The sequence below is a fragment of the Giraffa tippelskirchi genome, chromosome 5 (assembly GCF_054371585.1).
Source record: "Giraffa tippelskirchi isolate mGirTip1 chromosome 5, T2T-mGirTip1v1.2.pri, whole genome shotgun sequence".
NCBI lineage: Eukaryota > Metazoa > Chordata > Mammalia > Artiodactyla > Giraffidae > Giraffa > Giraffa tippelskirchi.
The window spans coordinates 81,570,464-81,642,552 of record NC_137279.1 but is presented as its reverse complement, the minus strand read 5'-3'; the positions used below and the strand labels follow the sequence as shown (position 1 = coordinate 81,642,552).

Below are 72,089 nucleotides of genomic sequence, written 5' to 3'. Positions count from 1 at the left end.
AGGAGATCAGTCCTGGGTGTTCATTGGAAGGACTGACGTTGAAGCTGAAGCGCCAATACTTTGGCCACCTGATGTGAAGAGCTGACCCATTTGAAAAGACCCTGATGCTGGGAAAGATTGAAGGCAGGAGGAGAAGAGGATGACAGAGAATGAGATAGTTGGATGGCATCACCACCTCAATGGGCATAAGTTTGGGTGGGCTCCGGAGTTGGTGTTGGACAGGGAGGCCTGGCATGCTGCAGCTCATGGAGTCGCAAAGAGTCAGACACGACTGAGCGACTGAACTGAACTGAACTGAAGGTATAAATAGTGCCACCAAGACCAATTTCAAGCTACCAAATTATACCATTGAATATGGAATTGGAAAAAAGATGCATAGCGGTACATAATTATGTAGCATGCTACAAATACAGTAGATATGAAAAAAATCTCACTAGTATGGACAATAGTAAAATGTAGCAAAATAGGTGGGAAGTGACGGGGGTTGACTTTTTTTTATCTTTGTTTTAATAATATTCTCTTAGTTGTAAGTTTACATAACTTTTACTAATAACTGTGTTTTACAGTAGGTTTGCAAAATTCCTTATGGGTCTGAGAAGCTGATTTCAATGAGCTGACGCACATGCTTTTCTGATCAAAAAATTACCTTTCCCTAGATAAATGATCACTTCTACAATGCCTCTGGCCCTTAGTGGAAAAATCCCTGCAGCCATTTCCTGGAAAGTTGGTTATATTTACAGAAAGCAAAGTCAGTTGTGGTAGCAGGCTATGCTCATGATTCAGAGCAGACCATCTGGGAAGGCTTCATTCAGGCAGCATGACTATAACCGAATTAGCACTGTTGTTGTTTGGTTGCTCAGTTGTGTTCAACTCTTTGGGTCCCCATGGACTGTAGCCTGCCAGGCTGCTCTGTCCATGGAATTTCCCAGGCAAGCATACTGGAATGGGTTTCCATGCCCTCCTCCAGAGGATCTTCCAGATGCAGGGATCAAACCCGGGTCTCTGGCTTGGCAGGCAGATTCTTTACCACTGAGCCACCAAGGAAGCCTCAGCTAGCACTAGTGTTCTTTTAAAAAAAAAAAAAAAAGCAAGGAAATTGTGTAATAGGGTTCAACAATTCTGCCTTGCAGTTAGACTTGATGACATGAAATAGATTCAATATGCGTATACTAATTACTTAACTTATTCTTTTAATGAAGATAGGGGAGGGAATTGGACTTTAGATCAGTAGTAAGTTTTTCACATTATTCTTGCTTTGAGTATATTGGTAGCATTTGTTGAGGTAAACTATCTTTGGTAATGTGCTCATTCATTCATTCATTCTTCACATACTTATTGGCTCCCTATGGCAAGCAAGGTGAGGCATGAGGCATAGTATGCTTAAAGAAAAAGAAACTAGTCTCTTTTGCCCTGGAAATCACAGTCTAGTGAAGAGAGAGTTATATATATAAATCAAAATATAACAAATTAACATTTTATTACAGAAATTAATTAAGTGAGCCATAGGGATGAACAGCTGATTGGAACTTTTCATAAACTTGCTGCTTGGATGAAGGACTGGGGCCCACCTGCTTGAAAAATGTGACCCTGGAGGACTGACTGTGGATAATCCAAGTAAGTCTCAATGTTCTTGGGATGGAACACAGTGCACATCCAACCTGGAACTCAACAAAACAAGAATCTACTGTGAGCTGGAAATTGTGTTCCTTGTGGGGGTTGGAAAAATGAATAGGAACAATTCCTGACTTTCAAAGTCTATGACAAAGAAATAAGGCATGGGTATAGACCATTATGGTACAAGGCAGAGAGTACTTGGGCTGAGCCACGTGTCCTGGAGGTGCTGTGGGCACACAGGTTGCATGTGGAAAGAACAGCCCTAAAGCAGGAAATGACCTTGGAACAGGAGACTGGAACTCTCAGCTGGGCAAGTCTTGGAGCTCCAAAGCTATGAGAAGAAACTAAATGAGATTGTGAAATCTCACTAAAGATTTTTAAACATAGGAATATCTTCAAGAAAATGGTGATGAAGGATTCACTTTCTCTGGAATCTGGGAAATAAACTGGGTGACCTCTATTAGGTCCCAATCCAGTTCTCTGGTTTCAGGAAAAGGTGAAAGGAGAGTGTCAGGTAACACTTGTATTTGTTTTTTTGTTCTCAGACAAAGGTGTACAGCATGAGAAAGCATCCTGATTTTTCTTCTACTGGCCAATGGTATGTTTTGGTGGAAGCTGAGGGGAAGCAGAGTCATCTGCCTCTGACAGTTATGGACCACAGTGGCCACCACACTGGTCTCATGTACCATTTCAGTTTTCCCAGGTATGTAACTTTGCCATTTCCAGGAACCTTAAGGGTGAATGGTCTACTTATTGGTTAAGTAGAGTGGATTAAAAAATCTTTTGATAATGGCAAATGATAAGTCATTAATCCAAATAATACAATTAGAAGAAAACCTAACCTCTGTCAGTTTTTAAGTTTTATAAAGGAAAAGCATGTTATCATCAGAATGTCTGAGTTCAAGTCAATAGCACTTACATTTCAATAGAAGAGGGGCACCTATTTTACCCATGGTTTCAGGCCACCCCCTCCAAGAGGAATGGCAACTAAAGTGAAGATAATTAAAGGAGAACAACCAGCATGACAAGCAGTCAGGCAAATGCAGCATGAATGTTTATGATCCACTGAAGCTGTTTAGCCTGGAGGATACTTGTTAGGGGAAGAACAGGAGCATGAACACCACCTTTGACTATAATAGGACCATCATATAAAAGATGGAGTCAATGATGTGTGTGTTCTTGTTGGGCAGAATGAGACTTGACAGGCAAAAGTTATAGTGGGATGACTCTGCTTCCCCTCAGCTTCCACCAAAACATCCCATTGGCCAGTAGAAGAAAAATCAGGATGCTTTCTCATGCTGTACACCTTTGTCTGAGAACAAAAAAACAAATACAAGTGTTACCTGACACTCTCCTTTCACCTTTTTCTGAAACCAGAGAACTGGATTGGGACCTAATAGAGGTCACCCAGTTTATTTCCCAGATTCCAGAGAAAGTGAATCCTGCATAACCATTTTCTTGAAGATGTTCCTATGTTTAAAAATCTTTAGTGAGATTTCACAATTTCATTTAGTTTCTTCTCATAGCTTTGGAGCTCCAAGACTTGCCCAGCTTCTTTTCTTAGCTCAAAAGAAGAGAATTACCAAAAAGAAATGGTCCTAAAATGAAGTGATCTACCTTGTGAAATAGTGAGTTTCCCAATTCTGGTGGTGTTTAAGCAGAAGCTAATAACCATGAATGAGGAGTTTTTAGATGAGTAGATCTCAAACTCTGATAAAGTAGGAATTGCCTAGAGACTTTGTTCAATCACATTACTGGTTCTAACTCACAGAGATTATGATTCAATGTGTTTGGAGTGGGGCCCATAGATTTGCCTTTGACAATGTTCCCAGGTGCTGCTGCTGCTGCTAAGTGAGTGATAATTGCTCCAGTTGTGTCCGACTCTTTGCGACCCCATGGACTGTAGCCCACCAGGCTCCTTTGTCCATGGAATTCTCCAGGCAAGAATACTGGAGTGGGTTGCCATGCCCTCCTCCAGGGGATCTTCTCGACCCAAGAATCAAGCCCACATCTCTTACGTCTCCTATATTGGCAGATGGGTGCTTTACCACTATGTGCAGATATCAGAAAGATATTCATTAAAAACAAACTATACGATGGTGTGCATTTGTGATGACAGTTTTAGGAAAAAAACTTAATACTATGGTTACACATGTGTATTCAACTTCAGGAAGATGCAAAAGACTGTTAATAGTGGCTTTCTCGGGGGATAAGGAGTGTGGGGGGGGGGAGGCTGTGCATATGTAAAACAAAAGTGAAGCAAAATCGGCAGCAACAGGGATAATTAATTCGGTCTATCACTTTGCCATCCTGACTGTCCTGGGTTAGAAATATTCCAACACCTGCAAAAAAGAATTGAGCAGGGGGTGAGGGAGGATTATATTAATAGAATGATCTAGATAGATGATTTAAACAATGTGAATTTTCCAAATAGGTGTTTAATATGCCACTCACTTTGAAATCTGTGAACAATTTTTACATATGTATAGTTGTGCCCATTTAGTATGGTTAACAAGGTGCAAATCAGTTGTTGGAAATGTGTTAGGTAATTGCAAAATAATTGAGTTGTACACTGAGAGGCGCTAACGCACCAAGGTATTAATAACTCATCTGAACCAAGGGTGAGTTTTGTCAGTGTACAAACTCGCCCTCTGCTGGACATTCTTAGAAAAGGACACCTATTTTAAAGCAACTGTGCCTTCTCTATGGTCCAGATCATTCATTCATTCCAAGAGTATTGATCACCTACCATGTGCCAGGTGCATATGTATCGTCATACATGATATTTGAATGTCTGTTGTATGATTCTATTTACTTTTTTATATGTTTAAATATTTCTCTTTAAAAACTATCTAACGTTAAGAGGAAAAAGAGTCAGAAAAATAATATGATAAATAAAATTTCATATCTTAAATTCTGATGGTAGTTCTTTGGACCAATTAAATTAAGTAAAGGCATGTATTAGATAAGATATCAAACCATTTTAGAACTGGGTATGGCTTAATAAATTATTTAGTTTAACTCTGTTTTAGAGCCAAGAAAATTGACATTCATAGACATTAACAGCTAGTGTAGAGGCAGGCAGAAAATTAGAAAAAAAAAGCCATTACTAAATTTCAGTCACCTTGTTAGTGGATTTGTCACATTCAACCTAAGAATAAAATAATAATCAAGTTGTGTGTGTGTGTGTGTATTTTTTGTGTTTAAGCAATGACCACTGTTTGACAGAAGAAGCACCCAATCTGTTTATGTAGAGATGTATATTTAAGGTTAATCCACACCACAGTAAATAGCTGACATCAGAGAAATGGATGAGGTCATCAGGAGGTGAATTGAGAAGAAAAAAAGAGGAAAGTTGATCTTAGCCCTTTGCAAGATGTAAGATTTGGGAGCTCCAGCTGAGAAAATGCTTGTACTACTCCAGGGCTGGAAACTTGCAGAGTTCAGGACACCCAGAGGACACAGGCACTGCTGGGGAATTTGATATGTAAAGGATGAAAGCACTTGATGCTGAGAAGCCTGTAGATCAGCAGCAAACATATACTATACCAATCCAAAGACTGAAAAGTCTTGGTTTACTAAGGCTTTTTTAAAAAGAACACACACTGAAGTTTGGGGAATAGTTGAAGGCATTTGTCTTTTTCAGCCTTTCTGCCAACTCACAGGCCACCATTTTCAGCAGGATTGCCAAAGGAGTGAGGAGGCTCTCCCAAGAGCAGACAATAGGTGTTGAAGTGATGAGAAGGGGAGAAATTCTGACTTATACATAGTTTCTAGATTTTTACATCCTTTATTTGGTGAAGTATATCATATGGTTCTGTTTTTACTGAAGAAGTGAGAAGCTTCTATGTCTTTGCCCTGCCCCACAACTGCCTGACTACCCCAGTTTGAACACACTCATTATTTTCCAAGTTCTGAGAACCAGATAGCCTGGGTATTGCACCATGTGTGGGATGAAGTCTATTGCCATGGACACTGTCCTTTTCACTCACTTAATATCATCAAGTAGACCATGGAGGCATTTATGTTGAGGAATTAGGCAGAAAATAAATTATTTCTGTTTTTATTTCCATTACTTTATGAGACTGATCAAAAAAGTTATTGCTGCAATTTATGTCAAAGACTGTCTTCCTGTCATTCCTTGAAGAGTTTTAGAGTATCTAGCCTTAAATTTAGGTATTTAATCCATTTTGAGTTTATTTTTGTGTATGGTGTTAAAAAAATGTTCTAATTTCATTTTTCACATGTAGCTGTCCAGTTTCCCCAGCACCACTTATTGAAGAGATTGTCTTTTCTCCATTGTATAGTCTTGCCACCTTTGTTATAGATTAATGAACCACAGGTACATCAGTTTATTTATGGTCTTTTTATCCCGTTACATTGATTTACTGGAAAAGACCTTGATGCTAGGGAAGATTGAAGACAATAGGAGAAAGGGGTGACAGAGGATAAGATGGTTGGATAGCATCACCAACTCAATGGACATGAGTTTGAACAAACTCCAGGAGATAGTGAAGGACAGGGAAGCTAGACTTGCTGCAGTCCATGGGGTCTCAAAGAGTTGGACACTATTTAGCTAGTGAACAACAACAAATTGATCAGTAGTTTGGTGCCAATACCATACTGTTTGATGATTGTCGCTTTGTAGTATAGTCTCAAGTCAGGGACCCTGACTGCTCTAGTTCTGTCTTTTGTGTCTCCATACAAATTTTAAGATTTTTTGTTCTAGTTTTGTGAAAAATGCCATTGTTAAAGACTCTCTGGGTGACTCAGTGGTAAAGAATCTGACTGCCAATGCAGAAGACATGGGCTTGATACCTGGGTTGGGAAAATTCCCTGGAGAAGGAAATGGCAACCCACTCCAGCATTCTTGCCTGGGAAATCCCATTGACAGAGGAGGCTGGTGGGCTATAGTCCATGGGATTGCAGATTTGAACACGATTTAGCGACTAAGCATGCATGCACACCATTGGCAAATTAATAGTGATTGCGTTTAATCTGTAGATTGCCTTGGGTGGTGTCATTTTGACAATATTGATTCTTCCAATCTGAGGAAATGGTATATCTTTCCATCTGGTTGGGTCATCTTCAATTTCTTTCATCAGTATCTTATAGTTTTTGGAGTACAAGTCCTTTGCCTCCTTAGATAGGTTTATTCCTATGTGTTTTATTCTTTTTGATATGATGATCAATGGGATTCTTTCTTTAATTTCTCTGTCTGATCTTTCACTTTTAATGTATAGAAATGCAACAGATTTCTGTGTATTTATTTTGTATCCTACAACTTTATCACATTTATTAATGAGTTGTAGTAGTTTTATGATAGCATCCTTAGTATTTTCTATGTGTAATATCATCTCATTTGAAAACAATGACAGTTTTACTTCTTTTCCAATTTTGTTGTGTTTTTAGACACTAAGTTATGTCTGTCTCTTTTGCAGCCCCATGGACTGTAGCTCACCAGGCTCCTCTGTTCATGGGATTTCCCTGGCAAGAATACTGGAGTGGGTTGTCATTTCCTTCTCTAGGCAATCTTCTGATCCAGGGATCAAACTCATGTCTCCTGCTTGGCAGGTGGAGACATAGAAAGAGTTTGGGAGTATTATTTCCTCTTCCGTTTCTTGAAATAGTTTCAGAATATAGGTGTTAACTTTTCTCTAAACTTTTGATAGCATTAGCCTGTGAAGCCATTTGGTCCTGGACTTTGGTTTGTTGGGAATTTTTAAATCTTTGGAAAAGACCCTGATGCTGGGAAAGATGGAACACAGGAGGAGAAGGGGATGACAGAGTGTGAGATGGTTGGATGACATCACTGACTCAATGGACATGAGCTTGAGAAAACTCTGGGAAATGGTGAAAGACTAGGAAGACTGGCATGCTGCAGTCCATGGATTGCAAAGAGTCAGACACGACTGAGTGACTGAACAACAACACAAATCATAGTTCAATTTCAGGACTTGTGTTTGGTCTGTTCATATTTTCTATTTCTCCCAGTCTTGAGAATTGTACCTGTCTAAGAATTTATCCATTTCTTCCAGGTTGTCCATTTTATTAGCATATAGTTGCTTGTAGTAGTCTCTTATGATTCTTTATATTTCTGTGGTGCCCACTGTAATGTCTCTTTTTTCATTTTAATTATATAGATTTGAGAATTCTCCCTCTTTTTCTTGGTGCATGTGCATGCTCAGTTGCTTCGGTTGTATCCAACTCTTTGCGACCCTATGGACTATAGCCAGCTGGGCTCTTCTGTCCATGGGATTCTCCAGGCAAGAATACTGGAGTGGGTTGCCGTGTCCTCCTTCCCAATCCAGGGATCAAGCTGTGTCTCTTATATCTCCTGCATTGGCAGGAAAGTTCTTTACCACTAGCACCACCTGGGAACCCCTTTTCTTGGTGAGTTCTGGCTAAAGTTTTATCAATTTTGTTTACCTTTTCAAAGAACCAGCTTTCAGTTTTATTGATTTTTTTCTATTGTTTTCTTCATCTCTGTTTCACTTATTTCTGCTCTGATCTTTATTATTTCTTTTCTTCTATTAACTTTGGGTTTTGTTTGTTCTTCTTTCTCAAGTTGTCTTAGGTGTAAAGTTAGACTGTTTACTTGAGATTTTTCTTGCTTCCTGTATTGCTATAAACTTGTATAAAATTGTATTTCTATAAGCTTTCCTCTTAGAACTGATTTTATTGCCTTCCATAAGTTTTGGATCATCATGCTTTCATTTTCATTCATCTCTGGGTGCTTTTTATTTTCTCCTTCATTTCTTCAGTGTTCCATTTGTTGGTGAATAGCATACGGTATAGCTTCCCTGTGTTTGTATTTTTACAGTTTTTTCCTTATTGTTGATTTCTAATCTTGTAGTGTTGTGGTCAGAAAAGATGATATGATTTTAATTTTCTTAAATTTACTGAGGTTTGCTTTGATAAGTTCTGGAGAAGTTCCATATGAACTCGAGAAGAACATATATTTTGCTGCTTTTGGATGGAATGGTCTATAAATATCAGTTAAGTCCATCTAGTCTAGTGTGTCATTTAAGGCCTGTGTTTCCTTACTGATTTTCTGTCTGGATGATTTGCCCATTGATGAAAATGGAGTGTTAAAGACCCCCATTATTATTTTCTTACTGTTGATGTCTCCATTTATGGCTGTTTTTGTTTGCCTTATATATTGAGGTGCTTTTATATTGGGTCCATATATATTTACAATGGTTACATCTTCTTGGATTGATCCTTTTCATTATGTAATGTCCTTCTTTGTCTCTTATAACAGTATTTATTTAAAATCTTTTTTGTCCGATATGACTATTGCTACTCCAGCTTTCTTTAAATTTCCATCTGCATGGGATACATTTTTCCATACCTTCACTTTCAGTCTGCATGTGTCCCTAGATCTGAGGTGGGTTTCTTGTAGACAGCATATATGGGTGTCTTGTCTTTGTATCCATTCAGCCAGTCAATGCCTTTTGGTTGGAACATTGAATTCACTTATGTTTAAGGTGATTATTGATATGTATGTTCTTATTGCTGTTTTGTTAATTGTTTTGGATTTGTTTTTGTTGGTGTTTTTCTTCCCTTCACTCTTGTTCTCTTGTGATTTGATGATCAACTTTAGTGTTGTGTTTAGATTCCCTTTTCTTTTTTGTGTGTGTATCTATTGTAGATTTAACAGTTTGCAATTAGTGTGAGGTTTTGATATAACAGTGTATATATAAGCAAGATTGTTTTAAGTTGCTGGTCTTTTGATTTCAAATGCATTTCCAATATCCTGCATTTGTGCTCTCCTCTTCTCACCATTGCTGTTCTGATATCATTTTTGTGCAGATGATTTCCTACCTTTAATGTATGTTTGTCTTTACCAGTCAGCTTTTCCATTTGTAACTTTCTTATCTCTAACTATGATCTTGTCTTTTCCACCTTGAGAAATTCCTTTAGCATTTGTTTCAAAGCTGGTATGGTGATGCTGAGTTCTCTTAGTCTTTGCTTGTCTGTACAGTTTTTTTTTTTTAATTTCTTGATCAAATCTGAATGTGAGCCCTGCTGGGGAAAGTATTTTTGATTGTAGGTTCTTCCCTTTCTTCACTTTAAATATATATTGCCACTCCCTTCTGGCCTACAGATTTTCTGCTGAGAAATTGGCTGATAACTTTATGAGAATTCCTTTGTGTACGACTTGTTGCTTTTAATATTATTCTTTGTGTTTAATTTTTGTCAATTTGATTACTATGTGTCTCAGCATGTTCTTCCTTGGGTTAATCTTGCCTGGGACTCTCTGTGCTTCTTGGAATTAAGTGACTGTTTCCTCTCCCATGATAGGAAGTTTTCAGCTATTTTCTCTTCAAATGTTTTCTCAGGTCTTTTCTCTCTTTTCCTTCTTGGATGCCTTTAGTGCATTTTTCTTTTTTTCTTTTTTTAATATGCTATCTAAGTAGGTCATAACTTTCCTTCCAAGGAGTAAGCGTCTTTTAATTCCATGGCTGCAATCACCATCAGCAGTGATTTTGGAGCCCCCCAAAAATAAAGTCTGACACTGTTTCCACTGTTTCCCTATCTATTTCCCATGAAGTGATGGGACTAGATGCCATGATCTTAGTTTTCTGAATGTTGAGCTTTAAGTCAACATTTTCACTCTCCTCTTTCACTTTCATCAAGAGGCTCTTTAGTTCTTCTTCACTTTCTGCCATAAGGGTGGTGTCATCTGCATATCTGAGGTTATTGACATTTCTCCTGGCAATCTTGATTCCAGCTTGTGCTTCCTCCAGCCCAGCGTTTCTCATGATGTACTCTGCATAGAAGTTAAATAAGCAGGGTGACAATATACAGCCTTGACATACTCCTTTTCCTATTTGGAAACAGTCTGTTGTTCCATGTCCAGTTCTAACTGTTGCATTTTTTATTTCGGTTATTGTATTGTTCATCTCTGTTTGTTCTTTATATCTTCTAGCTCTTTGTCAAACATTTCTGTGTCTTCTCAGTCAGTGCTTCCATTCTTTTTCATAGGCCTTGGATCATCTTTACTATTATTACCCTGAATTCTGTTTCAAGTAGATTACCTGTCTCTACTTCACTTAGTTGTTCTTCTGAGGTTTTATCTTGTTCCTTCATCTGGGACGTATTTTTCTGCTATGTCATTTTGTCTAACTTTTTGTGATTGTGGTTTCCATTCTGCAGGCTACAGGTTGTAGTTCTTGGTTCTTCTGTTGGCCCCCTGGTGGATGAGGCTAAGAGAATTGTGCACGCTTCCTAGTTGAAGGGACTAGTTCTTGCCCACTGGTAGGTGGAGCAATGTCTTGTCCCTCCAGTGAGCAGAGCTGTGCTCAGGAAAACCTTAAAAAGCTTATCTGCTGATGAGGGATGGGGGACTGTGTTCCTGCCTTGTTGGTTGTTTGCCCTGAAGTGTCCCAGGATCGGAGCCTACAGGCTGTTGTGTAGGGCCAGGTCTTGGTGAGAAAATGATGACCTCCAAGAGGGCTCTTGCCAGTGAGTACTCCCCAGAACTACTGCCACCAGTGTTTTTGTCCTTGCAGTAAGCTACAGTCACCACCACCCCCCACCCCATCTCCATAGGACACACTTCAATACTAGCAGATAAGTCTGGCCCAGTCTCTTATGAGGTCACTGATCTTTTTCCTGGGTCCTGGTGCACACAAGACCCTGTGTGTGCCCTTCAAGAGTAGAGTTTCTGTTTCCCCTAGTCTTGTGGAATTCCTATGGCAAAACCCCACTGGCCTTCAAAGGTAGATTCTCTCAGGGCTTCTCCTCCCATTTCCAGACTCAGAATTTTCATTCCTGTAAGAGAACTTCTGTGGCATAATTATTTTTCGGATTGTAGATCACCCACTCAACTTGTATGGGATGTGATTTGATCACAATTGCACCTTTCCTGCCACCTTATTGTGGCTTCTTATTCGTTATTGCACACAAGATATCTTTTTTGGTAGGTTCCCATGTTTTTTTGTCTATGGTTTTTCAGTAGTTGTAATTTAGGTGTTCCATGAGAAGAAGTGAGCTCACATCTTTTTGCTCTGTCATCTTGTCTCCCAGGAAGAGAATAATTAAATTTAAAATTCAACCATGCAAACTGCAGTCTAAATCCTTAGAAAAGTATTCATGGTGCATGAATTAGGGTGCATTTATGTCTCAACTGATGTATTATAAGAACTAGAAAGGCCAAAAAGAGTTCTATACATTATGGCCTTTATGCTTCACTAACGTGACAGACTTGAAGATAATCTCTCAGAATATATTTATCCTTATTTTACAGATAATTCTAACCATAGGCTGTCTTATTTGTCAGGCCAAATCAGCAAAAGGGAAGGGAAATACTGCTGACTGCAGATGCTATAATAATGAGTAGCATAGGGAGGAGACATTAAAACTGCATTATGGCATTGAGCAATAATTAAGTTGCTTATGATGAGAATTAGCAATAAGATATGGTTATGCTCATTATGCATTGTTTAAGAAATAAGACAATAAATAAATAAATTAAAAAATATTTTCATCAAAACACAAAGTAAAAAGTAAAGGAATCAAAGGTAAAAAGAAAAAGGATTTCCTCATCTGTGTAAATTTCAGTTTCTCAGAATTCTGTTTGTATGAAAGTGCTAAATAAATAAAGCTTTGCTGTATATACCCAATCACCACCACCATGTGAAATTCCATTAAAGCTCTCAGCACCTGTCAAGGACTGTGTGCTCAAGCTGAGGCTTTATATCACAGAGAGAATGAGGAATAGGTTACTGTGATAAATGCTTGATCAGACCTGAGAATTAAAATCAAAGACATAATGGGACCCTCATATTCCAACATTTATTTATGCCTGTGTCTTGCACTAATGTAGATAACTATGTTTAACAGTAGAATGCCAGACATATCACTTTGCCCTGGGGAGGGCCAGCATTTTGTTTTCCTGGCTTTTTCCTGGCTTCTTAGTATGAGCATAGCCTTATAAAGGAACAATAAAAGAAAAGGAAAAGGATAATCCTGTAATCTTAACCTTTCCTAAAGATTATTTTCATCTCATTTATAGAAACAGAAAGGAGAAAAAGAGTTCCCAATAAAGTTTGCTGGAATGAATAAGTAGAGAAGTGAATAAATAAATGGAAGTGAGACAAGTTAATATGAATCATTTTCCCTAGTTTTACAGATTTCTAACTCTTAGGTGAGCGTTCATGGCAACCTTTCTAATCACATAATTTCTGGAAGAGTAAAGGTCAAATACAATGTGGAAGATTTTGTGGAAATAGCCGTCATTTTTGAAGATGGTAGCACTGTGAAGAATATTGATAGGTCATTTTTTGCCACAGGATGAACCTTCTCGTTTTTTTTTCTTTGATGATTATTTGAATATCATTGATGACCAAGTATCTCTATATCATTTTGTATCCTCACTTCTTTTGGAAAAATTAACTTTGGCTTTCATTGGTTTAATCCAATGAAATCCAGTGGTAATCCAGTGGTAATACCAACAAGAGAACCACAGTCGCTGGGCCAGCTGTGTGCTTAAAGGTATGAAGATGTTACTGAATAAGTTCTCATGGTTTCTCTGCTACCATTAGGTACCTTGCACCAGAGAAGTATTAAAATCAAGCCAGTTTAAATTAAAGGACTGGACAATTACAGTCAATGTTACTATTAACTCATTTCTTTCTTTTAGAATAATTCCATCTTCCAACCAGATTTTGTTTAGGTTAAAGGTCATAATGAGGTCAGATTTTTTTTTTCTCTTTTTTGAGAATTTAGAAACCCCTGAAAAAGAAAAGTGGGAGAATCTATTTATAACAATTTTATAAATGTGGGAAATTTCACATCTTTTTAAAAAAGAAATTCTGGTTAATAATTCAGGAATTAAAAACTCCCATCTCTGTTGCTAACAGGGAAAAGTCAAGCGTGCATTTTCTTTCTAGGGTTTCTTTCTCGGGTTCGTTTAATCAGCTTTGGAGAAGCTCAGCACCAGAATTCTACTCTATTACTTTCGTGGAACCATGCTCTGTCATTCCCTAGACCGTTCCTTATAATATATTTCTTTTCATAAGACTGAACATATTGCCCTTCTCTGAGAACATGATAACTGATATTGTTTGGAGAAGAGAAGCTTTGGGAAAAAGGTAGGGCCATTCTCCAGCAGGCAATTACTAAAAGCAGGATTTATGGGCTTAAGGGAGTCAGGTCAAAGGAGGACAAAATTTGTGAGTCAGATTTTAGACATAAAACCAGGGAGGCAACTTACAAGAATATTCAAAGAAAAGATCCAAAGAAAGCTCCTTATTGCAGACACTTAATCTGTGCTTGGCTCTAATAGTCAGGTATAATTTGATTATCCTGCAGGCTAAGAGAAAATACTTCATAATTTAGAAAGCATAAAAACAAAGTAGAAATTCGCTGATGAAAAATGTCAGAGTGCTTACTCTGTTGATAGTCAGATGGGATCAAGGTATAAATAACATCACTTCCCAAAACAAGGTACTCTTATCTGATGGAGATTAAACGCTTCCCAACTGAGACAATGAATTTTCACATAAACTAAGACCATGAGTGTGTCCTAAGTGACATTCTGAAGATGGAAAGAACACTTTAAAAAAAATTTATTTATTTTAGTTGTGGGCTAATTACTTTACAATATTGTAGTGGTTTTTGCCATACACCGACACGAATCAGCCATGGGTCTACATGTGTTCCCCATCCTGAACCCCCCTCCCACCTCCCTACTCATCCCATCCCTCTGGGTCATCCCATTGGCCCAGCCCTGAGCATTTGTCTCATGCATCGAACCTGGAATGGTGTTCTGTTTCACATATGATAATATACATGTTTCAATGCTATTCTCTCAGAACGTCCCACCCTCACCTTCTCCCTCAGAGTCCATAAGACTTCTATGCATCTGTGTCTCTTATTCTGTCTCACATAGGGTTATCATTACCATCTTTCAAATTCCACACATATGCATTAGTATACTGTATTGGTGTTTTTCTTTCTGGCTTACTTCACTCTGTATAATGGGCTCCAGTTTCATCCATCTCAATAGAACTGATTCAAATGTATTTTTTTAATGGCTGAGTAATATTCCATTGTGTATATGTACCACAGCTTCCTTATCCATTCGTCTGCTGATGGGAATCTAGGTTTCTTTCATGTCCTGGCTATTGTAAACAGTGCTGCGATGAACATTGGGGTACACGCGTCTCTTTCAATTCTGGTTTCCTCAGTGTGTATGCCCAGTAGTGGGATTGTTGGCTCATATGGCAGTTCTATTCCCAGTTTTTTAAGGAATCTCCACACTGTTCTCCATAGTGGCTGTACTAGTTTGCATTCCCACCAACAGTGTAAGAGGGTTCCCTTTTCTCCACACCCTCTCCAGCATTTATTGCTTGTGGACTTTTGGATAGCAGCCATTCTGACTGGTGTGAAATGGTACCTCATTGTGGTTTTGATTTGCATTTCTCTGATAATCAGTGATGTTGACCATTTTTTCATGTGTGTGTTAGCCATCTGTATGTCTTCTTTGGAGAAATGTCTGTTTAGTTCTTTGGCCCATTTTTTGATTGGGTCGTTTATTTTTCTGGAATTCAGCTGCAGGAGTTGCTTGTATATTTTTGAGATTAATTGTTTGTCTGTTGCTTTGTTTGCTATTATTTTCTCCCATTCTGAAGGCTGTCTTTTCACCTTGCTTACAGTTTCCTTTGTTGTGCAAAAGCTTTTAATTTTAATTAGGTCCCATTTGTTTATTTTTGCTTTTATTTCCAATATTCTGGGAGGTTGGTCATGGAGGATCCTGCTGTGATTTATGTCAGAGAGTGTTTTGCCTATGTTTTCCTCTAGGAGTTTTATGGTTTCTGGTCTTACCTTTAGATCTTTAATCCATTTTGAGTTTATTTTGGTGTATGGTGTTAGGGAGTCTTTTAGTTTCATTCTTTTACAAGTGGTTGACCAGTTTTCCCAGCACCACTTGTTCAAGAGATTGTCTTTTCTCCATTGAATATTCTTGCCTCCTTTGTCAAAGATAAGGTGTCCATAGGTGCATGGGTTTATCTCTGGGCTTTCTATTTTGTTCCATTGATCTATATTTCTATCTTTCTGCCAGTAACATACTGTCTTGATGACGGTGGCTTTGTAGTAGAGCCTGAAATCAGGCAGGTTGATTCCTCCAGTTCCATTCTTCTTTCTCAAGATTGCTTTGGCTATTCGAGGTTTCTTATATTTCCATACAAATTGTGAAATGATTTGTTCTTGTTCTATGAAAAATACCTTTGGTAGCTTGATAGGGATTGCACTGAATGTACAGATTGCTTTGGGTAGTATACTCATTTTCACTATATTAATTCTTCCAATCCATGAACACGGTATATTTCTCCATCTGTTTGTGTCCTCTTTGATTTCTTTCATCAGTGTTTTATAGTTTTCTATATATAAGTCTTTTGTTTCTTTAGGTAGATATATTCCTAAGTATTTTATTCTTTTTGTTGTAGTGGTGAATGGTATTGTTTCCTTAATTTCTCTCTCTGTTTTTTCATTATTGGAGTATAGGAATGCAAGGGATTTCTGTGTGTTAATTTTATATCCTGCAACTTTTCTATATTCATTGATTAGCTCTAGTAATTTTCTGGTAGAATCTTTAGGGTTTTCTATGTAGAGGATCATGTCATCTGCAAACAGTGAGAGTTTTACTTCTTCTTTTCCTATCTGTATTCCTTTTATTTCTTTTTCCACTCTGATTGCTGTGGCCAAAACTTCCAAAACTATGTTGAATAGTAGTGGTGAGAGTGGGCATCCTTGCCTTGTTCCTGACTTTAGGGGAAATGCTTTCAATTTTTCACCATTGAAGATAATGTTTGCTGTGGGTTTGTCATATATAGCTTTTATTACGTTGAGATATGTTCCTTCTATTCCTGCTTTCGGGAGGGTTTTTATCATAAATCAATGTTGTATTTTGTCAAAGGCTTTTTCTGCATCTATTGAGATAATCATATGGTTTTTATCTTTCAATTTGTTAATGTGGTGTATTACATTGAGTGATTTGTGGATGTTAAAGAAACTTTGCATTCCTGGGATAAAGCCCACTTGGTCATGATGTATGATCTTTTTACTATGATGTTGGATTCTGTTTGCTAGAATTTTATTAAGGATTTTTGCATCTATGTTCATCAGTGATATTGGCCTGTAGTTTTCTTTTTTTGTGACATCTTTGTCTGGTTTTGGAATTAGGGTGATGGTGGCCTCATAGAATGAGTTTGGAAGTTTACCATCTTCTGCAATTTTCTGGAAGAGTTTGAGTAGGATAGGTGTTAGCTCTTCTCTAAATTTTTGGTAGAATTCCGCTGTGAAGCCGTCTGGTCCTGGGCTTTTGTTTGCTGGAAGATTTCTGATTACAGTTTCAATTTCCGTGCTTGTGATGGGTCTGTTAAGATCTTCTATTTCTTCCTGGTTCAGTTTTGGAAAGTTATACTTTTCTAAGAATTTGTCCATTTCTTCCAAGTTGTCCATTTTATTGGCATATAGCTGTTGGTAGTAGTCTCTCATGATCCTTTGTATTTCTGTGGAGTCTGTTGTGATCTCTCCATTTTCATTTCTAATTTTGTTGATCTGATTCTTCTCCCTTTGTTTCTTGATGAGTCTGGCTAATGGCTTGTCAATTTTGTTTATCTTCTCGAAAAACCAGCTTTTAGTTTTGTTGATTTTTGCTATGGTCTCTTTTGTTTCTTTTGCATTTATTTCTGCCCTAATTTTTAAGATTTCTTTCCTTCTACGGACCCTGGGGTTCTTCACTTTTTCCTTCTCTAGTTGCTTTAGTTGTAGAGTTAATTTACTTGATTTTTTTCTTGTTTCTTGAGGTACGCCTGTATTGCTACGAACCTTCCCCTTAGCATTGATTTTATAGCGTCCCATAGGTTTTGGGTTGTTGTATTTTCATTTTCATTCGTTTCTATGCATAATTTGATTTCTTTTTTGATTTCTTCTGTGATTTGTTGGTTATTCAGAAGCGTGTTGTTTAGCCTCCATATGTTGGAATTTTTAATAGTTGTTTTCCTGTAATTGAGGTCTAATCTTACTGCATTGTGGTCAGAGAAGATGGCTGGGATGATTTCAATTTTTTGGAATTTACCAAGGCTAGATTTATGGCCCAGGATGTGATCTATCCTGGAGAAAGTTCCGTGTGCACCTGAGAAAAAGGTGAAATTGATTGTTTTGGGGTGGAAAGTCCTGTAAATATCAATTAAATCTAATTTGTCTATTGTATCATTTAAAGTTTGTGTTTCCTTGTTAATTTTCTGTTTAGTCAATCTATCCTTATGTGTGAGTGGAGTATTAAAGTCTCCCACTATTATTGTGTTATTGTTAATTTCCCCTTTCATACTTGTTAGTATTTGCCTTATATATTGTGGTGCTCCTATATTGGGTGCATATATATTTATAATTGTTACATATTCTTCTTGGATTGATCCTTTGATCAGTATGTAGTGTCCTTCTTTGACCCTTTTCACAGCCTTTATTTTAAAGTCTATTTTATCTGAAATGAGTATTGCGACTCCTGCTTTCTTTTGGTCTCCGTTTGCATGAGATATGTTTTTCCATCCCTTCACTTTCACTCTGTATGTGTCCTTCGTTTTGAGATGGGTCTCTTGTAGACAGCATATATAGGGGTCTTGTTTTTGTATCCATTCAGCCAGCCTTTGTCTTTTGGTTGGGGCATTCAACCCATTTACATTTAAGGTAATTATTGATAAGTATGGTCCCGTTGCCATTTACTTTGTTGTTTTGAGTTCGTGTTGAAACATCCTTTCTGTGTTTCCTGTTTAGAGAAGATCCTTTAGCATTTGTTGGAGAGCTGGTTTGGTGGTGCTGAATTCCCTCAGCTCTTGCTTGTCTGTAAAGCTTTTGAATTCTCCTTCATATCTGAATGAGATCCTTGCTGGGTACAGTAATCTGGGTTGTAGATTATTCTCTTTCATTACTGTAAGTATGTCCTGCCATTCCCTTCTAGCCTGAAGAGTTTCTATTGAAAGATCAGCTGTTATCCTTATGGGGATCCCCTTGTGTGTTACTTGTTGTTTTTCCCTTGTTGCTTTTAATATTTGTTCTTTGTGTTTGATCTTTGTTAATTTGATTCATATGTGTCTTGGGGTGTTTGGCCTTGGGTTTATCCTGTTTGGGACTCTCTGGGTTTCTTGGACTTCTGTGACTATTTCCTTTCTCATTTTAGGGAAATTTTCAACTGTTATCTCCTCGAGTATTTTTTCATGGCCTTTCCTTTTATCTTCTTCTTCTGGGACTCCTATGATTCGAATGTTGGGGCGTTTCATATTGTCCCAGTGGTCCCTGACGTTTTCCTCATTTCTTTTGATTCTTTTTTCTTTTTCCATCTCTGCTTCGTTTATTTCCATCATTCTATCTTCTACCTCACTTATCCTATCTTCTGCCTCCGTTATTCTACTGTTGGTTCACTCCAGAGTGTCTTTTGTCTCCTTTACTTCATTATTCATTATATATTGACTCCTTTTTATTTCTTCTAGGTCCTTGATAAGCATTTCTTGCATCTTCTCAATCCTTGTCTCCAGGCTATTTTACTGTAATTCCATTTTACTTTCAAGGTTTTGGGTCATTTTTATTATCATTATTCTAAATTCTTTTTCAGATAGATTCCCTATCTCCTTCTCTTTCGTTTGGTTTGGTGGGCATTTCTCATTTTCCTTTACTTGCTGAGTATTTCTCTGCCTTTTCATCTTGTTTAGATTGCTGTGTTAGGCGTGGCCTTTCTGTATTCTGGTAGTTTGAGGTTCCTCTTTATTGTGGAGGTTCCTCACTGTGGGTGGGGTTGGACGGGTGGCTTGTCAAGGCTTCCTGGTTGGGGAAGCTTGTGTCGGTGTTCTGGTTGGTGGAACTGGATTTCTTCTCTCTAGAGTGCAATGGAGTGTCCAGTATTGAGTTTTGAGATGTCTATGGATTTGGTGTGCCTCTGGGCAGCCTGTATATTGATGCTCAGGGCTATGTTCCTGCATTGCTGGAGAATTTGCATGGTTTGTCTTGCTCTGGAACTTATTGGCTCCTGGATGGAGCTTGGTTTCAGTGTATATGTGGAGGCTATTGGATGATCTCTTATTAATTAATGTTTCCCCTGGCTTTCAGTCTTATCCTTGCAGTAGCCTCAAGACTTCTCCATCCATACAGCATCGATAATAAAACTTTTAGGTTAATGGTGAAAAGCTTCTCCACAGTGAGGGATAGCCAGAGAGGTTCACTGAGTTACATGGAGAGGTGAAGTGGCGGGGTGTGGGGGGGTTTGAGGTGACCAGGCGGGGAAGAGGGGGACTCAAACGTGGAGAGAGCAGTCTAGCCAGTAAGCACTTCCCTCTGTGTGCTCCACAGTCTGGAACCCTCAGAGCGGTTCACAGAGGTACATAGAAAGGGGGGAGGAAGGTAACAGTGGTGAGCATGAGTAGAAAGGGAGGAATCAGGATGGGAGAGAGAGATCTGGGCAGTCTTCTGTTCCCAAAGTGTTCTCCGGAACCCAGAACACCCTCAGAGATTCACAGAATTCGGTTGAGAAAAGAAGGAGGAGGGAGGGAGATAGAGGTTCCCTGGGGTGAAGAAAGAACGTCAATAGGTGGAGAGAGTAATCAAGCCAGTAATCACACTCCTGATTAAAGATGAGTCCTAAAGATTGTGTTCTTAAATGTACAAAATTTATATCAAATATGTGACACAAAGATTAAAAATCTAGAGTAGAGGTTAGTCTCGTATAAAACATACAATATAAAAGAAAAAAGTAAACAGTGTAAAAAGAAAAAAAAACAGTAAGAAAAGAAACCACAAAACGTATAAGATATATGTATGCAGTTTGCTTTAAAAATAGGGTTTTTTATTTTTTATTTTTTTGCAAGGTAATAGTGGGTTATAAAAATGAAAGTTAAAGGTGTAATAGAGGACTTAAAGAAAAAAGAAAGAAAAAAATAAATAATAAAATAAAATAAAATAAAAAAGTGGCAATAGTAAAAATATATATCCCAGACGTTCTCTGGAGCTGTTGTGAGCAGTGTGGCATCTGTTCAGTTTGAGATAGATCCTTGTTCTTGCTTATACTTTTCAGGATCTATAGGCCCCTTTCAATGCAGTCCGCATTAACTACAGGGATTTTAATCTGTTGGCCTGTCACTTCCAATGCGCTTCCCTCTGTTTATTTGGCTTCTGTTTGGAGGTCTCTTCAGTATCTAATTTCCGCCCTGCCACAAAGGGGCGGAGGTGATCTCTTTAGGTTCGCTTGTTCAGTCGTGCTGTGGGGAGGGAGGAACACTGCAAACCTATATCACTGGCATGTGTGTGGTGAGCTCGCAGTGTCTCGGCCGCACTGGGTTCGCCCCCGCTCACGGCGTGTGTGCTTTCCCAGTCTACCCTGCTCAGGCTTCAGGTTACTCGGCCGGGAAGTCGGCCCTGAGCTGCGTGCACTTCCCAGGTCTAAGCCGCTCAGGTTCAGGCTCCCGGTTACTCTACAAAGGCGCAGACTCGGTTGTGCCCGCGGTTTGTGCCGTTCCCGGTCGGAACAGCTCAGGCAGCCAGGAGTTTGGCGAGCACACTCTCCCCTGTTGGGGCTGTGCGACTTATCACCTCCCTGGTCCCCGCCTTGGTTTATGGGCGCGCCCGGCTCTGGTGTGCTTTGTGTTGGTTCTGGGGAGCTGGTCTCTGGCTGCGACCCTCCCGGCGGCTGTCGACCCTCCAGGATCTCAGGCAGTCTTTGCTTAGAAACTGGGAGCCTGTTTGCAGTTTGGTAGAGGGTGCCCTCTCTGGGGCCGAGTTTGCCCCTTTCCAGCTCTGGCGGGCCCCGCCTGCCCGCTGCATCCAGTGGGGGATGGGGTGGTCTGCAGCTGGCTAGCTCTCCTCTGGTATCGCTCAGTCCTTTGTCCTGTGAGCGGGCCGGCAGTGCCTTAGATTTGGGCTTTTCGTGGGATAGTTCTCTCTCTCTGGCTGTCCCACAGTTTAGGTTACTATCTCTCGTTAGCTCCCTCAGATTGCCCTCAGGGTGTTCGGGCCCAGTCTTTACCGTAAGCAGTGCCGTTCAGCCCCCCACTTGCTGGTAGCGGCTGCGAGCGTCTGGGGTTCTTTGCTGGGAGTTGCCTTTAGGCACGTAATCTGTGGGTTTTATTTATTTTTTCTCCCAGTTATGTTGCCCTCTGAGTTTCGAAATCTTCCCCCAAACCCGCCGGTGAGAGGGTTTCCTGGTGCTTGGAAATTTCTCCTCTTTTACGACTCCCTCCCCAGGACGGGTCTCCGTCCCTAACTCTTTTGGCTCTCTTTTTATCTTTTATAATTTCTCCTACCTCCTTTTGAAGATAATGTGCTGTCTTTGTGGATGCCTGACGTCCTCTGCCAGCGTTCAGAAGTAGTTTTGTGAAGTTTGCTCAGCGTTCAGATGTTCTTTCGATAAATTTGTGGAGGAGAGAGTGGTCTCCCCTTCCTATTCCTCCGCCATCTTAGCCCCGCCTCGACCCTTGCCTTTTAATATTGAAAATCTCATTCCTTATTTTGAGCTTTATTGTTAAGCTTTCTGCATTAATCGACAATGAATGGTACCATTCACTTCTTTTTTTATGTCTTCTTTTTAGTTACTTTTTAATGAACAGTTTTCTCCCACCTAAGAGGAAGGGTGAACAATGAAAATTTTGCACATCTTACTGTGTATGGCCTAGAAATGCTCACCTCTGCAGAGAACACAAAATTTTGTGATCTGTATATTGAAATTAAGAGAAACACCATGAAAACTATTTGGTGTCCCAAAGCTCATGCTTACTAAAATGAGCAAAAGTTTGCATGGCATGCACCTAGAGCAAGAAAGAAACTGAATTTGGCTTCTGCCTTTTCTTGGTGCAGAGCTAGACAAAGTGAAAGCCAGAACTTATAGGCATAAACTTCTTAAACATCACAGAGAAGAAATGATGAAGAAACAAAGCTGGGACTTTCCAATTCCAGTTCTTCCAACTCCAACTCAGACAAAGAATCACTGAAGTGATTGTGTATTTTTTAAAAAACACATCCTTTGGCTTTCTTTTCTGGTCTGAATCTTAAGAATTCAGACATTTTCCCTTCAAAATCTTAGACAGTAGTCATGTCTACTTAATTATAATCCAATACTCAGTGTGGCAGAGAGATATATATTTATTAACCCAAATCCTTTTAATGGTTCATCTTTAAATATTCCCAAGTTTTAGATGGATAAATGATTACCTAACTACAGATTCCATTTCCCAGCCTCCTTTGCAGCTAGATGTAGCCATCAGATTAAATTTTTTCTAATTGGATGTCATTGAAAGTGATGGGTGCCAGTTCCTGGCAGTATCATTAAAGAGAATAAGCAAGTTGTCCTCAATTCTTCCCTACTTATATGATAAATTTATGAGATCTATACAAAATACCCTAGAGCCAAAAACAAAATTCATGTTTGGAACTGTTTCTCTGACTTACTTTTCATTGCTTTTGTTATTATTATCATACATAATGTCCTGCCTCTGAGAATCCTGCCCCTCTGCCTGACTATTAAACTAACATGCCTTTGTTCAGGACACTGTCTACCTGTGGATGGCAGGAAGGAAGAAATTAATATATCCTCTGCCTGAGTCTTTCCATTATAGGAGATATTTGCAAGATTAATGGCCTTTTAACTTTGTTTCTTCACCTCTGCCCATCTCTGTTTTAGAAAAGAATCTGACATCCAGACCCAGATAAGATGCTTATTTTCAGACATTAGTCTGCTATCTTTTTGGTCAACCAGCTTTCCAAATAAAGTCAGATTCCTTGTCTCAGCATCTCATCTCTTGGATTTATTGGCCTATTCTGTGATGAGCAGAGCAAGCTTGGATTCAGTAACAATTATACTTATTTAAACCACCCTGTTTTGGAATCTCGTTTTAAAAGCAGTCTACATTGTACTTTAATTCCTATATAAGGTATTTACTACCATTGCAAACACCTAAAATTTGAAGGCATTGGCTAGGTGATTGGGCAGGGAACAGTGAAAACATATGTATTGTGACTGAAAAGCATATGATCCTTATACAAATAAGAGCAAAATATTTGTTAAAATTGTCATCTATGATACCTTGGAAGGATGATCATGTTCTTACTCAACCTTCAGTTATAGAAAAAGTCATTGGAAAATATAGTTATTGGATTTCTTTCTTTTTTTTTTTTTTGTCTTTTCAATTAAAATTCTTCAACAGAGAGCTCAGAGAAAAATTAGCTATTTTTCAAGCAAAAGGAAAAGATACATGCACTTCTTGGAACCAAAAATTTAAATGGCTGTTGCCTTCCCACCCAACCTGTTGTTTCAGGTGACTTCAAGATAGGCACCACTGAACAAAGTGAGAGAAGGATGGGAAAGGCACAAAGACCAATGAATAAGATGAGAGTCAACAGACTTAAGAATGTGGTCTAGGGGAGCACTTGAATTATGGTTATTTATATTTTTTTGAACAGGAGCTAATAACCTAAAAGCCTATAAATATTTTGAAGAGATTATATTACTGAAGGAAACAAATATTGTTTATTAAGGGCCAAGAATATTCAACTCCAAAGCATAACTTAGTCTCCCAAACCTGTACCATCAGAAAGTGAGTTGTGGGACTTACCTGGTGGGCTAGCTATTAAGACTCCATGCTCCCAAAACAAAGAATCCGGGTTCAATCCCTAGTCAGGAACTAGATCCCACATGCCACAATGAAGATCTTGCATGCAGCAGCAAAGATCTCATGTGCCACAACTAAGAACCAGTGCAGCCAAATAAATAAATTAAAATTAAAAAGAAGTTGTTTAAAAAAAGAGAGTAAGTAGTAAAATTTGAGAAATGCCTACAGGAGGCATATTACTCCATGCCTACTTTAGATGTAGCTGGGGAGTACTGTGGAAAAGAGGGTTCCACAGATTGTAGAAGCATGGTCTAAGCAAGACACTTAGTGTCTTAATTTACAAACACTAAATTTGTGGTGTTGCAAATTTCATGCTCATTTGTAGCATGAAAGGTCTACTCTAGTGCAAAAAGCCAAGAATAGTGGATCTCTGATTGTTCCTATTCCCAGTTCCTGCTCATAGATCAGAGATTTCATGCCTTGAAAGGCAATACCAGAAAATGGGGCTCTCACCCTCTTATATCTCCAATTGGTATGGTGTGGTATTACTTTGCAAAAGGTAGGCCACTACCTTACCCTTGTCTCCACCTCCTATGTGATAACACAGCATATGTCCAAGGAGAAAGATAAGACAAGAGGATTCGGCAGCTTTGCCAAATGAGCTTCATCTTATTTAGAACAGAGCATGGAAGAATTCATGGAGCAATTAAGAGAAGGCCAACAGCTTCACGAATCTAGTAGCAAAAAGTAAAATGGCAGACCAACCATTTTAGCAGAGAGAACAAGAGAAAAAAATTGCTAATGAGACATGTATAGCTCACATTCATCTCTGGCAGTGGGGTGTTCTATAAGGTTGAATGTGCACTAAGGGTACCCACATAAGAGCGACTAGGGTGAATCACTGAGAACCTGTCCTTGAAAGAACACACAGATAAGCCTTCCTAACTCAAGGAGCTTAAACATAACTTCTGACCAATCACTGGCTGAAAATGAAGCTATGCTGACTGAGGGTGATTTCTAGGAAGCCAGGCTTAAAATATAAAAGAAGAGAAAAAACCTGAGCAATGGCATCAGATGTTGCACACTACAAGGGAAAAAGGCTTCATATTATTAGTTCATGCAAGCCACCAAATCAATAAATCAACAACAACAACAAAAACCCCAGCAACATTAATAAGTCTTGTAATGGGAGAAGGAAACTAATCAGAATCCAGACTTACTACAATATATTCCCTTAAATGTCAAGTTTTCAACAAAAAATTATGAGACATTTGGAGAAACAAGATAGTATAATCTTTGAATGGGAAAAAATAGTAGGCAATAAAACTACCTTTAAGGTGACCCAAATGTTAGACATAGCAAAGACTTCAGTGCAGCAATAATAAATGCACTTGAAGTGCATGGTTTCAAACCATGATTTGAAATCAAATGCATGATTAAAGAATTAAAGCTAAGTATGATGATAGTGAGCCATCAAATAAAGAATACTGTTGAGATAGAAATTATAAAAAGGAACCAAATAGTAATTCTGTAGTTGAAAATACAATAACTGATGTGAAAAAATCATTAGAGGCCTCAGTAGTATATTTGAGCTGGCTGAACACAGAACTTGTGGACACAAAGATAGATCACTAAAGACTATATAACATAAAAAAAAAATAATGGATAGAAAAATATAAAGGAAAATAAAACGTCAGAGACCTCCTTTAGTGCACCAACATGTGTATAATGAAGTATCAAAAGGAATGGAGAATAAGAAGGGGGTAGAAAAAAATATTCTAATAAATACCTGGAAACTTACCAAATACTGTGAAAACATATTAATCTACACTGCCAAGAAGCTCAACAAATTCTAAAGTAGGCTAAACACAAAGAGGCCCATGCCGAGACATATTATCATTAAAATGTTGAAAGTGAAAGCCAAAGAGAAAAACTTGAAGGCAGCAGGGGAAGACTGACTCATCACAACAAGAGGACACCAATAAGATTATTTTTCATCAGATATAATCAAGGGTGAAGGCAATGAGATAATATATTCAAAGTGCTTAAATTAAAAAAAAAAAAACAGTCCACCAAGAAAACTGAAAGTGAAATAAAGACATTCTCAAAAAAGGACTGACAAAATTGCTAGCAGGTAAATCATTTTATAAGAAATACTAAAGAATACTCTCCAAACTAAAAGGACATGATATCAGATAGTATTTTGAATCTATATGAAAAAAAATAAAAAATGCCTCTATAAGAAATTATGTGAAAATAATAAAAGACAATATTTAAAAAAAAGTGGAGAGAATAATAGGGCAAGGAAGTGATATCGATAATAACTTGAACCCACAAAAAGAATGAAGAGTACTAGAAATGGTAAATAAGAAGATCAGTATAAAAACTTTAGAAAGATATCTTTCCTTCTCTTAGTTTCTTCAAAAGACATAAGATTATGTTAAACAATTATAGCATTGTATTGTTGGGTTTGGAACACATATAGACATATATGACAGTAATAACATTAAGAAGGGGACAGGGAATGGAGCTATAGTAGCATAAATTTTCTAAATTTCAGTAGAATTAAGTAAGCATAAAATCTGAAGTTGGATGTACCTTTCCTTTTATCCCTTGCTTTTCACTTCTCTTCTTTTCGTCAGCTATTTCTATAGCCTCCTCCAATAACCTCTTTGCCTTCTTGCTTTTCTTTTTCTTTGGGATGGTTTTGTTCACTGCCTCCTGTACAGTACTATGGACCTCTGTCCATAGTTCTTCAGGCACACTGTTAACTGGATCTTGTCCTCTGAATCCATTCATCACAGCCACTGCATATTCATAAGGGATTTGATTTAAGTTATACCTGGCTGGCCATGTGGTTTTCCCCACTCTCTTTAATTTAAACCTGAATTTTGCTATGAGAAGCTGATGATCTGAGCCACAGTCATCTCCACGTCTTGTTTTTGCTGACTATATACAGTTTCTCCACCTCCAGCTACAAGGAATGTATTCAATTTGATTCCAGTATTGACCATTTGGTGATGTATATGTGTAAAGTCGTTTCTTGTGTTGTTTTGACCAGTGCATTCTCTTGGCAGAATTCAGTTAGCCTTTGCCATGCTTCATTTTGTTCTCCAAGGCCTAGGGAGAAAGGGAAAAGTACATCCAACTAAATGCAAAGTTCCATAGAATAGCAAAGAGAGACAAGAAGGCCTTCTTCAATGAATAATGCATAAAAATAGAGGAAAACAGCACCAGGTAAAAGACGAGATATCTCTTCAGGAAAGTTGGAAATATCAATGGAACATTTCAACCAAAGATGGCAAAATAAAGGACAGAAACAGTAGAGATCCAGTAGACAATGAAGAGATCAAGAAGAGAAGGAAAGAATACACAGAAGAACTGTACAAAAAAAGATCTTAATGAACCAGATAACTATGATGGTGTGCCAGTTATCCAGAACCAGACATTCTGGAGTGTGAAGTCAAGTGGGCCTTAGGAAACACTGCTGTTAATAAAACTAGTGGATGCAATGAAATTCCAGTAGAGCTATTCAAAATCCTAAAGGATGATGCAATCAAAGTGTTGTACTCAACATGTCAGCAAATCTGGAAGACCCAGCAGTGACCACAGGACTAGAAAAGATCAATCCTCATCTAATTCCCAAGAAGGGTAGTACTAAAGAATGTTACAACCATTGAACAATCGCACTCATTTCTCATGCTAGCAAGGTCATGCTGAAAACCTTGCCTGATAGGCTTCAACGTTATGTGAACCAAGAACTTTCAGACACCCAAGTTAGGTTTAGTGAAGGCAGAGGAACCAGAGATCAAATTGCCAACATTTGCTGGATCACGGAGAAAGGGAATTCCAGAAAAACATCTACCTCTGTTTCATTGACTACCTTAAAGCCTTTGTGTGGATCATAACAAACTATGGAAAGCTCTTAAAGAGGTGGAAATACTAGACCATCTTACCTGTCTTCTGAGAAACCTGTATATGGGTCAAGAAGCAACAGTTAGAACCCTGTATGGAACAACTGATTGGTTCAAGATTGAGAAAGGAGTACAACAGGACTGTCTGTGGTCACCTTGTTTACTTAATCTATATGCTGAGCACATCATGAGAAATGCTGGGCTGGATGAATTATAAGGTGGAATCAAGATAGGTGGGAGGTCAGAAAATTACTAGAGCTAAACAATGAATATAGTAAAGTTGCAGAATATAAAATTAACACACAGAAATTGCTTGCATTCCTATACACTAACAGTGAGATAACAGAAAGAGAAATTAAGGGAACAATTCCATTCACCATAGCAATGAAAAGAATAAAATACTTAGGTAAAAACCTACCTAAAGAAACAAAAGATCTATATATAGAAAACTATAAAACACTGATGAAAGAAATCAAAGATGACATAAAGAGATGGGAAAATATACCATGTTCATGGATTGGAAGAATCAATATAGTGAAAAATGAGTATACCACCCAAAGCAATCTATACATTCAATGCAATCCCTATCAAGCTACTAATGATATTTTTCAGAGAACTGGAACAAATAATTACACAATTTGTATGGAAATACAAAAAACCTTGAATAGCCAAAGCAATGTTGAGAAAGAAGAATGGAACTGGAAGAATCAATCTGCCAGACTTCAGACTATACTACAAAGCCATAGTCATCAAGACAGCATGGTACTGGCACAAAGACAGGAATATAGATCAATGGAACAAAATAGAAAGCTCAGAGATAAATCCACACACCTATGGACACCTTATCTTTGACAAAGGAGGCAAGAATATACAATGGAGAAAAGACAATTTCTTTAGCAAGTGGTGCTGGGAAAACTGGTCAACCACTTGTAAAAGAATGAAATGAACCATACACAGGAATAAACTCAAAATGGATTCAAGATCTAAATGCAAGGCTAGAAACTATAAAACTCCTAGAGGAAAACAGGCAAAACACTCTCTGACATAAATCACAGCAGGATCTTCTATGACCCACCTCCCAGAATATTGGAAATAAAAGCAAAAATAAACAAATGGGACCTAATTAAACTTAAAAGCTTTTGCACAATGAAGGAAACTATAAGCAAGGTGAAAAGACAGCTTTCAGAATGGGAGAAAATAATAGTAAATGAAGCATCTGACAAGAATTAATCTCAAAAATATGCAAGCAATTCCTGCAGCTCAATTCCAGAAAAATAAAAGACCCAATCAAAAAAATGGCCAAAGAACTAAACAGAATTTTCTCCAAAGAAGACATACAGATGGCTAACAAACACATGAAAAGATGCTTAACATCACTCATTATCAGAGAAATGCAAATCAAAATCACAATGAGGTACCATCTCATGCCAGTCAGAATGGCTGCTATCAAAGAGTCTACCAACAGTAAATGCTGGAGAGGCTGCAGAGAAAAGGGAACCCTATTACACTGCTGGTGGGAATGCAAACTAGTACAGCCACTATGGAGAACAGTGTGGAGATTCCTTAAAAAACTGGAAATAGACCTGCCATATGACCCACTGCTGGGCATACACACCGAGGAAACCAGAATTTAAAGAGACACATGTACCCCAATATTCATCGCAGAACTATTTACAATAGTTAGGACATGGAAGCAACCTAGATGTCCATCGGCAGATGAATGGATAAGAAAGCTGTGGTACATACACAATGGAATATTGCTCAGCCATTAAAAAGAATACATTTGAATCAGTTCTAATGAGGTGGATGAAACTGGAGCCTATTATACAGAATGAGGTAAGTCAGAAAGAAAAACACCAATACAGTATATTAATGCATATATATGGCATTTAGAAAGATGGTAACAATGACCCTATATGCGAGACAGTAAAAGAGACACAGAGATAAAGAACAGACTTTTGGACTCTGTGGGAGAAGGCAAGAGTGGGATGATTTGAGAGAATAGCATTGAAACATGTATATTACCATATGTGAAATAGATTGCCAGTCCAGGTTTGATACATGAGACAGGGAGCTCAGGGCCAGTGCACTGGGATGACCCTGAGGGATAGGATAGGGAGGGAGGTGGGAAGGGGGTTCAGGATGCGGGACACATGTACACCCATGGCTGATTGCTGCCAATGTATGGCAAAAGCCACTACAATATTGTAAAGTGATTAGCCTTAAATTAAATAGATCAATAAAAAAGATAGGTGGGAGAAACATCAAAAACCTCAGGTATGCAGATGATACCACTGTAATGTCTAATGACATATCAGATGGCCAATATCGTAATCAGATAGATTATGTTCTTTGCAACCAAAGATGGAGAAGCTCTATACAGCCAACAAAAACAAGACTGGGAGCTGACTGTGGCTCAGATCACGAACTTATTGTCAAATTCAGACTTCAGTTGAAGAAAGTAGGGGAAAACATTGGACCATTCAGGTATGATCTTAATCAAATCCCTTGTGATTATATAGTGGAAGGGCAAATAGATTCAAGGGATTAGATCTGATAGACAGAGTGCCTGAAGAACTATGGACAGAGGTTTGTGACATTGTACAAGAGGCAGTGATCAAGACCATCTCCGAGGAAAAGAAATGCAAAAAGGCAAAATGGTCGTGTGAGGAGGCTTTAGAAATAGCTGAGAAAAGAAGAGAAGCTAAAGGTAAAGGAGAAAAGGAAAGATATACCCACTTGAATGCAGAGTTCCAAAGAATAGCAAGGAGAGATAAGAAAGCCTTTCTCAGTTATCAATGCAAAGAAATAGAGCAAAACAATAGAATGGGGAAGACTAGAGATCTCCTCAAAAATACTGGAGACACCAAGGGGATATTTCATGCAAAGATGGGCACAATAAAGGACAGCAATGGTATGGATCTAAAAGAAGCAGAAGTTATTAAGAAGAGGTGGCAAGCATACAAAAAAAAAAAAAGAGCAATACAAAAAAGATCTTCATGATTCAGATAACCTCCATGGTGTGATCAGTCACCTAGAGCCAGGCATCCTGGAATGGGAACTCAGGTGGGCCTTAAGAAGCATCACTATGAACAAAGCTAGTGGAGGTGATGGAATTCGGGTTGAGCTATTTCAAATCATGAAAGATGATTCTGTGAAAGTGCTACACTCAAAGTGCCAGCAAATTTGGAAAACTCCGCAGCGGCCACAGGACTGGAAAAGGTCAATTTTCATTCCAATCCCAAAGAAAGGCAATGCCAAAGAATGTTCAAACTACTGCACAATCGGGCTTATTTCACATGCTAGCAAAGTAATGCTCAAAATTCTCCAAGCAAGGCATGAACCATGAAGTTCCAGGTATTCAAGGTGGATTTAGAAAAGGCAGAAGAACCAGAGATCAAATTGCCAACATCCATTGGATCATCAAAAAAGCAAGAGAGTTGCAGACAAACATCTACTTCTGCTTTATTGACTACACCAAAGACTTTGACTGTGTGGATCACAACAAACTGGAAAATTCTGAAAGACATGGGAATACCACACAACCTTACCTGCCTCCTGAGAAATCTGTATGCAGGTCAAGAAGCAACAGTTAGAACTGTACATGGAATAATGAACTGGTTTAAAATTGGGAAAGGAGTATGTCAAAGCTGTATATTGTCACCCTGCTTATTTAACTTATATGCAGCATCATGAGAAATGCTGAGCTGGATGAAGGAGAAGCTGGAATCAAGATTGCCAGGTGAAACATCAATAACCTCAGATATGCAGATGACACCACCCTTATGGCAGAAAGTGAAGAAGAACTAAAGAGCCTCTCAAAAGTGAAAGAGGAGAGTGAAAAAGTTGGCTTAAAGCTCAAAATTCAGAAAACTAAGATCATGGCATCTGGTCCCATCACTTCATGGCAAATAAATGGGGAAACAGTGAAAACAGTGGTAGACTTTATTTTGGGGGGGTCCAAAATCACTGCAGATGGTGATTGCAGCCATGAAATTAAGATGCTTACTCCTTGGAAGAAAAGTTATGACCAAACTAGACAGAATTTTAAAAAGCAGAGACATTACTTTGCCCACACAGGTCCATCTAGTCAAGGCTATGGTTTTTCCAGTAGTCATGTATGGATGTGAGAGTTGGACTATAAAGAAAGCTGAGCTCCGAAGGAGAGTCCCTTGGACTGCAAGGAGATCAAACCAGTTCATCCTAAAGGAAGTCAGTCCTGAGTATTCATTGAAAGGACTGATGCTGAAGCTGAAACTCCAATACTTTGGCCACCTGATGTGAAGAACTGACTCATTGGAAAAGACCCTGATTCTGGGAAAGATTGAGGGCAGAAGGAGAAGAGGGCGTCAGAGGATGAGATGGATGGATGGTATCATTGATGCAATGAACATTAACTTGGGCAAATTTCAGGAGACGGTGAGGGACAGGGAGGCCTGCTGTGCTGCAGTCCATAGGGTCATAAAGAGTCAGATACAGCTGTGTGACCCAACAACAACAAAATCTGAAGTAGCTTTTAATAAGCATTTTTTAAAAATTATAAACCTGTTAATAAAGTAACTCAAACATATACTTAATCAAAAGGATTTAACATGTGTATTAGAAAATACCCACTTACTAGTAAAGAAGTCACAAAAGGATGAACAGAAGAACATTAAATGAGACATCAGTTCAGTTCAGTCGGTCAGTCCTGTCCGACTCTTTGTGACCCCATGGACAGCAGCACTCCAGGCTTCCCTGTCCTTCACCAATTCCCAGAGCTTGCTCGAACTCATGTCCATCGAGTTGGTAATGCCATCCAACCATCTCATCCTCTGTCATCCCCTTCTCCTCCTGCCTTCAATCTTTCCCAGCATCAGGGTCTTTTCCAATGAGCCAGTTCTTTGCATCAGGTGGCAAAAGTATTGGAGCTTCAGCTTCAGCATCAGTCCTTCCAATGAACATTCAGGACTGATATCCTCTAGGATGGACTGGTTGGATCTCCTTGCAGTCCAAGGGACACTCAAGAGTCTTCTCCAACACCACACTTCAAAAGCATCAATTCTTCAGTGCTCAGCTTTCTTTATAGTCCAACTCTCACATCCATACATGATTACTGGAAAACCATAGCTTTGACTAGGCAGACATTTGTTGGCTAAGTAATGTCTCTGTTTTTTAATATGCTCTCTAGGTTGGTCATAGCTTTTCTTTCAAGGAGCAAGCGTTGTTAATTCCATGGCTGTAGTCACACCACTTCAGCTTTATTGTCTTGAGAACCCATGAACAGTATGAAAAGGCAAAAAGATATGACACTGAAAGATGAACTCCCCAGGTCGGTAGGTGCCCAATATGCTATTGGAAAAGAGTGGAGAAATAAAATGAGACATAGAGAAAACAAAAAAGTAAAATGACAAACATAAATCAGCTATAGAAAAATATGAATGAAAGAATTCAATCAAAAAAGAAGTTATTAGAACTGATTTTTAAAAAACAAACAAGACCCAAATATGTTCTGTCTATAAGAGACGTGATTTATATTGAAAAATATAGGATATTACCTCACACTAGTCAGAATGGCCATCATCATAAAATGTACAAACAATAAATGCTGGAGATGGTGTGGAGAAAAGGAAACCCTCTTGCACTCTTGGTGGGAATATAAATAGATACAGCCACTATGGAGAGCAGTATGGAGGTTCCTTCAAAAAACTGAAAGAAGAAGTACCATATTACCCAGGGATAGACTTTATCACTTAGCCCCCAAGATAATAGCTTACACCTTGTCTTGGGATCCTGGACGAGCCCCCAAGATGACAGATGAAAGCTTACAGTGCTCCACTGGATTCGCAGTCTCTGAAGGCGAAGGTTTAACTCTGGGACCAAAGACAATCTCCGTCACTCATAGCTTTGTGTAGTAGAAATTTTATTAAAGTGATAGTGACAGAAAAAAGCTGACATAGACATCAAAAGAGGTAGAAAGATTACCCCCCTTGCTAGTTTTAAGCAGGGCATTATATACTTTTCTGCTAGCTGTTAAGAACAGAAAAAATACCTCAAGGCTGAGAAAATTTTGCCCAGACCCTTTCCTGTAACATATATCCTGGGATGACATTAGCATGAGATTAGCCAAAAGGAAGAGGTTAACCCAGAGCTCAAAGCTGTGGAAACACTCTGAGCTCAAAAAAAGCATATCCTTAAACAAAAGATACTGCTGCCTATGAGGCCTACATGTCTAAGGCAAAAGAATGTGAGAAAGAAAGAAGGTTCATCTCCTCCTTAAATAGGCCTTAGGCTTGGACTCCTTATCAACCTACCTATGTTAATTCTCTCACCAGCAATCTCACTACTGGGCATATATCCAGAGAAAATCATAATTCAAAAAAAAATATATGCACCTCAGTGTTCATTGCTGCACTGTCTACAACAGCCAGGACATGGAAGCAACTTAAGTGTCCATCAACAGAGGAATGGATAAAGAAGATGTGGTACATCTATATACTATACAATTATTCATATACATATATATACAATATTACTCAGCCATAAAAAATGAAATTGGGTCATTTGTAGTGACATGGATGGATCTAGAGATTGTCATACAGAGTGAAGTCAGTCAGAAGGAGGAAAATAAATATTGTATATTAACACATATATATGAAATCTGAAAAAAATTGGTATAGATGTTCTTATTTACAAAGCAGAAATAGAGACAAAGATGTAGAGAACAAATGTATGGACACCAAGAGGGGGAAGGAAGGATGGGATGAACTGGGATATGGAGATTGACATATAGCCCTATTAATACTATGTATAAAATAGACAACAAAGGAGAACCTATTATATAGCACAGGGAAGTCTACTCAATGCTCTGTGGTGACCTAAATGGGAGAGAATCCAAACAAAGAGGGGATATATATATATATATATATATATATATATATATATAGGCATAGCTGGTTCACTTTACTATATAGTAGAAACTAATATAACACTGTAAAGTATTTATACTCCAATAAAAATTTTAAAAATAGTCTAAAATATTAAAAATGTGTAAGATATGAAAACAACAACCATAAGAAATCTAGGGTAGACATATTGATAGCATATCAAACAAAATAGAATTTAAGTCAAAAATGTTGTTAATAATAGAGAAAAAAGAGACTTTTTAATGTGTTGTGCTTAGTCATTCAGTCATGTCCAATTCCCTGCAGCCCTATGGACCATAGCCCACCATGCTCCTCTGCCCATGGAATTTTCCAGGCAAGAAAACTAGAGCTGTTTGCCATTTCCTATTCCAGGGGATCTTCCCGACCTAGGAATCAAACCTCATCTCCTACATCGTCAGGCAGCTTTTTTACCACTAGCGCCACCTGAGATCAATTTGCCAGGAAGATATAACAATTATATATGTATCTAACAATAGGGCCTCAAGATATATTAAGCAAAAACTGACAGAACTGAAGAAACAGAAAAATCAACAGTAATAGTTACAGAGATCAATACACCATTCTGCTGCTGCTGCTGCTGCTGCTAAGTCGCTTCAGTCGTATCCGACTCTGTGCGACCCCATAGACGGCAGCCCAACAGGCTCCTCTGTCCCTGGGATTCTCCAGGCAAGAACACTGGAGTGGGTTGCCATTTCCTTCTCCAATACACCATTCTGAATAGAATAGCATAGCATAAGATAGGATAGGGCAGGCTAGGTTAGGCTAGAATAGAATAGAGAGTAAACCAGCAAGGATATAGAGACTTCAACAACACTATTTAGAAATCAGATATAACTAATATCTATAGAACACACCACTCAACAACAGAACATATAATCTCAAGAACACAAGGAACATTTCCCAGTGTAAGCTTTCCATAAAGGAAATATCAACAATTTAAAAATAATTGAAATCATTCAAAATATGTTTTCAGAGCACAATGTAATTAAATTAGAAATCAATAGCAAACAGAAATTTGGGAAATACATAAATATGTAGAAAATTTGAAAAACACCCTTAAATAACAATTGTTCAAAGAAGAAGTTACAAAATATTTTGAGACAAATGAAATTGAAAATATAACATTCTAAAATGTTTGGGATATACATTGCAATAAACATTGCAAAAGCAATATATACAGGAAAATTTATAGCCATAAAGTCCACATTAAAAATTAAAAAATTAAATAATCTAAACTCTCACCTTAAGAAATTAGAAAAAGAAGGGTAAAGTAAACCCAAAGCAAGCAGAAACATAGGATTAGAAATAAGAATTAGAGTAGAAATTACTGTTATAGAAAATAGAAAAAACAATAGGGAAAAATCATAAAGCCAAATGCTGGTTTTTGGAAAAGATTATAAGCATACTTTTAGGTAGACATAGATTAAAAACAAAAAGAGCAAAGATTCAAATTTGTAAAATCAGGAATGAAAGAGGGGACATTACCACCATCCTCACAGAATTTTTTAAATATTATAAGAGGATACTGAAAGCAGTTATATGCAAAAAATTTGATAACGAAATGAAATGGAAAAATTCCAAGAAAAAATCAGATTACCAAAACTGACTCAAAAAGATATTGAAAAAATAAGTAGAACTGTAACAAAAAAAGATTAAATTGGAAACTAAAAATCTTCCCACAAAGATAATCCCAGGCCCAGATGGCTAAACTGGCATATATCAAATATTTAAAGAAGAATTAATCGTAATTATTAGTAAACTCTTGCATAAAATATTCAGTTCAGTTCAGTCATTCAATTGTGTCTGACTCTTTGACCCCATGGACTGCGGCACGCCAGGCTCCCCTGTCCATCACCAACTGCTGGAGCTTGCTCAAACTCATGTCCATCGAGTCGGTGATGCCATCCAACCATCTCATCCTCTGTCATCCCCTTCTCCTCCTGCCTTCAATCTTTCCCAGCATCAGAGTCTTTTCCAACGAGTCAGTTCTTCTCATCAGGTGTATTGGAGTTTCAACTTCAGTATCAGTCTTTCCTATGAATATTTAGGACTGATTTCCTTTGGATTGACTGGTATGATTTCCTTGCAGTCCAAGGGACTCTCAAGAGTCTTCTCCAAACACCACAGTTCAAAAGCATCAATACTTCGGTGCTCAGCTTTCTTTGTGGTCCAACTCTCACATCCATACATGACTACTGGAAAAACCATAGCTTCGACTAGACGGACTTTGTTGGCAATATAATATATCTGCTTTTTATATGCTGTCTAGGTTGACCATAGTTTTTCTTCCAAGGAGCAAGCGCCTTTTAATTTCATGGCTGCAGTCACCATCTGCAGTGATTTTGGAGCTCCCAAAAATAAAGTGTCTCACTGTTCATTGTTTCCCCATCTGTTTGTCATGAAGTGATGGGACCAGATGCCATGATCTTAGTTTTCTGAATGATGAGTTTTAAGCCTGCTTGTTCACTCTCCTCTTTCACTTTCATCAAGAGGCTCTTTAGTTCTTCTTTACTTTCTGCCGTAAGGGTGATGTCATCTGCATATCTGAGGTTATTGCTATTTCTCCCGGCAATCTTGATTCCAGCTTCTGCTTCATCCAGCCTGGCATTATGCATGATGTACTCTGCATATAAGTTAAATAAGCAGGGTGACAATATACAGCCTTGATGTACTCCTTTCCCAATTTGGAACCAGTCTGTTGTTCCATGTCCAGTTCTAATTGTTGCTTCTTCACCTGCATACAGACTTCTCAGGAGGCAGGTAAGGTGGACTGATATTTCCATCTCTTAAAGAATTTTCCACGGTTTGTTTTGATCCACACAGTCAAAGGCTTTGGCATAGTCAGTAATATTTTTTGCAGAAAATATTAAGACTTCTAATTCACTCACTATTCATTCATTATCCTAATATTAACAGCAAAGGCATCATAATGAAACTATAGGCCAATGTCTCTTATAATACAAAAATTCTCAACAAAATACTAGAAAATTATATCCAACAGCATGTAAAAGAAGATTACACATCATGAGAAAGGAATTTTTCATAGGCTAGAATGGTTGTTTTAATATCTCAAAATAAGTATAATATTTATATCAGTAGATTTAAGGACAAATCTACATAATCTACAGATGCAGAAAAATTTTTTTAAAAATCCAAACCCCATGATAAAACTTTATAGGACTATAAATAAGTTACTTCAATGATAAAGATCATCTATAAAAAAATCTATTATCAACATCATCATACTTACTGCAGAAAAACTGAATGCTTTTCCTCTAAGATAAGGAACAAGATAAGAATATCTGTTCTCACTGCTTATATTCAACTTTATACTGGAGGATATAGTTGGGGCAATTAGATGAGAAAAAGAAATAAAAGACATTAAAACTACTAGAATTAACAAACAAGTTTGGAGAGATTGCAGAATATAAGATCAACATACAAAATTTAATTGTATTTTTAAACACTAGGAATAAATACACCGAAAATGAAATTAAGAAAACCACTTCAGTAATAATTGCATAAAGAAAAAATAAATTATTTAGAAGCAAACTTAATGAAGGATGTACAAGACTTATACATTGAAAATCATAAAACATTGCTCAAAGAAATTAAGGAAGACATAAATAAATGACAAACACTTTAACAAGTTTAGGTTGACTTAAATGGATTGAAAGACTTAATATTGTTGAGACAGATATATTCTCTAAATTATTATACAGATTCAACACAATCCCCATCAAAATCCCAGGAGGCTATTTTGCGGAAATTGACTGATCCTAAAATTCATATAGAAAGGTGAGGGATCCAGAAATACCAAATTGGCAGACTTACACTTCCCAATTTCACAACTTACAACAAAGCTACAGTAATGAAGTCATTATCTTGCTAGCATAAATATCAATACAAATATAAATTGATGGAATAAAAATGAACGTCCAGAAATAACTCCTTTCATTTAGAGTCAGCTGATTTTCGATAAAGATGCTAAGAAAATTTGGTGAAAAAGTGTCTTTTCAACAAAAAACTATGGAATAATTGGATACTTACATGCAAAATTGAGGGCAGAAGGGGAGGGGGATGGTGGAGGATGAGATGGCTGGATGGCATCATCGACTAGATGGCCATGGGTTTGGGTGGACTCTGGGAGTTGGTGATGGACAGGGAGGCCTGGCATGCTGCGATTCATGGGGTTGCAGAGAGTTGGACACGACTGAGCGACTGCACTGAACTGAACTACATGTAAAATTATGAATTTCACTCTCTACTTCACATCATGCACAAAAATTAATCCAAAATGTATCAAGACCTAAAATTATAAAACTCTTAGAAAAATTTGGAAGTCAATATTCATATTGTGGGTTGGGCAATAATTTCTTAGATATGACACCAAAGTGTGAGTGAAAATCGCTCAGTCGTCTCCGACTCTTTGCGACCTCATGGAATTCTCCAGGCCAAAATACTGGAGTGGGTAGCCTTTCCCTTCTCCATAGGATCTTTCCAACCCAGGGATCAAACCCAGGTCTCCCACACTGCAGGTGGATTCTTTACCAGCTGAGCCACAGGGGACACCCATGAATACTGGAGTGGGTAGCCTATCCGTTCTCCAGCAGATCTTTCTGACCAGGAATCAAACTGGGATCTCCTGCATTGCAGGCGGATTCTTTACCAACTGAGCTATCAGGGAAGCCCAAAGCACAAACAATAAAGGAAAAATCAGTAAGTTAGACAATACAAATGTAAAACAACCACATTTCAAAAGGCAAAGTCAAGAAAGTAAAAATGAAATCTATACTAGGTGTATACCATAATGAAATATATATTCAGTTCAGTTCAGTTCAGTCACTCAGTTGTGTCCGACTCTTTGAGACCCCATGAACCACAGCACGCCAGGCCTTCCTGTCCATCACCAACTCCTGGAGTCCACCCAAACTCATGTCCATTGAGTTGGTGTTGCCATCCAACCATCTCATCCTCTGTTATCCGCTTCTCCTCCTGCCCTCAATCTTTCCCAGCATCAGGGTCTTTTCAAATGAGACAGCTCTTCACATCAGGTGGCCAAAGTATTGGAGTTTCACCTTCATCAGTCCTTCCAAGGAACACCAGGACTGATCTCCTTTAGGATGGACTGGTTGGATCTCCTTGCAGTCCGAGGGACTCTCAAGAGTCTTCTCCAACACTACAGTTCAAAAGCATCAATTCTTCAGTGCTCAGCTTTCTTTATAGTCCAACTCTCACATCCATACATGACCATTGGAAAAACCATAGCCTTGACTATACGGACTTTTGTTGACAAAATGTATACTAACCAGAAGTGAAGGCTTGTTCTCACTATAGATATATATACAAGTGTGTTTATGTCAGCATTATTCATTGGAGTTTCAAGTTGGAAACAACCCAAACAGTAGAATGTTCCTATAAACAAATTGTGACATACTCGTACACTGAAACTCTATACAGAAATGAAGAAGGATGAACTATAGATTCAATCTCAACACATAATGTTGAATGAAAGAAGCACCACACAAAATAATACATACCATTAATTTCCTTTATTATTAGATCACAGTTTTAGAGACTGAGATGTAGTCATTTTGGGGGGGAAAGTGAGATAGTGATTGAGAGGCCATGAGAGGAGGCTCTGCTATCCATAATTCTTTTATTCCTTGATCTAGATAGTGATTATAAGGGTATTTGCTTTGGGTATTTTGGGTATTTGATTATAAGGGTATTTGCTTTGGGATAACTCATTGTGCTATATAATATGTATATTTTCAACATACTTTTGTGTGTGTATCACTTCAATTAAAGCAAAATTACTTTCAAAGCAGCTGAAATAAAGAACAAAAAAAACAGGAAATCATAGTACAGATGAATTAATAGCAAATAGTGAAACAATTAAAATGTTCCAGTCCAAACAATTGTTCTAAATACCATCCCTCAAAGCATGAAAATGGCATTAATAATTCTTTAAGAGATGATTATCTAAAGTACTTGTAATTTATTTAAAAAAGCAGACCAAAACTTAAAAAAATATAAACAAATACTGGGAAAGGCAGGGGAAAATTTAAAGAAGTGAAATTGTGCTAAACAGAAGTACCCTGCCTAGCTGAAAGGTCAGTAGAGAATTATAGATTGTGTTTTATTTTGCTTTGCTTTTAAGGTTTTTAAAAGCAACATACTTTAAAAAAAACAACTATCTATTGCTTACAAGAGATTAAAAAACACATAAAATATAATAAAAAGCCCAGGAGAGGCATAAATAAAGACTTTGGCAAAATATATGAACAAATGTAAAGAAAATTAATTTCAAAATAATAAGTAAAATGATGCATGCAACAGTATAAAAGATTCATAAGTCATTTTATACATAACAATATATAAAAAGAACCTGATCCACAGTGGTGGTATATTAGAATTGTATGATAAAGAACAGAAGCAGAGTATGTGAGGCAAAATCTCTGACTAAAAATATATTGATAGCACTCCATAAAAGATTGTATTTCTTTACAGATAATAGGGATAAATTAAAAAAGGGCATTAAGATAATAAATTTATACTGAATTTAATAGCTAGAAAATGCTTTCTCTTCCAGTGTTTATAATATATGTATGTAAAATGTGTCATGTTATATATCAAAGAAAGTATCAATAAATATTAGTCAATTGAAATCATTAAGGTATTTTTTGACACCTACATAAATACAAGTAGAAATTAAGAGTACAATAAAATAAAACAAAATGAAATTTCAGAAAAGATCTGGCAAACAGCTTAAGTTAAAGGAGAGAAATCTGACCACGATTACAGGGCATTTCAGAAAATAATGAACATAAGAATAGTATATTTTAAAAATGTAAGAGGGGACATGACAAAATAGTAATTAACGAGAGATTTTAACCATAAAGAAAATAAAGGATGATAAAAATACATAAATAAATAAGGTAATTAAAAAGTTAAGAAACAAGAAATCAAATTTAAGGAAAGCATAATAAAAGAAACAAAAATAAAAACAGAAATTCATGAATTAATAAAGTAAAAATTGTAGACTTGATAGTAACTGAAAAACTGATTTTTTAGGAGTGCAAAGTAAAATAAAATAAACAAGGCTCTAGCTCTAGTTCAGTGTGATTGTATTCTCAATCAACTGTAATTTATCCACTTTGAGACAAGGAGTTTGTGCAAAAATGTAAGTTAACTAAATTACGTAAAGACACGGCTGACGTCCACTAAATTTTTGGTGTTGTTGCAAGCTTCTGTTGAGGTTGTGCATTGATTTACAACCTGGTATAATCTCCTTATCTCATTGTGATCTGATTGGAGAAGATTTACTATTAACCCAAAGTAAAATTAAGTGAATGGACAAAATATAAGATTAAGAAGAAACATAGGGACAGTTAAAATCAGCAGATATTTGAAAGTCATAGATTATACTGAATAGCTGATGAATCTTTTGAAGCTTGAATGGATAATCTTCAATAAAAAGAATAATTAACTGAATTGATACATGAAAAAAATATAAGCTGAAAAAATTAAGAGTTTAAAACAGTAAAAGAAAATAACTGGGCTCAGACAGTTACCCAGGAAAATGGATATTAGCCTTCAATATAATAGATAATTATCATAACCATGTTAACTATCCAAAGTATAAAGTAAATATGAAAACTTTTCATATCTCTGATAACATAGATAGCATAGCCTTGACAAAGACAGCAGAAAGAAAATAGCAGTAGAACAATCTTAGGTAAAATTTTAATGCAAAAACTGTTGTAAAAGTCCTAAGAAACAGAATACAACATTATTGAATACTCATATATCAAGACCAAGTAAGACTTAATGTTGGATGCAAATATTATTCAAGTGGAGAAATCTATTAATATAGTCCATTATAGCAATAGATAAAAATTTAAAAACTATATGATTATTTTAATAGATTCAGGAATACACCTACTAAAATCAATATTATTTGCTGATTAAACACACAGACACAAGGGGTGCACTCATACATCTACACAGAACCACTTAGGAAGAGAAAAATTATTTCCTTATAAGTTATAATGTATGTTCCTCAGACCAAGAGCAAGCATTACACACAAGCGTGAAACACACAGGAGAACATGTTCAGTAATCACATCTGTTGGAAATTGCTCTGAAAATCCTAGACAACTCAGGAAATAAGAGGGATACTTAACAGAAAGGGAGAAACTAAATTGTATTATTGTTTTGATTCTTTGATTATTTAATGTGGACTGACATGAGAATCTATGAAATACTTAAAATGAGCTGGTCAAAATGATTGAAATCATATGTGCATGTATGAACTATTAAAAATGACATATATATAGTTTTCTATATAATATATAAGTAACTGATATATATGTACACAGCTATGAAACTCCCATGGACGGAGGAGCCTGGTATGTTGCAGTCCATGGGGTCGCTAGGAGTCGGTCACGACTGAGCGACTTCCCTTTCACTTTTCACTCTCATGCATTGGAGAAGGAAATGACAACCCACTCCAGTGTTCTTCCCAGGGGCGGGGGAGCCTGGTGGGCTGTCTTCTATGGGGTCGCACAGAGTCGGACATGACTGAAGCGACTTAGCAGTAGCAGCAGCATTAACTAATATGCCAGAAGTAAGTTTAAAATTACAATGGAAAAATTAACATTGCTGATAGTAATCAGATACACAACTAGAAATCAATAATAAAATTTGTGACTCTGTATAAAGAAAAGTTTACAATAGGATAAAAAATGTGAATAAATTTCCATAATATAAAGATGTCAATTATCCCATAATTAGCTGATGAGTTTAATAAAATTATTCTGTTGTGACTATGAAAAATTGATTTGTTTCATTGAGAAAAATAAATGATAGAAAGTCAAGAAAGTATCATAACAGAAGAGTAACAGTTGGAGGCTGCAAAATACAATATCCTTTAAAGCAACAATAACTAAACAGTGTGATTTTGATATCTGAATGTAAAGAAGCATTCTTGAAGCAGAAAATAAACCCAAAAGTATAAGTATTGCATATTTTATAAAGGTGCCATTTCCAGTATGATAGAGAAAGGAGGATTTGTTCAATAAAATGGTCAAAGTCACCCAGTGAACTGTTGAAGAAAAGGATTAAGTTGAAGCACTGACTTATACTATATCAAAATTGAACTCTGGAAATACCAAAGACTTAAGTAAAAGTATAAAACCATAAGAAAAAAGTTAATATATATGAATAATTTCACAAATCTTGACATACAGAAAACTATGACACAATAGCCACCAACAATAAGAGAAAAAAATATGTATCACTTGATCAAAATGGAAGAAAAAAATCTATGTAATTTTTAAAAACTGATGATAAAATGAGAGAAAATATTTGAAAATGTTTGGGAGAAAAATGGTAATGTAGAAATGATATTCATTAAACTTACCAAAGAAGAAATATATAGGGACCAAAAATATATGTATAGAGTACAGACTTGTTGATGTTCAGAGAACTGCAGATTCTATTAAGAAAATGGAATATTTATAATTAGCAAGGAGAAGGAAAATGTATCTTCAAACACTTTTAATCATAACAAAACTGTTTGATCTTTATAAGAAATGATCTGTTGAAGATATGAAAAATTGTTCCTCAAATGCCTTTTGACACAGCCATTGCAGTAGGAAAATACCATAAAAAATAGTCATAAAAATGCAAAATGTTAATTATGCCTGAGGATCGATTTGGTTAATAGCTCCTATTCCCTATTCTAGCTTTGGTGATAGGGATCTATCAGCTGCAGTGAATTTACATTCATTTTTATCATCCAGGAGACAAAATATTACCCCATGTTTTTCAAGTTTCACTATAGATTAATTTCCGAGCTGCTCATCCAGGCTTCATCATCTCTTTGATTTAATTAGATTTGTGAGGCTAACACCATTACTGTTTAGAAAAATTTGATGACATGCCAGTTTCTTTACAAGAGCCCTGATTTTAAAAGCCAGGTTAAAATGAGAGAGACATGGGGAGGAGTTTTGCAAATTAGCCATCTTCTAAAAACAGCGTGGTGGGCTACCTAAGCATAGAAAAGAGCAAAGAAAAAGCCAGTACTCTTCTTAGGAGAGAAGCATTCTGGATCCCATTTCTTATTTCAGCACCTGGAGACTTCAAGAGCAAATCTGCTTTTATTTTTCCTCTTGCTGCAGGTGAGTTTTATGATCTGCATTTCCTTGAAGACCTTGGAACTTAACAGGTATTTCAAAATTTTTATTTTATGCCATATAGTTGAATGATTAGAGAAATATCCTTGTGTTTTATATATACAATAGAAACAAAAGGGCTAACTAATTTGTATGGGATGTTCACAAGGGAAGAGAAAAATAGATCAAGAATTTATCAAAAGAGCAAGTTATTACCATTCCAGTGGGATAGAAGTGGGTGAGCTGCATATATGGAGAGGGATTTGGCTCACTGAGATTTTATCTGGATTTGTTTCAGATGAGAGGATAAACGGACAGACATGATTAGAAACTAGAATTTAAAGGGAGCTCCTGGAGGATTGAGGGGATATAAATCATCAAAGACACACCTATTATATACTAAATACAAATCCTATGTGCTAATAACTTTTCATTCAACAGCCAAGAAATCTAAATACCCTCAAGAAAAGTATCTGAGTAGACATTTTTGACATTTGAAAGGTGATTTTTCCCAAAAATGTATATATTTTAGTGGAAGCATAATAGCTTTGGCATTTAAAAATGGACAGTGAATATTTGGGTCTACTTTTCAAGTTAACAAGTGCAGTGTTCTTCATCTATGAATTTCTGTGATTCATTTTTCTTGTTAATGTAGGTTTGTTCTGCTATTGTGTGGTCCAGGGTGTTGACTGACTCTATAATTCTGCTAAGTACTTGGGATACCTATGCTACGCATTAACTGGTATACTCAGGGGGATTATTTAGTCCTTGATGTTGTCATTGGGAAAACTCATTGCCTCTGGGTACATTTGCAAGGAGTAGCAAAACATCAACGGTACAGAGTTCAGTTCAGTTCAGTTCAGTTCAGTCGCTCAGTCGTGTCCGACTCTTTGCGACCCCATGAACTGCAGCACGCCAGGCCTCCCTGTCCATCACCAACTCCAGCAGTCTACCCAAACCCATGTCCATTGAGTTGGTGATGCCATCCAACCATCTCATCTTCTGTCTTCCCCTTCTCCTCTTGCCCTCAATCTTTCCCAGCATCAGGGTCTTTTCAAATGAGACAGCTCTTCACATCAGGTGGCCAAAGTATTGGAGCTTCAGCTTCAACATCAGTCTTTCCAATGAACACCCAGGACTGATCTCCTTTAGGATGGACTGGTTGGATCTCCTTGCAGTCCGAGGGACTCTCAAGAGTCTTCTCCAACACCACAGTTCAAAAGCATCAATTCTTCAGTGCTCAGCTTTCTTTATAGTCCAACTCTCACATCCATACATGACCACTGGAAAAACCATAGCCTTGACTAAACAGACCTTTGTTGACAAAGTGATGCCTCTGATTTTTAATATCCTGTCTAGGTTGGTCATAACTTTCCTTCTAAGGTGGAAGTGTCTTTTAATTTCATGGCTGCAATCACCATATGCAGTGATTTTGGAGCCCCCCAAAATAAAATCAGCCACTGTTTCCACTGTTTCCCCATCTGTTTGCCATGAAGTGATGGGAACAGATGCCATGATCTTAGTTTTCTGAATGTTGAGCTTTAAGCCAACTTTTTCACTCTCCTCTTTCACTTTCATGAAGAGGCTCTTTAGTTCTTCTTCACTTTCTGCCAGAAGGGTGGTGTCATCTGCATATCTGAGGTTATTGATATTTCTCCCGGAAATCTTGATTCCAGCTTGTGCTTTCTCCAGCCCATCGTTTCTCATGATGTTCTCTGCATATAAGTTAAATAAGCAGGGTGACAATATACAGCCTGACGTACTCCTTTCCCTATTTGGAACCAGTCTGTTGTTCCATGTCCAGTTCTAACTGTTGCTTCCTGACCCGCATACAGGTTTGCTTAAATTAAAAGAACTTACCAAGGAATTCTAAATAGAAAAATAATCATATTTCAATAGCTACTCTAATTCACTATAATTGAAACTTTTAAATTACAGAACACCACTCAGTTTCTCCTTCAATTCAGAGTAGAGAGCAGAGATACAAGGAAATCACCCCATCATAAGGTAAGGAGACATCCCTTAAGAAAACACTATTACTTTGTGGTTCTGTTAAGTGGTAGAGGATAAAACATAATGTTGTTGAATAGAGCGTGGAAAGAGTAGCAGTGTCATCAGAGTAAGTGGCATTTCTGAATACCAAATATATTCTTTGCTCCATCCTTTGAAAAAGTACCCTGTCCAATCTGACCTCTGATACTAGTACTGCCTCTGATACTGGTACCTAATACTCCCTGTCCAACTTCATTATACCCTTTATATCATTTTGATATTAGTCATAAGGTTTTCCTTCCTTCTTCAAAAAGTCCAAGTGCCTGTCTCAGACTCTCTGCTTGGAATTCTCTCTCAGATATCACATGTCTTGCTTCTTTTTCTTTTTTAAAATAATTTAATTTAATTGGAGGATTACATTATAATATTATGATGGTTTTTGGCATATATCAGCATGAGTTGGCCATAGGTATACATGTGTAACCCCCATCCTGAAATCCCCCTTCCACCTCCCACCCCCTCCTCTCCTCCTCTCTCCTCCTTTCCCTCTAGGTTTTCACAGAGCACCAGCTTTGGGTGCCCTGCTTCATGCACTGAACTCGCACTGTTCATCTACTTTACATATGGTAATATATAGTTTCAGTGCTATTCTCTCAAATTATCCTGCCCTCACCTTCTCCCACTGAGTCCAAAAGTTTGTTCTTTACCTCTGTGTCTCCTTTGCTGCCCTGTATGTACCATCATCAGTACCATCTTTCTAGATTCCATATATATGCATTAATCTACAGTATTTGTCTTTCTCTTTCTGACTTACTTCATTCTGTATAATAGGCTGTAGGTTCATCCACCTGATTAGAACTGCCTCAATTGTGTTCCTTTTCATATCTGAGTAATATTCCATTGTGTATATGTACAATAACTTCCTTATCCATTCTTCTGCCAATGGACATCTAGGTTGCTTCCATGTCCTACCTATTGTAAATTGTGCTGCAGTGAACATTGGAGTACATGTGTCTCTTTCAATTCTAGTTTCCTTTGGAGCATATGCCCAGAAGTGAGGTTGCTGGGTCACATGACAGTTCTCATCCCAGGTTTTTAAGGAATCTCCACACTGTTCTCCATGGTGGCTGTACCAGTTTGCATTCCCACCAACAGTGTAAGAGGGTTCCCTTTTCTCCATGCTCATTCCAGCATTTATTGCTTGTAGACTTTTTGATGATGGCCCTCTGACTGATGTGAGATGATGCCTCATTGTGGTTTTGATTTTCTTTTTTCTAATAATGAATGATATTGAGCATCTTTTCACGTGTTTATTATCCATCCAAATGTCTTCTTTGGAGAAATGTTTGTTTAGGTCTTTTGCCCACTTTTTGATTGGGTTGTTTGTTTTTTCTGGTATTGAGCTGCATGGCCTGCTTATATATTTTGGAGAGTAACTCTTGTCTGTTTTATTTGCTGCTGTTTTCTCCCATTCTGAAGATTGTCTTTTCACCTTGCTTATAGTTTCCTTTGTTGTGCAAAAGCTTTTAAATTTAATTAGGTCCCATTTGTTTATTTCTGTTTTTATTTCCATTACTTTGGGAGGTGGGTCATAGAGGATCTTTCTGTGATTTATATCAGAGAGTTTTTTGCCTATGTTTTCCTCAAAGAGTTTTATAGTGTCTGGTCTTACATTTAGATCTTTAATTCATTTTAAGTTTATTTTTACATATGGTGTTAAAAGTATTCAAGTTTCACTCTTTTACAGGTAGTTGACCAGTTTCCTCAGCACCACTTGTTGAAGAGACTGTCTTTTCTCCATTGTATATTTTTGCTTCCTTTGTCAAAGATAAGGTGCCCATAGGTACATGGATTTATTTCTGGACTTTCTATTTTGTTCCATTAATCTATATTTCTATCTTTGTGCCAGTACCATACTGCCTTGATGACTGTAGTTTTAAAGTATAGTCTGAAGTCAGGAAGGTTGATTCCCAGCTTCTTTACTTTTGTCTTGGTTCTTTACTCCCTGCTTAAATGTCACTCTTGAGTCCTTCTCTGACCATGCTGTATAAAATAATACCCTGGCTCCTCTATTTCCTATAGACCCTATGCTCCTTAATTTTTCTACATAGAATGTATCATTATCTGGCTTACTACTTATTTGCTTGATTGTTTGGCCCCTACCTCATTAGAATGCTTTTAAAGAACTGTGTCTGATCTGTTCAATGCTATATCTGCCCCACTAAAGTAGTGTCTGATATATACTAGGCAGCCAGTTGATATCTATTGAATGAATGAATGGCAAAATATTAATCTCTGGTGTAAAGGCAATAGGACTACTTTTCTAAAGACTCCTAACTTTTACATAGTTCACACTCTACCACAAGAAGAGTGTTATGAATGATACTTATATGATGAAATCTGTTGGGGTTTTATATTTTTCCCCACTTCAAACTCTATCATAAGGCAAAAATAGGGATTCTCTAGCCTAAACAAAGGTAAAATGTGCCAAAGTACCCTACATAGGTGTTTCTATAAGCAGATAGTAGTAGTGGAAGGAATTAAAAGTCTGTTTGTAATATAATTCAAAAAGATACATACACCTTATGTTTATAAAAGCAATATTTACAGTAGCCAGGACATGAGAGCAACCTAAATGTCCATCAACAGATGACCGGATAAAGATGTAGTATTTTTGTATAGGGGAATATTACTTGGCCATAAAATAGAATGACATATGCCATCTGAAGCTAAATGAGTGGACATAGAGATTATCATACTAACTGAAGCAATTCAGAAAAAGAAAAAAAAATACCAGAGTGTAACTTGTATGTAACACAAATATGACACAAATGATCTTATCTGTGCAACAGAAACAGACCCACAGACATGGAGAACAGATTTGTGGTTACCAAAGTGAGGACCATGGCAGGAAAGAATTGGATTGGGAGTTTGGAACTAACAGATGCAAACTATTATATATAGAATACATAAACAACATGATCTTATTATATAGCACTGGGAAGTATTTTAATCATGTAATAAACCATAATGGAAAGGGAGAAAAGTATGGGCAAAATCTGTGAATGAAGAGGTTTTTGAGAGTGTGTGAGATCAAATGTATTAGGTATAAGGAAACTATCAAAAAATAAATGTAAGAATGTGAACTCATATGATCAGAAAAATTTTAGAAGTCAAACCTCTAAAAAAAAAAACAATTTCCTTTGTACTTGAAAACAAGAAAGCCTGAGAGAACTAAGATTTTCTGTCACTGGATGTTCCTTTGAAAGGCATATCTGCTTTGAACAAGATATTCTTTCAATGCATTTACTAACAATTTGGGAGAAAAACTAACTTTGCGTGATAGAAAAAAATACATGGCAATAAAAGTGTGATTTTATACTGTGTTTCCTGATACAAGACATGATGCCAGGAAAAAGAATTATGGTGATTGGTGCTGGAGTCAGTGGACTAGGTGCCATTAAGATCTGTCTGGAGGAGGGACTGGAACCCATCTGTTTTGAAGAAAGCAATGACATTGGAGGACTGTGGAGATATGAGGTAAGTTTGAATATGCTTATACTTCTATATGGAGAAGACGATGGCACTCCAGTCCAGTACTCTTGCCTGGAAAATCCCATGGACAGAGGAGCCTGGTAGGCTGCAGTCCATGGGGTCACTAGGAGTCAGACACGACTGAGCGACTTCACTTTCACTTTTCACTTTCATGCATTGGAAGAGGAAATGGCAACGCACCCCAGTATTCTTGCCTGAAGAATCCCGGGGATGGAGGAGCCTGGTGGGCTGCCGTCTATGGGGTCGCACAGAGTCGGACACGACTGAAGTGACTTAGCAGCAGCAGCATACTTCTATATGTGTAATGACATTTTTTCATATCTGGGAAATAAGAATGCAAGGACTACAGCACTAATTTATCCTTCGACTACTGCTCCTTTGAAGAAAAGCTATGACTAATATAGACAGCATATTAAAAAGCAGAGGCATTACTTTGCCAGCAAAGATCCTTATAGTCAAAGCTATGATTTTTCCAGTAGTCATGTACAGATGTGAGAGTTGGACCATAAGGAAGGCTGAGTGCCAAAGAATTGATGTTTTAAGCTGTGGTGTTGGAGAAGACTTTTGAGAGTCCTTTGGACAGCAAGAAAATCAATCCAGTCAATCCTAAAGGAAATCAGTCCTGAACATTCATTGGAAGGACTGATGCTGAAGCTGAAACTCCAATACATTGGCCACCTGATGCAAAGAGCTGACTCTTTAGAAAAGACCCTGATGCTGGGAAAGATTGAAGGCAGGAAGAGAAAGGGATGACAGATGACGAGATGGTTGGATGGCATCACCGACTCAATGGACATGAGTTTGAGCAAGCTCCAGGAGATAGTGAAGGATAGGGAAGCCTCGTGTGCTGCAGTCCATGGCGCCACAAAGAGTCAGACATGACTGAGTGATTGAACAACAAAATACCTGTGATTTGACTCCCATTCTTTCCTTCTGCACAAGGATGAGGTTCAATCTTGTTTGCTTCCAGACTCTAGCTCCTTTAAGGAGAATTGTGTGCTTGCTCTTCCTTCATCTCCACCATCACCACGTGATAGACATCCTGGCACTTCTCCGAAACTGCTCCCACCACTGTTACCAATAAAATTGACAGACTGAATGGACTTTCTGTCCAGAATTGTATCGCTTTCTCAAGGGGATCCAATGATGTTAAAAATCAGCTCCTTTTTAAAACACTTATCTCTAGCTTCTGTGATTTCACTCTGTTGTCTTTCTGATTTTCCTTCTCAGTATTTTTCATGCTGCTGATTATAGCTCTCTTCTTACTCTTCTGTTTTTTTAACTTTTTATGTGTTCCTTAGGATACCTTCCTAGCCCTCCATGGCTTCAGTTATCACATATATGCTAATACATGAACTTTAGCTTTTTATCTTGAGCCCAGGAATATGTATGTACAGTCAGGGCAACTAACACCAATTCTAAAATTTCAGGACAAAGCTGAAATCTCAAGAGCTGAGCACAGTGATGGTATTTGGCTGCATCATAGTTATATTCCCTGGTGGTTCAGATGGTAAAGAATCAGTCTGCAATGAGGGAAGCATAGGTTCAATATCTGGGTTGGGAAGATTCCCTGGAGAAGGAAATGGCAACCCACTCCAGTATTCTTGCCTGGAAAATCCCATTAACAGAGGAGTCTGGTGGGCTACAGTCCACGGGATTGCAAAGAGTTGAACATGACTGAGTGACCAACACGAGTCACTGCTGCTGCTGCTTAGTCACTTCAGTCGTGTTTGACTCTGTGCAACCCCATGGACTGTAGCCTACCAGGCTCCTCCTTCCATGGGATTTTCCAGACAAGAGTACTGGAGTGGGGTGCCATTGCCTTCTCCACACTAGCCACTAGATAGGCATATTAAAGGGCTCTTCTTCAACTTATAGTTATACACCTGGACCACATGGTCTTCAATGTTACCATGGAGGAAAAAGAAGGAAGGTCAAAAGACAGTAGCTGTTAGTTGGCTAGGTCTAGCCTAGATGTGGTACTAGCTGCTTGCCTTTGCTAACCTCTGGAACATTTCACCAATACCTCATTGGCTTTTCAGGTTTCTCAATACCTATGTTACCAATTCTCTGCATTACATTCCCTGTTTCAAGTATCAAGAGAGGAGCTCCCATATTCCTGGATGGACCATGTCTGATACAGATAAATCTCGAGAAAACCTTCTCCTGTCTCCCAGTCTGATGTCCTTTGCACCCTGTATATGCAATATATATAAGTCCTGTAACAAAGCATGCATTAATAACTGCTTTCCCCTGCAAGGTTTTCATAGCGTTTTATGTGTATTATTTGGCCTCCACAACAACTCTGTGACATAGACAAGTACCTATTTATGAGTGAAGAAATAGATTCAGAGAGATGACTTAATGTCAGTTTCCTTGATGGAGCCATACAATGATACATCTCAAGGACTATGACAGAATGCCCCCAAATACCACAATATGTCATCTGATTTCACTAGGTGATGCCCATATAAAGCTTTCACTTCACCAGCCTGGTCATATTTACAGAGACTGTCCTTATCAAAAGGGATAATTTTGTATATGAATGTTTTAATATTGTGGAATTCCTTAATAAAACAATGCTCTTCATTTTGAAGAAGATTCATAGTTTGATCTGTTATTAAAGTTGATATACTTTAGCAGGTGTCCTTTGTTTTCTTGGTAGGAGAAGACTGAAGGAGGAAGGCCAAGTGTTTATAAATCTGTCATCAGCAACACTTCAAAGGAGATAACAGCCCACAGTGATTACCCTTTCCCTGACCACTTTCCTAACTACTTGCACAATTCCAAAATCATGGAGTATCTCCGCATGTATGTCAAACACTTTCACCTTTTGAAGCACATCCAGTTTCTGGTAAGTGGGGCAGAGAACAATCAGTATACAGGGAAGTCTCTTATTAGAGCCAAAAGCCAGGCCAGAGCAGTGGGCTTTACATACGTCTCCATGGAAGTCAGCAAGAGCTTCTCTCCTTGATTCCTTCAGGAGAAAATATGATATGGGAGATTGATTGAAATGCCAAACTGTACACCTGGTGTCAGATCACCCCTAGCTACCTTGAGGACTGTACTCTGAACAAATTGAGCTAATCTCACCTTTAAAATGCCTTGTTCGGGAGACCAGTTATACTTGAGCACTTTAATGAAAGCTCAGATGAGAGTACCTGCAATCAACTTTATTCATTGAGGTCAAGAGTTCTTGAGGGCACCAGGAAAAAATGGTCATGAGTCTTTTTGTCTCATTCCCAGCCGAAGGTGTGCAGCATGAGGAAACACTCTGATTTCTCTTTCACGGGACAGTGGGATGTTGTGGTGCAGGCTGAAGGAAAACAGGAATCCTATGTCTTTGATGGGATTATGGTGTGTAGTGGCCTTTTTACCAATCCCTTCATGCCGCTCCAGAAATTTCCAGGTATGTGCTGTTGAATTCTAAGGCACTGGTGTTGTGAGATATTATCACTGTAGCTATTATTATTTTTGGAGAGAGTTTATAATTCTGAAAGTCACCTTAGTTTCATAATAAATATTATATTTTCTGATTATAAAGTAATGCAAGTTCTTTCAAGCTAGTTCAAATAATACAAGTTATAAAACTGAAAATAAAAAATACTAAAATATCCTATCATCACCAGTTCTGGGCTATTTAAGAGGAAGATGCTACATTTTAATACTGTGAAGTAATTAGTAAGAGCAAAGATACAGAAATATATTAAGATTTTGCTTTATTTCTGAATGTGTACATATATATATTTGTGCGTGAGTGCTAAGTTGCTTCAGTCATGTCTGACTCTTTGTGATCCTATGAACTATAACCTGCAAAGCTCCTCTGTCCATGGAATTCTCCAGGCAAGAAACTGGAGTGGGTTGCCATGTGCTCCTCCAAGGATCTTCCCAACCCAGGGATCGAACCTGCTTCTCTTGTAGCTCCTGCATTGTAGGCAGATTCTCTATCACTGAACCACCAGGGAAGCCCCATATATATATATATATATATATATATACATATATGTATATAAAAACATAATATAACAGGATGACTACAAATAGCTAAGTGCTAGTGTCACTACATATCTTACAAGATAGTGCAGTGCTATTTACTATTTGGAAGCTTAAGCATTCTGAATATAAGGAATCATGCAGGAATGATTTACCTGCCCAAGAGCTCCTTCTTACCTCTAGAAGCAGAAAGTGTATCACGTTTGCTCAAAGAGGGCTGAGACTCCTTTGGACTTCTCAAGAGATGCTAAACTCCTCCACTTTCCATTCTTATGTCTGTTTCCAAGTGCACAAGAAGAAAGAGAAAGATAAAATTGGTCAAAAGTGGTTTGTTAGTTAGTAGCTTATTAGAGATTTAAATATCCCTGTATTCATTCAATCAGTATTCATTCAAGAAATATCTACTGAGCATCACTTTTGTGGCAGAGGCTCAGCAGAGAATTAAACAGATCAAAGTTTCTGTCCGCTTGGAGTGTACATGGTAGTAGATGGAGAGAGACACAAAAAAGGGTAAATATGTGGAAGGTAATAGCTATGAAGAGAAACAGTTACCAGGAAAGGCAAAGGGTTGGTGGTTGGGGAGATGGGCTTGTCATGCAAGACTAGTTGAAGTGGCCAGGTAAGGCTTCAGTGAGAAAAGAGCACTGAAATAGATACCCCAAGACATTGAGGAAGTGATGCAAATATCTGAGGAATACGGATTGTATAAAAGGAAGAAAACAATGCAAAGAACTTGAGGTGAGTGTGTACCAGACAGCTCTATGTGGTGAGAGTAGAAGAAAGAGTACAGGGAGATGAAGTCAGAGAGTGAATGCTGCACCAGATCAATAAGAATTATAAAGGCCATTGTTTGGACCATGGCTCTGACTTTAACTGAGGTGGGAGCCACTGGGGGGTTTTCAGCAGAGCAGTGGCATGCTCCAATCAGTTGGCTATTGTGTTGAGAACAGCTGGGGAAGGAGCTGGGAAAGCAGAAACAGGCAGGTCAGGGAGGAAGTTCTTGCTAATTCGGGTGAAAAATGATGGTGATTTTGACCAGGATAGTGGCAGTAGAGACATAACGTGGTGCTTGGATCTTAAATATAGTTTGAAGTTCAATTCAGTTCAGTCACTCAGTCATGTCCAACTCTTTGTGACCCCATGGACTACAGCATGCCAGGCTTCCCTGTTCATCACCGTCTCCCAGAGCTTGCTCAAACTCATGTCCATTGAGTTGGTGATGCCATCCAACCATCTCATCCTCTGTCATCCCCTTCTCCTCCTGCCTTCAATCTTTCCCAGCATCAGGGTCTTTTCCAATGGGTCAGTTCTTCGCATCAGGTTGCCAATGTATTGGAGTTTTAGCTTCAACATCAGTCCCTCCAATGAATATTCAGGACTGATTTCCTTTAGGACTGACTGTTTTGATCTCCTTTCAGTCCAAGGGACTCTCAAGAGTCTTCTCCAACACCACACTTTAAAAGCATCAATTCTTTGGTGCTCATCTTTCTTTATAGTCCAACTCTCACATCCATACATGACCACTGGAAAAACCATAGCCTTGACTATACGGACCTTTGTTGGCAAAAAAAAGTCTCTGCTTTTTACTATACTATCTACATTGGTCATAGCTTTTCTTCCAAGGAGCAAGGGTCTTTTAATTTCATAGATGCAGTCACCATCTGCAGTGATGTTGCAGCCCAAGAAAATAAATTCTGTCACTGTTTCCATTGTTTCCCCATCTATTTGCCATGAAGTAATGGGACCAGATGCAATGATGTTAGCTTTTTGAGTGCTGAGTTTTAAGCCAACTTTTTCACTCTCCTCATTCACTTTCATCAAGAGGCTCTTTAGTTCTTTGCTTTCTGCCTTAAGGGTGATGTCATCTGTTTATCTGAGGTTATTGATATTTCTCCTGGCAATCTTGATTCCAGCTTGTGCTTCATCCAGCTCAGCATTTTGCATGATGTATTCTATATATAAGTTAAATAAGCAGAGTGACAATATGCAGCCTTGATGTACTCCTTTCTGAATTTGGAACCAACCAATTGTTCCATGTCCAGTTCTAACTGGTGCTTCTTGACTTGCATACATATTTCTCAGGAGTCAGGTAAGGTGGTCTGGTATTCCCATCTCTAAGAATTTTCCACAGTTTGGTGTAGTCCACACAGTCAAAGGCTTTGACATACTCAAGAAAGCAGAAGTAGATGTTTTTCTGAAACTCTCTCGCTTTTTCGATGATCCAATGGATGTTGGCAATTTGATCTCTGGTTCTTCTGCCTTTTCTAAATCCAGCTTGAACGTCTGGAAGCTCATGGTTCATGTACTGTTGAAGTCTCACTTGGAGAATTTTTAGCATTACTTTGCTAGTGTGTGAAATAATTGCAATCGTGCAGTAGTTGAACGTTCTTTGGCATTGCCTTTCTTTGAGACTGGAATGAAAACTGACCTTTTCCAGTCCTATGGCCACTGCCTAGTTTTCCAAATTTGCTGGCATAGTGAGTGCAGCACTTTAATAGCATCATCTTTTAGGATTTCAAGTAGCTCAGCTAGGATCCATCACCTCCACTAGCTTTATTCATAGTGATGCTTCCTAAGGCCCACTTGACTTCCCATTCCAGGAAGTCTGGCTCTAGGTGAGTGATCACACCATCATGGTTATCTGGGTCAAGAAGATCATTTTTGTATTGCTCTTTTTTGTATTCTTTTTTTTTTTTTTTTTTTTTTAGTTGGGGGCTAATTACTTTACAATATTGTAATAGTTTTTGCCATACATTGACATGAATCAGCCATGGGTTTACATGTGTTCCCCTTCCTGGACCCCCCACCCACCTCCCTCCCCATCCCATCCCTCTGGGTCATCCCATTACCCCGGCCCTGAGCCCTTGTCTCATGCATTGAACATGGAATGGTGTTCTGTTTCACATACGATAATATACATGTTTCAATGCTATTCTCCCAGAACGTCCCACCCTCACCTTCTCCCTCAGAGTCCATAAAATTGTTCCATGCATCTGTGTCTCTTATTCTGTCTCGCATATAGGGTTATCGTTACCATCTTTCAAATTCCATATATATGCATTAGTATACTGTATTGTTGTTTTTCTTTCTGGCTTACTTCACTCTGTATAATGGGCTCCAGTTTCATTTTTGTATTCTTGCCACCTCTTCTTAATATCTTCACCATCTGTTAGGTCCATACCATTTCTGTCCTTTATTTTGCCCATCTTTGCATGAAATATTCCCTTGGTATCTCTAATTTTCTTGAAGAGATCTCTAGTCTTTCCCATTCTATTGTTTTCCTCTATTTCTTTGCATTGATCATGAAGGAAGGTTTTCTTATCTCTCCTTGCCACTCTTTGGAACTCTGCATTCATATGGATATATCTTTTCTTTTCTCCTTTGCCTTTCACTTCTCTTCTTTTCTCAGGTGTTTGTAAGGCCTCCTCAGACAATCATTTTGCCTTTTGCTTTTCTTTTTCTTGGGGATGGTCTTGATCACTGCCTGTACAATTCACAAACCTCTGTCCATAGTTCATCAGGCACTCTGTCTATCAGTTTTAATCCCTTAAATCTATTTCTCACTTCCACTGTAAAATCATAAGTGATTTGATTTAGGTCATACCTGAATGGTCTAGTGGTTTACCTACTTTCTTCGATTTAAATCTGAATTTGGCAATAAGGAGTTCATGATCTGAGCCACAGTCAGCTTCCAGTCTTGTTTTTGCTGACTGTATAGAGTTTCTCCATCTTCGGCTGCAAAGAATATAATCAATCTGATTTTGTTATTGACCGTCTGGTGATGTCCATGTGTAGAGTCATCTCTTTTGTTGTTGGAAGAAGGTGTTTGCTATGACCAGTGCATTGTCTTGGCAAAACTGTATTAGCCTTTGCCCTGCTTCATTTTGTACTCTAAGGCCAAATTTGCCTATTACTCCAGGTATCTCTTTACTTCCTAGTAGAAGTTGGAAAAAAAGAATTTGCTGATGGATCAGTTATGAGGTGTGATTTTTTAAAAAGGGATATGTTATAAAATAATAGAAAAGGATAATGTTATTGTCCTAAGCAATGGAGTTGCCATTTCCTGAGAGAGAAGAGGTCTTGGAAGAGCTAATTCTGCCTGTTTGAGGGACAAAGATTGAGCAGGTGACAGGGTCTTAGAGATGATTATTGAAAATGGAAGAAGATGGGACAAGATTTAAGACATTCAAAGATGGATATTAGACTTATTTTCAAGTGCTATGTTTTAGGAGTGTTTAAAAGGATACTTATACCATTCCTATGAGCTAGGTGAAACAATTTCCATTCTACAAATTACAAATGCATCTAGTAGTGAAAGAGTTATGAAGTATGCCTAGGTTTGTTTGATCTCGAGGTCTACTCCCATATTGAGCCAGAGGGCAAAGTGTTCATTTTGGAATAGAATAAAAATATTTTATCTTGGGGAAAGGAGACAGAGGAAGGATAGATGAAAACACAGGAACTTTTAGATGTTGAGGAACTCATCTCAGGTTTTTATTCTTTCATAAAAAATGAGAAGAAAATGTTATCTTCAGGTAGTGAGAGGCATTTTAGTAGGACCAGGAGGAGGGGAAATAATTGGAACAGTTGTAGTCAGAAATTGAAAGGAAACGTGAACTTGGCAATGATTGCACTCAGGAACATTTAAATCTGTGCCAGGAATTCACTAGGTGATGATCAAAGAATTGCTTCCAAGGGAAAGCTGAGGTTTTGGAGTACATTCACTACATAAAGGAAAAAGGGCAAGGAATGATCCACAATTAGGGTGGAACAGGGCTGTCCAATGTCACAGGAGAAGCAATGAAGCCTATTACGTGCAGGCCTCAATGTTGTTTAAAAGATGAAATGGTACAAAATCGACTAGATATTATGGTTTGGCCACATGAGGTTTTTGTTTAAGTCAGAGCATATTTTTTAAACAAAAATAATAAGTTTTTATATCCTTTCAGCCTCAGAATCAGTGGGCATTTGTCCCCAGTAGAGAGCAAAGTGAATAGTGCTAGTGTTAGCAGAAAGGGTGTACTGGGCCTAGGAAGAGATGAAAAACAAGGTAGACAGGGATGAAGCTTGGGTTAAGAAAGCAAGAGAGGAAACTGGATCAGAGCAGTATTTATAAATAACAAAGATGTTGGATAAAGAAAGTGTATTACTTATATAGAAGTCAAGCTCCTTTGGAAGACTTGGCAGGATATAGATAAGTTAAAAAGAGGCAGAAGTAAAATATCTGACTTTTAAAGAAACCTGAGAATTTGTTGGAATATAAAATTTTTGTTCCAGACCAGAACTGTAGGAGAATTAATTCTGTCTGATAATGTAGGACAAGCACAGTTCACAGACCAGGAATAGTAGACCAGAAAATGAGAGATTTAAATTAGATAGCCTTTGAGTTTAGCAATAAGCTTTAGAATATGCCAGCAGTTTAAAAGATAAAATAACAGTCAATGCTTGATTGTGTTCTTGCCCACAGGAATCACGCATTTCAAAGGTCAATATATCCACAGTTGGGAATACAAGAGTCCAGAGAAATTTCAGGGCAAGAAAGTCATTGTGATTGGCATTGGAAATTCTGGAGTTGATTTGGCGATTGAGCTCAGTCATGTAGCTGCACAGGTTTGGTGCCTAAATTCTTTTTCTTGAGATGCAACTTGGCCCCTACCTTCTGAGATATGAGAATTGCACGAAATATGTGTAGTGTGTACTCATACGCTGTTTCAATACTGATTGTTAATTACCTTCTCACACCTGTTTCCTCAATAGTGAGTGAGTGATAGTTGCTCAGTCATGCCTGACTCTGCAACCCCATGGACTATAGCCTGCCAGGCTCCTCTGTCCATGGAATTCTCCAGGCAAGATTACTGGAGTGGGTTGCCATTTCCTTCTCCAGTTTCCTCAATAGACATCTTGATAATCTATTCCAAAAAAGAAAAAATGGAGAATGAAATACAAATAAATATTTCAAACCTCAGAGACTTCCAAATTGTTTATTTTTACCACAGTCTGGAGGTTTTACCAGTTCAGCCAAGAATTACAAAAAAACAAACAAACAAAAAAACTTTACTAGATAACCATTTTTTAAATCCCTTTATTTTTCATTGACATGACACTTGACACCATCTTCCAACTCCAATTCCTTCAGTAGGGATACAAATTAACTAAGTGTTGTAGTTACTAAAACACAGTAATTAGCAGCTGGATGGGATCTTTTGTGTCAACTGTTGATATCTAGACTTTTTGCATCATTATGTGTTTTTGGAATATAAGACATTGCAGGCATTGCCTTGGGAAAGGTTCAAAAACAGTAGTGGGTTGATCCAGAAGAAGGCTTGGTGCTATAAGTAACAAGTCAGATGTGTCTGTATGTGGGAGTGTGTGTAACTATTTGTTGCTTTTGAGAACAGAAGAACTCAAGATAAAAGACAACAGAGTTTTTATCCATTTCTTCTCATGAGCCAAATGAGTGATATCTGAAGAACTGAGAAATTATCCTATGAAAGTGAACTATCATATCTATTGTGCATTTACTTGCATTCTCTCCTAGGTGTTTCTCAGCACAAGACATGGTGCATGGATTTGGAACCGGGTCTGGGATTATGGGATGCCCATGGACACTGTTCTCTTTACTCGTTTTAATTCTCTTCTCAACAAAATTTGCCCTACATTCTTAATCAACAGATGGGCAGAGAATAAATTAAATGCTCGCTTTAACCATGACATTTATGGTTTGCTACCTCAACACAGGTATGTTCTAGGATTTAAAAAAAGTAATTTTGCTGCTGCCTTTTGGAATCAGTGGGTCAAACTTGGAACATAAGGATGATTTAGAGTTCATGTTTTACCACCTTGAAAGTAGACTTCAGCTATCTTAGGAGAATGTTAACCATCGTTTCTTTTTTCATGTTTCTTTGGGCCATTCTATTCACTAAATCTAGAAGAAAGAAATTGAATTTCAGGTATGGTGGCAGCTTCATCTGTCCCCACTTTTGATGTTTTCAAGCTACTGTGCACTTTTTCTTTAGGCTCTGAAACCTTAGACTGTAGAGAAGCAAATGATATACTATGCCATAAAAATAAACTCCATCTTTCTGAGCCAAATGAAACAAGAATCAGGAATCTGGTAAGATTCCATCAATAAGATGGAAGACTTGTGAGAGAGTCCTTTGAAATTCAATACATTCTTTCTTTGTCTTGAATAGAAATCTGAATCCAGACAGCTGTGGTGTGAATCCAAGTGTCACCACTTTATAGGTGTGTGATATTGATCAGATTTACTTCACTATTTGTGCCTCATCTTCCTTATATATAAAATGGTGAAAATTTTCACCAAGTCAGTGGTTGTTTTGCACATTAAAGAGGAAAATACATATACAGTTTACACTAGTCCCAAACACATAATAAATGTTCATCAATTTTCTATTGTTTTATTACCTAATTAATTTTCTAAACATATTAAAACTATACACATGGGATTTTAGTTTATGGAGGTGAGTAAGCAGCAACATGGAGAGGTCAATGACATTGTAAGGAGAATGTATCACTTACATTTTCTAAGAGAAAGAGACATATCAAGCCATGCAAGGCCACATGGGAGTTCATTCAGATAGAAATACAAACAAGGGAAAAACTGATACTAGAGACTTTATTGGGGTTTCTATGGGACAAGCAGGGCAGGGCAAGGTAAACAGTTTAGGATTAGCTAGTTTGAATAATTCCAGTGGATTTTAGGCTAGATTTGCCTGGTTCCTAGCCCTGGGATAATTAAGGGCAGGGGAAATATTGCCCTGGGGTGTGAGAGTTAGATAAGTAGTTGATTGGAGCTAAGAATTGGTTGGGGCTACAGATTTGGGATTGGATGGTTTGCATAAAAAAGAAGTGCTCTTAGCAGAGCCATTTGCTATCTTTAAAACAGGTTAGGCAAGCAAGACAGCAAGATTTTTGTCTCCCTGGACAGCAAGATTTTTAAGATGTCAGAATAACATAAAAGAGAAAATAAAAGCACAACTACATACCAACATCCCTTCTCTAGCTTGAATGATTGGGTAGAGAGTGTACCATCCTACTAAGGTAAGGAATTCAGGAGGATAGGAAATTTGGAAGATCCGAGGAGGCTGTTTGATGATTTAAGCTTTAGAAAACAGTGTTTTAGAAACTTAAGGTATCCCTACAGAGATACATGGCAAGCATTAAGATAGAATATTCTGAAAATCAAAGTCGAGAGCAGACTTGGACTCATCAGTCCTGAAGATGTATAATGGAGTCAAATGGAGTGGTGGAGTATGTGATTGTCAGGATTAGGAAGAAGGAGACTGGCAAAATTTGAACAGGCACTTCTGTTATTCTCCTTTGCATGTACATGTACATGTATGCACGCATCCACAAATTCCCCTCTTCTCAAGAAACAATAATAGGGGTTGAGCGGTGGGTGTGTTCATTATTATGTAGGTAGCAAGCACATGAGTTAAAAGAATGGACTTATCAGCTCTCATAACTTGAAACTCAAGAAAGCTAAGATTCATTAGAAAGTTTGACAGAAATAAATAAGGAATGATTATTGAACTTTTCTATGAAAACATGATTTGTCTGCATTTGAAATGCAGAGTGCAATATTCTGGACACTGAACATCAAGAAATACGTAATAGAGCCAGAAAGATCTTTTGAGAAGAACAATGAAACTGATGAAGGTTGACTGAAGTTCTGCCACATAAAGACAATAGAAGTCTCTCTATATTGTTATGAAGAAAGGATGAATGTGGATTTCACCAAATACAAACTAATAAGAGCTATCCATGATGTTTCAGAGAGTAAAATTTAGATTTGGGACAAATGTATACACTATATTATTAATACAAATATGATATTAATAGAATAAAATTTTGCTTGAAAATTATAGGAAAGATAAAAGAAAAATATGTGGTAAATATATATTCACCCAAGTATTAAGAATATAAATATATTTAAGTTCAAATATATTAAAATCATGGAAGAAAAATCAATTTTGCCTTTTACTAGTAAAAAGATATTATATGCATGTGCAAAACAAAAATGTATATATGTGTATATATATGTAGTTTTAAAATGTAAAACAAATTTTAACAAATCTGATGCTTACCTGCTATATGACCCTGGAGCAGTTATGCATTTTGTCTTTCTTTTTTTTTATATATTGACAAGATGCAATCCTATCTGCCTATCTGTTGTGAAGTTTAAATGAAGAAACACATAATATTGCCTATATGCACAGCCTAAATAAATTTAATGAATATTTTTTAGCTCCTACTATAATCAAGTAGCACTCTGGATACTGGGAAAGAATGATGATAGTGCCACAATTCTACCTCTTGCTGGGCTTCCTAGAGTTTTCAAAATGTTGTATAATGACACAGCATAATATATGCTATGAAGAAACATTAATCAGGGTTTGGGAGATAAACTGTTTTTAGATGGGGTGGTTATTGAATGCTTATGTCATAAAAGAACATTTGAATCAGAATCTGAAGAAATTGAGGAGGTAGATCCTGAGAGATATCTGAGAGAATAATATACCGGGAAGAAGAAATACCAAGTCCAAAGACATCAGTGGCATGTCTTATTCCAAGAAAAGCAAAGAAACTGGTGTAGCTAGAGTACAGGTGGAGAGGGAAAGTGGTAGGAAGTAAGTTCAGAGAGATAGGCAGGCACTTGATCACATAGAGAATTTTAGGACTTGGGCATGGAAATAACTCTGGAATATGTTTGTAATGAAATAGCAATATATCAGGGCATAATTTTACATTTTAAAAGGATCACTCAGGCTGCTGATTGGAGGGAAAATTGAGGGGAGTCAAAGGTAGAAGCAGTGTTAAACTGCTTTAAACAGTTTTAAACTATTAGTTACTAACAGTGTTAAATTTAAATACTCTTAACAAATCTTACACAAATGCCATGTAGGTTCTCAAAATAATAGAAATCAGACTATGATCTGATTTTTCTGTTCCATTTTAAGCACTTCACCTATTGCTTTAAAAAAAATCTCTCTCACCTTCCAAAAAAATTGTTTTAAGGAAATTAAACATCAATATATCACTGCTATAAACTTATATCAAATTTCAAAAGTTGCTCTCTGCATGTAGTAAGCACTGTACAAACATTATTGGCACTTTGATGAATACAGAAGGTTTATTCAGTAAATAATTCAGAAGAAATATTGAGCAAAAATCTTTTGTAAAATAAAAATGTATACCTCATTTTTTAGCATGACTAAAAAATCACTTTAAGTATTTTCTTAGCTTACCTCCTTTCCAAAAAGACTTATATTAGTTTTCCTGCATACAAATTTTCATTCTTCAGATTTCTGAGTCATCAAACTACTTTCAGTGATGATCTACCCAACTACATAATTTCCGGAAGAGTTCTGGTGAAACCAAATGTTACAAAGTTCACAGAAAAATCAGCCATCTTTGAGGATGGCACAGAAGAGGATGTTGATGTTATCATCTTTGCCACAGGATACACTTATTCTTTCCCATTTTTGGAAACTAATTCAACAGTTCTGGATATCCAGCATTCCATGTATAAATTTGTCTTCCCTCCTGAGCTAGACAAACCAATGCTAGCTTTCATTGGCATCCTCCAGCCAGTAGGAGCCACTATTCCCACATCAGAACTCCAGAGCCGATGGGCTGTACGTGTATTGAAGGGTATGTCGTGACCTTTTGCATATTTACAAAAGATAACCATACAGATAATGTGATTTCAGAGGCACTGCAGAAGTCTTCTGCTACAAACATATCTGAAGTTTACCTTTACAGTATTTGAAATTCTGCCTCTCGAGATTTTTTACTTCAGTGTTTGATGGCTATGTAATTTTTAGGATTCCCATAGAAAATGTAGATTAAAAAGTACTACCTAAAGATATCAAATAACAATTTATTGGCAAACAATTCTTTAAAGCACATCAGCGATGTACACAGTATAGGAAATGGGGGCAGGAGAAGAAAGATCTCAACCTAAAGTACACATGGGAAATAACAATTATCCTACTTTCCAGTCTTTCTAGAATATTTCTGGAGTGATCCACAACTACAGGGAGCATTTTTTTGCCTATCTCTCAAGTTCAAAATATAAAAAGGACAAGCAGAATCACATATTTATGAACTGTGAGTTATGAAAATTATGGCAGAGTCATAGAGTAACTGAAACAGAACCACAGCAAAATTAAAAGAGCAAGAGCTTTGTAATCCAGTGAGCTCTGATTAAAACCCAGTTTCTCTACATGCTGACTTCATGGTCTTGACATATTACTTGACCTCCACAATTCCCTCACTTATAAAAATGAAATATTTAGGTGTATTGTGCAGAGTGGTGAGAATTAACAATTAAGCATTTGTCTTTTGTAAGCCTTCAATGAATGTTGATTGTATGAATGAAGATTAGCCATGGTGCTAATTTTTTTATTATTATTCTTTTTTATATCATAACTCTTAGGTTTAGAATAGATTGAAGACAGAGTCAAACCTACCTTAATGAAATGATGTCAATCACATTGCAATAATTCTGCTCATTTCTTTGCCCCTTCTTTAAAATGTTTCCCATATGTTCCTACTAGATTCTGCTTCTTGAAATGTAGGATATTATTCATCAAAGAAATGAATAATTATGGGAAAGTGTTTTCCATGATTTAAGATGAAGAAGAAATCTCTATCCAATGAAGACAATCAGGAGTCATTGAGTCACCATTAGTAGCTATTGAAAAGCTAAGTGATAGCATAAATGAACAAGTGTAGCTCACTATTTAAAAGAGAGTCAGAGAGAATACTCTGGTTATGGGACTACACACACACCACTTTGTGCCTTGTTACTGGATGCAACTCACTTCAGTTCATTCTTCTTTGTGAGATTTGAGGTCTGCAAGTCAAGATGTGAAGTCATTAAAGACGTGTTTTTGCATGCGTAAGGCATGTGCACCTGATATAACAGCAAATGTAGGACAATCCAGAGCAACTCCTGAATCCATCTCTCCCACTCCTATGCTATCTCACAGTGTTCTCTACCAAACAGACTCGTATTACACATTTCTTCTTCAAACCACACCTTTTCAATAAGAAGACCATTTTCACAGTTGAAATTTCTTTCCTAGGATTGAACAAATTACCTTCAGTGAGTGGCATGATGGCTGACATAAGAAAGAAGAGAACAAAATTTGAAAAACCGTAAGAAACTTGCTTCTTGATGAAAGTCAGTTGAAAGTGTTTACTTGGAGTTGTTTGTATTTCAAGCATTCTTTATATTTTTCTCATGATGAAATCTGAGTCTATTTGCCTGGATGAGATCTCAAATTATCAACTTTTTAATTTCCTCTTAACCATGAATAAATATCATATATGGAGGACTTATTGAATGGAATGGGTAGAGAATGGTCCAACTTGAAAACTGTAGAATTTTATTCAAAGTTTATGGAACACTTTATATAACATACAATTATAAATTTGTGTCATGCTGTAGCCTTAGAGATGTAAAGCATCTGAAAATATATGATGATATGAAGGATTGTTTCACTCTTTTAATGTGTTGTAAAGAAAAACCAGTGTGAGAAATGAGATAGGAGACCATTACAGAATCCAATTAAAATTTTAATGTTTGGTTAGGAGCTTGTGGGTTGCACCAAATCTTCTTAATGGAAAATTATTCTCAACCACTAATGTTGGGGATATAATTTATTTCTATTTAGCAAATATCTACTGAGAATCTACAATGTGGAGGTCACAGCATGTTCTCTATGAGAAATAAAAGGTTTTATTTTAAGAATCACAATCTGTTATCCAGTAACTTTGGTTTAGAAGGAGGGTCAAGATTTGCATTTCAGTAATATTTAAAATGAAATTAATATCACACATATATGTACAATTCTTGTAGCATATTCCATAGTGTATTCATCACCACTGATTTAACCAAATGAGACTATATCCTAATTGAGAATTAAATTCATGGGCAAAGAAGATTTAAGAAAAGACATAAATCTTCTGAAACCCACCTATTAATATCCAAGATCCCTGGAAGGATTTGTTGGGGAAAAGAACACTGCAAGAATATTTTGTTAAAAAGCACTGAGGCCATGTTCAATGAAAACAAAAGAACATTTTATATCTCATTTTTTTGAGAAATCATCAGCCAATGTTTAGAAGTAATTGTGCTTGGAGAGATGGAGGTTTTAATAGTTTCCCCTTCTAGTTTCAGATACCTGAATAATCCACGTGATGCACGCAGAGTTCAGTATGTGGATTACATGGATGAAATTGCCTCTGAAATAGCAGTCAAACCCAACCTGTTCTCACTTTTCCTGCGGGATCCAAAGCTGGCTCTGGAAATTTTCCTTGGGCCATGCACACCTTACCAGTACCGCCTACAAGGGCCAAGGAAGTGGGCTGGGGCCGGGGAAGCCATTCTGACTCAGAGAGTACAGATAATTAAGCCCCTGAGGACTCGCACCCTCAAATGTGACCAGGCTCCATGCTCTGGGCCATTTTGGTTTAAAAGAATCTGTGTCGCCCTTCTCCTCTTTGTTCTCAATTTCAACATTATTAAATGATAATCCTCCTGTGATCATTGCTATATTTTAGGTTAACAGTAAGACACACTAATTAAGAGACTGGGCATGTGCGAGTATTTATCCCTCACTCTGGACTAGATCAGTGCAGTGAACTGCCTAATAAATGCAAAATTACTCATGTATGAGCATTTGGAAAAATTGGAGTCTTCTGAAGTCCAAAGGGGTAGAGGAAAAACTTGAGCTAAAGCCAACTCAAAAATTGGAGATTTCAAATGAAATGGTTTATACATGAAAGCTTGCTCTAGAAAAGCATATTTAATTTCTATAGTATGAGAAATGTTCTCAGTTACCAATCTCTCCTAGCCTCCTTTTGTATGAATTGGCAAATTCTCTGTTTTTCATGTAAAACACAGGCTAGGAAAGTGTCTCTTCAATGATTTAGAAAAATTAACAATGAAAAATTTTTTACCAGAAGTCCTTTCCACTAGGTCACATTCTATAGAATATTAAGGTATCATTCTATAGGAGGTCACATTCTATAGGATATTGAGGTATCAAGTTGTTTGGGGGATTATTGATGATAGTTTCAGGTTATAGAGGGTGCCAGAGAGAAAAAGAGGGAATAATGTAAGTCAGAAAACATCCGTAATTTTGTCTTCTACTCATGCTATCAAAACACATGAAAGAATTCTGTAGTAAAACTACAAAATTATATAAAACACTGAGGAGAATGAAAAGAAGAAACAGAAAATGAGCAAATATTCATAGCATTTACAGAGACTTTCACAATTAAGCAGAGATGAAATATTTGTGTCTGGATCAGTCACTCACATTACAGGCTAGATCTGCGTTTAGTCCTCTACTCTGTAAAACAAATTTTTCTCCTAGATTTCTTGAGGCATGATTGAAAATTAAAAAAAATTGTATATTTTTAAAGTGTACAGTGTGATATGTTGATATACAAACAGTGAAATGATTACCACAATCAAGTTAATTAGCATATTAATTATTTCACAAGTTACCTTCGTGTGTGTGTGTGTGTGTGTGTGTGTGGTGAGAACACTTAAGCTATGTCCTCTTAGCAGATATCAAGTATACCAAACAGTATATAATCACTATACTGTACATTAGGTTTCCAGAACTTATTCATCTTATAACTGAATGTTTGTTCCCTTTGGCCAATGTCTCTCCATTTCCCCACCAGACCTCAGTAACCACTCTTGTACACTCTGTTTCTAAGAGTTAAACTTTGCAAAATTTACATATAAGTGAAATCATGCAGTATTTGTCTTTTTACATTTGGATTATTTCACTCAGGGCTTCCTTGATACTTCCATTATACTCAAATGGCAGGAAATCCTTCTCTTTTAAGCCTGAATAAAATTGTGTTGTGTGTATCTATCACATTTTCTTCACCCCTTAATCTTCTGGTGGACACTTATGTTACTTCCATATCTTGTGATTAACACTGTGTCGAACATAGGACTATAGGATGTCTTCAAGCTCCTGTTTTCATTTCCTTTGAATATATACCCACTAGAGTAATTGTTGGACTATACAGTAGTTCTATTTTTAATTTATTTTGAGGAATCAACATTCTATATCCTTAAATGTCTGTACCAGTTTACATTTCCACCAACAGTGAACAGGACTCCATTTTCTCTACATCTTCACCAATACTTATCTTTTGACTTTTTTATAATTGGCATCTTAACATGTGTGTAGGGATACCTCATTTTATATTTCCATTTCCCTTAGTGATTAGTGTTGTTGCGAATCTTTTCATGTACCTGTTGGCCATTTATGTCTTTGGAAGAATCAAGCCCTTTGCCCATTTTTTAATTATTTTTTTCTATTGAGGTATGTGACTTCCAGATATATTTTGGACATTCATCACTAATTGAAAATTTGGTTTGCAAATATTTTCTCCCATTGCATTAGGTTGCCTCTTAATTTTGTTGATTGTGTCATTTGCTTCATAGAGAAATTTTAGTTGGATATTTTTGTTTATTTTTGCTTCTTGTTTATTTTTGCTTTTATTGCTTGCACTTTTTGTATCATATTCAAAAAATATATTTGCCAATACCAATGTTGAGGAACTTAGTCCTATGTTTTCTTCTTGGACTTTAATGCTTTCAGGTCTCACATTTAAGTCTTTAACACACTTGAGTTGATTTTTGCATATGGTATGAGATTACTTTCCAATTTCAGCAGGGGGTTATTCAGTTTTCCCTGTACCATTTGTTGAAAAGACTATTCTTTCCCATTGTGTATTCTTGGTATGCTTGTCAAAAATTAGTATCTTTGTCAAACAACAGTATATGCTTTTCTGGACTATATCTTCTGTTCCATTGGTATACGTGTTTGTTTTTATGCCAGTACCATACTATTTTGATTATGAGAGTTTTATAATATATTTTGACATCAGGAAGTATGATGTCTCCTGTTTTGTTCTTCTAGCTTGAGATTGCTATAGCTTTTCTAGGTCTTTTGTGGTTCCATACAAAATTTAGGGTTGTTTTTCTATTTCTGTAAAATATGCCATTGGAATCTCAATAAGTGTTACATAAAATTTGTAGATTGCTTTAGGTATCATGGATATTTTGACAATATTAATTATTTAAATCCATGAAAACAGGATATCTTTCCATTTACATGTGTCTTCTTCAATTTCTTTCATCACGTTGTGGGCTTATTATACAGATATTTCATTTCCATGGATAAATTTATTCTTCAGTCTTTTATTCTTTTTGACATTATTGTAATTAGATTTGTTTTCTTAATTTCTTCTCAGAAAGTTTTTTTTGTTCATATATAGAGATGAAATTGATTTTGTGTATTGATTTTGAGTCTACTTTACTGAATTCATTTGTTAGTTTACCAGTTTTTGGTGGAGTTTTTAGGATTTTCTATATACAGGATCATATCACCTGCAAAACAGGCTTTTACTTTTTCTTTTCAGACTTGGATGCCTTTTCTTTCTTTTATTTTTGCCTAATTTCTCTAGATAATTAGGGTGAAAGTGGTAAAAGTGGGTATCCTTACATTTTCCTGAACATATATGAAATTGATTATGTGAGATATATTCCCTCCACACTCAGGTTATTGACAAATTTTATCATGAAAAGCTACTGAATTTTTTCAAGTACTTTTTTCCTGTGTATTGAGATGATCTTTATCCCTCATTCTGTTAATATGGTGTATCACTTAGATTAATTTATATGTATTGAATCCTCTTGCACCCAAGGAATAAATATCAGTTTATCATGTTCCCCAGTGGGTAAACAATCGGCCTGCAATACAGGAGACCCTGGCTTGATTCCAGACATCCTGGAATGTGAAGTCCAGTGGGCCTTAGAAAGCATCACTATGAACAAAGCTAGTGGAGGTGATGGAATTCCAGTTGAGCTATTTCAAATCCTGAAAGACGAAGCTGTGAAAGTGGTGCATTCAATATGCCAGCAAATTTGGAAAACTCAGCGGTGGCCACAGGACTGGAAAGGAGCAGTTTTCATTCCACTCCTAAAAAAAGGCAATGCCAAAGAATGCTCAAACTACCACACAATTGCACTCAACTCACATGCTATTAAAGTAATGCTCAAAATTCTCCAAGCCAGGCTTCAGCAATACGTGAACAATGAACTTCCAGATGTTCAAGCTGGTCTTAGAAAAGCCAGAGGAACCAGAGACCAAACTGCCAACATCAGCTGGATCATTGAAAAAGCAAGAGCATTCCAGAAAAACATCTATTTCTGCTTTAATGACTATGCCAAAGCCTTTGACTGTGTGG

At 37.3% G+C, this 72,089-nt stretch overlaps 1 protein-coding gene across 1 annotated transcript; it reads left to right on the top strand.

Annotated features, from left to right (window-relative positions):
• The first annotated feature begins 50,633 nt into the window (after positions 1 to 50,633).
• LOC145505205 (flavin-containing monooxygenase 5-like) lies at positions 50,634 to 68,338 on the top strand. Its single transcript, XM_081486977.1, has 8 exons — positions 50,634 to 50,768; positions 53,449 to 53,637; positions 54,030 to 54,192; positions 60,244 to 60,386; positions 61,315 to 61,514; positions 65,101 to 65,450; positions 66,890 to 66,962; positions 67,987 to 68,338. The coding sequence occupies exons 1-8, from the start codon at positions 50,634 to 50,636 to the stop codon at positions 68,336 to 68,338; spliced, it is 1,605 nt and encodes a 534-aa protein (XP_081343103.1).
• Positions 68,339 to 72,089: the final 3,751 nt, after the last annotated feature.

Bases quoted from the DNA above. Each gene is read 5' to 3' on its own strand.
- LOC145505205 (XM_081486977.1), top strand. From the start codon at position 50,634: ATGCCAGGAAAAAGAATTATGGTGATTGGTGCTGGAGTCAGTGGACTA. The intron at 50,769-53,448 runs GTAAGTTTGAAT...TTTTCTTGGTAG, and splicing joins GAGGACTGTGGAGATATGAG to GAGAAGACTGAAGGAGGAAG. The intron at 66,963-67,986 runs GTAAGAAACTTG...TTCTAGTTTCAG, and splicing joins AGAACAAAATTTGAAAAACC to ATACCTGAATAATCCACGTG.